This window comes from Thalia democratica, chromosome 1 (genome assembly GCF_965202585.1).
Source record: "Thalia democratica chromosome 1, ktThaDemo2.hap1.1, whole genome shotgun sequence".
NCBI classification, from domain to species: domain Eukaryota; kingdom Metazoa; phylum Chordata; class Thaliacea; order Salpida; family Salpidae; genus Thalia; species Thalia democratica.
The window spans coordinates 43,672,760-43,742,579 of record NC_139165.1 but is presented as its reverse complement, the minus strand read 5'-3'; the positions used below and the strand labels follow the sequence as shown (position 1 = coordinate 43,742,579).

The 69,820-nt window shown below is 28.1% G+C and overlaps 4 protein-coding genes, 1 long non-coding RNA gene and 1 other non-coding gene across 7 annotated transcripts in view; 2 read left to right on the top strand and 4 right to left on the bottom strand.

The window, feature by feature from the left end:
• Nucleotides 1-574, top strand: part of LOC145836242 (calcium-activated chloride channel regulator 1-like) — a 7,241-nt gene extending 6,667 nt beyond the window's left edge. Inside the window, exons 21-22 of the mRNA XM_082944065.1 lie at nucleotides 317-400; nucleotides 474-574. Coding sequence (XP_082800191.1) covers nucleotides 317-400; nucleotides 474-574 — 185 coding nt within the window. The remainder of the gene's footprint in view (nucleotides 1-316; nucleotides 401-473) is intronic.
• An 8,723-nt stretch (nucleotides 575-9,297) lies between these two features.
• On the top strand, nucleotides 9,298-26,402 carry LOC145831555 (delayed-rectifier potassium channel regulatory subunit KCNS3-like). Of its 2 annotated transcripts, none has more exons than XM_082938886.1 (15): nucleotides 9,298-9,696; nucleotides 13,311-13,482; nucleotides 15,951-16,120; nucleotides 17,466-17,569; nucleotides 18,106-18,148; nucleotides 18,308-18,428; nucleotides 18,591-18,669; nucleotides 19,639-19,782; nucleotides 20,134-20,368; nucleotides 22,689-22,816; nucleotides 23,346-23,545; nucleotides 23,841-23,905; nucleotides 24,658-24,815; nucleotides 25,068-25,559; nucleotides 25,619-26,402. In XM_082938886.1, the coding sequence occupies exons 1-15, from the start codon at nucleotides 9,440-9,442 to the stop codon at nucleotides 26,026-26,028; spliced, it is 2,778 nt and encodes a 925-aa protein (XP_082795012.1). In that variant the 5' UTR covers nucleotides 9,298-9,439; the 3' UTR covers nucleotides 26,029-26,402. The 2 variants fall into 2 exon arrangements, with proteins under 2 accessions (XP_082795012.1, XP_082795088.1); XM_082938962.1 differs by lacking the exon at nucleotides 9,298-9,696 and adding an exon at nucleotides 10,077-10,210.
• A 6,397-nt stretch (nucleotides 26,403-32,799) lies between these two features.
• LOC145849175 (uncharacterized) lies at nucleotides 32,800-33,574 on the bottom strand. The gene is made up of 3 exons (XM_082954274.1): nucleotides 33,516-33,574; nucleotides 33,119-33,304; nucleotides 32,800-32,981 (listed from the first exon to the last, which is right to left on the bottom strand). Exons 1-3 carry the CDS (start codon nucleotides 33,561-33,563, stop codon nucleotides 32,883-32,885), a joined length of 333 nt encoding a protein of 110 aa, XP_082810400.1. The 5' UTR covers nucleotides 33,564-33,574; the 3' UTR covers nucleotides 32,800-32,882.
• Nucleotides 33,575-33,625: 51 nt separating this feature from the next.
• On the bottom strand, nucleotides 33,626-38,475 carry LOC145836232 (uncharacterized). Its single transcript, XM_082944055.1, has 12 exons — nucleotides 38,377-38,475; nucleotides 38,104-38,220; nucleotides 37,487-37,586; nucleotides 37,239-37,422; nucleotides 36,754-36,911; nucleotides 36,569-36,699; nucleotides 36,470-36,504; nucleotides 36,036-36,352; nucleotides 35,776-35,903; nucleotides 35,304-35,439; nucleotides 34,225-34,345; nucleotides 33,626-33,650 (listed from the first exon to the last, which is right to left on the bottom strand). Exons 1-12 carry the CDS (start codon nucleotides 38,473-38,475, stop codon nucleotides 33,626-33,628), a joined length of 1,551 nt encoding a protein of 516 aa, XP_082800181.1.
• Nucleotides 38,476-48,444: 9,969 nt separating this feature from the next.
• Nucleotides 48,445-53,985, bottom strand: LOC145833997 (uncharacterized). Its single transcript, XR_014369771.1, has 17 exons — nucleotides 53,919-53,985; nucleotides 52,337-52,411; nucleotides 52,103-52,144; nucleotides 51,867-51,922; nucleotides 51,649-51,700; nucleotides 51,418-51,469; nucleotides 51,098-51,163; nucleotides 50,878-50,931; nucleotides 50,635-50,691; nucleotides 50,310-50,380; nucleotides 50,046-50,106; nucleotides 49,775-49,847; nucleotides 49,557-49,602; nucleotides 49,198-49,310; nucleotides 48,940-48,999; nucleotides 48,673-48,760; nucleotides 48,445-48,502 (listed from the first exon to the last, which is right to left on the bottom strand). It is a non-coding gene; the product is annotated as an uncharacterized LOC145833997 (long non-coding RNA).
• On the bottom strand, nucleotides 51,535-51,603 carry LOC145849305 (small nucleolar RNA SNORD18). Its single transcript, XR_014372349.1, has one exon. It is a non-coding gene; the product is annotated as a small nucleolar RNA SNORD18 (small nucleolar RNA).
• Nucleotides 53,986-69,820: the final 15,835 nt, after the last annotated feature.

Here is a 69,820-nt window from a genome sequence, read left to right as displayed (position 1 = left end):
TGTTTATGTTTAGTTTTACTGTAGTTCAATTAAAACGTAAATGAAATTACTTGACTTTAACTGTTACTAATTAATTTTTTATTTTATTAATCTCTTGATTACTTTATGATTACTTGATTCCTTGGTTACTATATAAGTTAGTAAAATCTTATTACTGGTTAACTTTGTACTCTACTGATGAGAATTGCTGAAAATATATTTAGTGTTTTTGAAATTGTGTGTCCTGTATAACCTATTGTATAATTACTGGTCACTTATGTTAAATATCTTAGAAGAACGAAACTCGTTTTTACTTTTAAAATTAAAATTTTTATAGTGAGATCATCAAGCCTTTGCGAAGGATTGCACGAAGATATCGTACAAGATCCAGCAACTTGCAAAGTTTACCGATGCGTATGGGGTAAATTTAATATTTAATATGAAAATATTGTTGTTATGTTTTTATAAAACTAGTTCTGATAAAAATTTTTAAGGTATTGAGTACGAGTTTGTTTGCGTTGATGGAACTATTTGGAACCCGGACTATAATGTTTGTGAATGGCCTGGAAGTGTGGCAAACCCCTGCCAGATATGAATCAGCTTACACTAATTTTTCATTGCTTTATCTCAATCTTTAAAAATAAAAGAAGTTACTAAATCATATGTTATGTTGTATCATAAAGTAAAGCTAAGGTACTGTTCATTTGGACTTTTGATTGACCTCTATATAAAAAATTTACCAAGTTGTCTTAATTATAGAACATAATATAAAAGGATTGTCATAAACTATTTTGTTATAAATACTACATATTTTATAGTACTCAAATTTGTTTAGTTTAAAAAAAGAATTAAAGCAGTTTTCTTACTTTTATTTTAAATGGTTTACTATTATACAGATGAACATAAATTATACCAAAACTTAAACAGTGTTTGTAAAAAATAATATTGGCTTAAATAATTAATTTTTAGATATTATAAGCGAAGAAACCTTTTGATCTTTAACCAAATTTAATAACAAAAGTTTATAGTAAAGTTGAACTGTTTTAAAACTTTTGTGAAGAAGATAATTTTAAAATTTTCCGTAACATAAAATAAAACAAAAACCTTTAACAATTAGGTTTGAAAGTAGTAAAACTTTAAAATTAAGCATTAAGAAATTGTTTAAATTTAGTTAAAAATCGAACTTTAAGTTAACAATAAAATAATTAAGTTTTTATCTGTTCAAAACACAACTTAAGTATGTTTGATGTTTTTTTATACAAAAAGGTTTTTTTTTAATTTAAATGAAAGTACGAAGATGAGCACACAGTAAGTATGAATAAATCTCCTTATGGCTTTTTTTTAATTAGCTGAACAACAATAAACAACCATACATTTATCTAGTTGAGTTTTTCATAAATTTTTTAAATTTATATAAAAAAAAAAGCTTTTGATATAAATATAAATTCCTGCACACATTTTAGCATAGTATAAAAAGCATAAGATACTTTTTTTTAATTTTTTGTTGTAACTTTAAGTTTAGTAACATAAATCTAGACTCATCAAAAAGTTAGGTAACTTAGTATTGGTTTTTTAAACGCTATTTAGTTTATTTATGTTACATAAGGTGTAAAAAGGCTTTAAATTAGCACTTAAACAAACGAAATTATTTTTCAATTACTTCTATTACTACCCTATGAAGAAAATGTACATAGGATTTTTTTTTCAAATTTTCTAAAGTTATTTTTGTGATTGTTTTTTAGATGTAAGTTGTGTTAATTATTAAGTATTAAAAAAGCTTTATTCAAAATAAATTTTATTTGTTAAATTGAATTTTGAGGTAATTTGTAAAATTAACTATCTATATTAATTATTTAAATTTTTAGAAATTTTATAATTTTTTTTACTTTACTGGATTTAACAAACGTTGTTTAAAAAAGCAATTCAACCTAACTCTAACATAAGTACTTAAATCATTTTTTATTTCCTGATTTTTAAAAATAAAAGAAGTTAACTATAATAAAACAATTTAAAGTTTTTAACATACAAATTAAAGTTTTTTTTTGTAAACTATGTGCTAAAGCGATAAAATTAAATACATAGCTATTTTAACTTACCTAGTTTGAATATACGAACATTTATCAATAATACATTATATTAACTAAAACTTTAATTTGAACCTGTAAAGTTTTACCTTGCTTTTTATTTGTATAAAATTAAGTCAACTAAACTACTTTAAGCAATTTTTTTTCTGTTGTAAATAGAATATTTTATTAAAAAAAAATTCAAACAAAGTATTAAAAATAAATAGTTTTTGAATATTAGTAAGCTTTAATTGTTTGTTTAGCCGTAAATACTTTCTTGTAATTTTGTTTTGACTTGAGCTCTTTTAAATATACTTAAAAACAGTTTTGTTTATACTTTTCCAAACATACTACAAACACTAAAATAATTTAGAATGTTAGTCTTATCTATATTTTAGTTTGTTAGCTTGTTTCGTAATTTTTAAATAAAATAAGCATATGAAAACTTAAAATGAACAACTAATATTTTAAACAAATATGAACAAAGTATTTTTGTCGAAAATATTAAACTTAAAGTTATTTCAATCGAAACAAAACTAGCTATCTCTATCAGCATTTCTGAAATTGGATTTTATTTCGAAATATTTTTACGAATCATCGGAAGTAGGTAGCATTCAGTTTTTAATCTTGTTAAACTAAAATATTTTTCAAACTAAAAAAAAAGTATTTTGTAGATATAAACTTACTTGATTGTAAAAAAATCAATTAATATAAATATTTTTGTCTCTTTTATAATCAGTAAAGGTTCAAGAGGTATTGTTTATATTAAGCTTTTATTTAAGCTAAAAATACAATTATTTTGACGCAAATAATAATTAATTTTGGAGTTTAATTTAAAACAATTAACCTTTACTAGGTAGTATACAATTAAAACTGACAAAATGATAAATTTAGGTATGAAACTCTTTAAAACCTAATTGTAGTTTTTGGAAATCTTTATTACTTTATGAGCTTATGTTAAGTTTAAGTAGTAAAAACTTAGCATACTTTATGTTAGCTTTGTTTTTTCAATCATATGAAGTTATTTAAAAGTTATAAATTTTCTATTTTTTTTTTTTTTTAATGTTGAATATTTAAGATATTGATAAATGCAATGTGTTTAATTGTTGTTTTTTTTTAATAAGACTTCAAGCTCAATGATTTACTTCTAAACAATGTTTTTTAAGACGAAAAAGATATAAAAATTCTAAATAAACCTTAGTTTTTTTGTTTAAACAGTTTATACCAATAACAAAGGGTTATAACAATCTTCTAAGAGGTATTTTATTTCAAAAAAAGGATCATGGTACTAACTTGAAACTTTTATCAATTCTCAAACTTACACCATTTGACTGTAAGCATTTAAAAAGCGATGAGCAAACGAAACAATTTTACGAAGAACAAATCGCTTTTTACACGGAAGTTTAGCAATTTTCCTTCAAATCTCATAGCAATTTACAGCAACAAGCCGAAGCTTTTAACGAAACTGCTCATTAAATCGTAATCAAGCAGTAGGCGAAAAACCGCCCAACTTTTCACTTTTCGCACCTTTTTTTTCGAGCAGATACTTCCCGCACTTCCTCGCGTCTCGTGTTACTTTCTGTGTTGCTTTTCGCACATAGTAACACTGCGCTCCATTAATAATTAAGCCAGCCAACGCGGCGACGAAGGCATCTGTGGTTCAGCTTGTTATTCTGTTATCGGAAGAGGTGAGAATCATATTGTTTTTTTTTCATCAACGTAGTAGCGTCAAGCAGTTGTGACAGCAGTTGTGACCAACAGTAAATGATCTTAGGGGTAGTTGAGTCACGGCGCAAGGGCCACGGATTTAGGTTGCTCGTTACTTTTAAGAAAAGATAGAGAAAGTGCAGAAAAAATATCATTTTTTGAGGAAAAACAGCAACAGGTCGGCAAGAAGTTGTGGCGTATTGAAGGCGAAAGAAGAAGAAAAAGTGTTGCTTACACTTACACATAAGTGACGCCGCACTCGGCCTCAGTTGATTTCGAGTTGAAACGCGGAGAAGGAAGAAGCGTCATTCGTCAGCAACAAGAACAAGTTTTCAGAAAGCTCAACTTCAGAAAATATATAAAATAGGTGAGTCGTTTTGTTTTTTTTATTTCGGCGAATTCCGCCCTCAAATCCCCGCTCGAATCAATGAAAGATTGATTTGTGCGTTTCCTTCGAATTTCGAAAATTTAATCTTGACACGGTGATTGAACAAGAAGCCGTGTCATCAGTTCGTCAGATCATCGATTGCGCTTTCAAAATATCAGCTGCAACGCTATGACTGGATCAACGTCAATTGTTTTATCATGTTAGCAGGTGAAGTTATGACTTGTAAACAAGAAAATTGTGAGATTTTATTGCGAGTAAAACGGCTTCGATATCAATAATTAAATTAGGCCAGAAAAACATTTAAAATTAATTATTTCTTGCTCAAACTTTTAAGAGATTGTTTTTCTAAAAGAAACGGTTGTTTGGCATTAAATAAACAATTTTAACGTTATTAACTGTAGGTAAAAACAACAATAAACTAGTTTTATGTTTTTTATAGTCTTCTAAACTAAATCTTACAAAACAGCTTTTCAAACTACTTTTTTTACAACAAAGACTAGTTTAGCGCATACCCATCGTTCAATAATTCATAAAAAAAGGTATTTTGTAAGCTCGAAACTTTATGATTTCTAAAATTTTTTAACTGTCCCATAAAACTATTTTTGTAAAATTCTAAGCAGCATTGACTGGGTAAAGTAATTTTGTTTACAGAAATGTTTGAGAGCTTTGTCTTGCAAAAAAGGTGGTATATAGATAAATTTTAAAATAAAATAATTTTTAGATTTATTTTTAATTAAAGTAAGTATAAACAATAGTATTTTTTTGAACTTTAGTAAATAAATAGATTTAACTAAAACCATACCTTTTACAAAATTTTTTACCTGTTTTAAAATGATTTTTAAGGATTATTTTTTTAATACGATTTTATTTAATTTTTTTTGTATACTTAATAACTTACAATAATATTTTTAGTTAAAGTAATAACGTTTTTGACTTTGTAATGTTAAAAATGCCTACAAAACAATTTTTAAGGTTTTAGTCGTGCAAAATTACGATCTAAAAATAAACTCAATAATAGTTAAGCTTCTTATTTATTTTTCGTAAAAATTTTCCTCGCCCATTACTATTTTTACTAATAAATGAAGGTGTTTGGAAACCTTATTTCGAAACAAGTAAACCCGTTTAGCACTTTAATTCTTTAAATTTCTACAAGTTGTTTGTTGCTGAAAAAACCGTAAACAAATTTTGATATTTAGTTTTGGCTTAAGTGCAAAAAGTATTTATTTTCCAAACATTTTTTTTCTTGGGCACAAACTTTTTAAAACTATAGGTTACATATTGCAATCGACCAATAAATTTATTTATATTTATCAATACTGTTTTAAATAGCAAAAAATGTTCTTTTTATCAAAAAACTACTCAGTTAAACGCAAGTGAGCTATCCAAAATTTTCTAGAAAAAGTTAATTGAGTTAAAAGAAGAAGCAAGTAAACGTACATCGTCTTTTAGTTTAATTAGGTTATAAACTCGAAGTTCCTTTTTTATCTTTCGTTGTTTTTTCTTCAAATAAATATTTTGCTATGGTAAACCTAGTCGACCTTTATACGATTTTAAAAACCATTGTCATAAATTTTGACATTAACAGATAGTATAACTTGCTTTTACAATAAAATTAACTAACTCATATTTTGAAAAAAACATATTTTAATTTTAGCGCATATAAAAAAATTCTTTTTTATTTAATCAAATAATAAAAGTTTTTCTTTCTGTGAACATAAAGCTTTCTAATTTGATAAGTTTTTTGCTAAAATCTGTTTATAAAAAATGATTTATTATTTTTGTTTAATGTATCTGATAGCATTAAGTTGTAATAAAAAGTTTAATTAAACAACACAATGTTTTTTTTATAATACTGAATGTTATTCAGTGTCAAATTAACACTATCTTATATGGTGATTGATTAGTGTATAGCAAAAATTTTATTTTATAGTCGATATTTGCTCATAATTGAAAAAATAAAAAAACTATCAACTTTTAAATTGTTCACTAGAATTTAAAATGACTATAGAGTTTTTTTTTATATTTAGATATTTTATTAAACTAAAGTTTTAATTTATAAAATATATACGTTTTTTAACTTAATAAAAATCGTTAACTTAAAAAAATTAAGCATCCTGTTTTACAAATTTGACTTTAACTAAATTAAAATAATTTTTCATCGCTCGGTTTAAAGTTGCATAACTTTCTAGCTTTTTTTGCGACAGCAAAAAGTTCTATTTAAACATTTCAAAAGCGTTTACAACGCATATTGATTTGAAAAATCTTATCTTCACTAAATTATTCACAAAAGTATCGATTGAGCTATGGAAAAGTGTAATAAATTAGCACTTATGTCTTTGAACTTGCCGTTTGCACGACTGTTCAAGTGTGCACGTGTCGCAAATTGCTGTGAAGCTTACAATGGTTGAAATTTGAAGTTGTATTTTATATGTATTGCTAGATTCAGGGAGCGATTGACATTTTAAAATGGATATGAAATAAGTTTACACATAATAATAGTTTTGTAATATTTTTAATTGATAAAAACATATATTTGATTTAATCAAATTATTTTTGTTAGCAATCTTAATTTAAAAAGAAAACATGTCAGTATCAGTATAATTTATGTTTTTACTTTGTTGTTGTATACATACAATGAAACAACTATTCTCAATTTTTTTAAGTAATTAAACATTTTAAAGGTAGGTTCACTTGGAAAAGAACTTTAAATAAAGTTTATTACACAAATGTCGCAGCAAGACATAGAAAATGTTTCAAACTTTGAAATTTACGAATTTACATATTATGTGTTTAAAACATGCGCAATTTAAGTTTAAAAGTAAATTGTACTATTTAATACAATTGACGTAGTTTCTAATATATCGATGTAAAATATAAATAAATATTATATAAAGCTTAAAACCTAGTGAAATATTTTAACTAATTAGATCAACTGGTTCTAAAAACAGCAGCACACAAATGTCTAGTTTTACATAAAAACATTTTCTTTAAAAAAAATCCAAAAAAAATTACTTCTTAAGTTTTTATGCCTATTTAAAAAATAAATAAGTTATTATTCTTGTAAGAAAACATTCGTTTAAATAATTTTCAAAAACCTTAAGACTATCTTATTATAAGTATTAAATATAGAACAGTTAAACATAAAAGTTATTAAGTTACTTGAAAAACGCTCAACAAACGTTTTTAGATTAAAAATTATTTTAGAAAACCAAATTTATGCCATTATCAAATTAAATACTTTATTAAATAAAGATTTGTATACCAGCGTTCTACATTAGATATTATTTGTTTTTGTTTTTTTATTGATTTTAGAGCATACCTTCTTAATAAAACACAAGAATAAACTTTTCACTGAATACCTGTTTTACCTTAATTAAGCGACCGAGTATCTCAACCCCACTTACAAACAATTAACCGAGCAAAGGTCACAAGAACAAACTTTTAAGAGAGCTTTTCGGCTTTCCATCAATCCCAAACACTTGACCCGCGTGTCATCGGATGGCATTATTGCGTCATACACCCGAATCGCGTTCGAATCGGTTCGTAACGTCGACGAGGCCCCCTGCCTAATTGAAAGGCCCCCGCGTTTCGACCTCAAATTAACTTTTTTTTTTTTTGCACAACGGCGCCGCAAAAAGCCAACTGCGAAATCGAGCTCGCGATGCCATGAATTATTGAAGGTGGCTGCGCGCAGCTGGAAGCACCTTTCAAGCTGAAGAAGAAGGGAAAAGGCGGCAGCAAGAAATTAAACGCGAAATAAAAAGCATTTGAATTGCGTCGTCTGCGTAGTGCTTCTAAGTATAACTAGAAGGGAAGCAGCCGTGCGACGTCGGCGGAGAAGCAGAAAGACAGGTTGAAAAGAAAAAACGGAATAAAAAATTCGGAGTTGGTAATCCATACTATAGTGCGTGTGTGATATCAAAGGAAAAAGAACGGCTGTTTGCGTTGTTATTATTACGTGCTTTTGTTTATTCAGCTATTTTTTTGTGATAAAACTTTGTGCATAGTTTTGATTGTTAATTTTCTCATGCAATTAAAATTTGTTGTTTGATTTCGAGAAAAAATCAATTAAATAAATGTTAGAACTTTCAATGTTAGAAGTTTGAAACTAGCTAATTAGTTCCAGACCGTTCAAGTTGTAAATAGCAGTTTCAAATGTTCATTGGCACAAAATTAAAAAGGCGAGTTGATCCTAGTTGGATGCTGTTTGCATGAAGGTCCCCCAGGGTTTCACTTTTTTCTCTGATGTTTTTTAATTTGGTTGAATTTTATCGCATCAAGAAACAGTATTTGATATAAAACTTTTTTTTTTCCTGTGTACGTTTTCTTTTTTTTTTTAAGCTATATGGTATTTTAGATTTGTTTATTAAAATTAAATGTATAAAGTTTTAAATTTTATTATCGAACATTCTGCATGCTTTTTTAAGGTTTAGTACCTATTTTCTTTTTTCTTTTATATAAAAACTAATCATAATTATTTAGCATTTTCATTTACTTATTAAATTTTTAAAACTTTGCTCTCCTTCACAGACTTTTTAAGTGATAAATAAGTCACTTGAATTGTAATGTTCTTTGTTTTTATAATTAAAAGAAGTTTTTAAGATTTTTTCTACAAAAAAATAATTTTTACACATATTCAAAAATTTCTCATTGAAAATGTAAACAAAGCCATAGAATTTAGAAGTAAAAAATTTTTTTTTTAAATGTATTTAACTATAAAACCTCAAATAAAATTCAATAAGGTCGAAAAATTTATTTACTCTATTATCTTTTTTTTTATAAACTGTTACATTTAAGTATTAAGAAATTCTACTCTACATTCTAATGATGTTAATTTGGCAAAAATTTTTAATTCTAATGTTACACTTTAAGTCTTTATAAATTTTTAAACAGAGTTAGACCATATATGGAATTTTTTCCGGTAGTATTTTTTTGTAAATTCTGACAAAATGCTTATTAGTAATGTTGTTTTAGTTATAGACAGTTTTAAGAACTAGCTTTCTTTCGTTATATCATTAAATATTTAGACGTTCTTTGTCTATCTTATAGAATATTTTACTAGAAAATGGTACTAGTGTGCAACTTCCAAGTTAAACAAAATAATAAACTTTGTGTTCTTTACTTTTAGTTAAAAAATTTATTAATTTTCAGAGGATTATTTTTGTTTGTGTTATTTATAAACTAAAAAGTGTGTAGCTTGGATACAGTTCAGTAAAACGTTTATAAGTTTCCTTAAAAGCTGAAAATTTTGTCGTAAAGAATTTTTTTTAAAAATATCAAACGACCAGATATTATGTGAGCAATGTTTAAATTTGGCCCGTCGACTTCAGAACCACTGAGATCCAGAAAACCTTCTAAAACTCCTGATTTTGTGGTGGAGGAGCAAGCTTGGCGCAATAACAACTTGAGCGCCCCTAACAATAACGAAGGGACCCATTCCAACTTGAAAGTGCCCAAAATTCAGGTGTCACATGAAAAATGCGAGGAAAAAAGAAGAAAAAGGATTAAAAGTTTTTCGGTTAAAAAATTAGGCGGGGCCCTGACTCGGAGCCTGCTAGGGTGAGTTTAAAAGAATTAACAGCAGTAAATTAAATGCACTTGAATCTGAAAATGTTCAATTTTTTATTTTTCAATCGTAAGTTTGATAAAATCGTTTTGAAAATAAAAAAACGTGCAAAGTCGTAAAAAATGACGATAACTTTTTTTTTGATTACTTTTCGGAACTGCTATCACAAAAATAACTGATTATTGGCATTGCTGGCACGCGGCAAGCGACAATAATGAGCAAATGTATAAATTACGATGACGTCACCAGCTTCTCCCCGCATTCTCACCACAAGCTGCTCTCGCGCTCTGCATGTTGCCACTAGCAACGGTAGCTAGCAGCAACCAGCCTTGCAGCGCGCTATATCAGCGGACCGACGTCGCCGAATCCTTGATTAGCTCATCGCAGCGCGCAGTGTTACGAGCTTGTGAGGTGTTGGTGACGTCACAAAATGATCGGAAGCAGCGTGTCGTTCGACGTGGGCGCGTGCGAAAGGTACGGGGACGACCGGGTCCGCGACTACTTCAGGTTCGTTGTCAGCGTTTTGTTTGTTTTTGTTTGAGGAAGGAAGTTATTAATATTAATTTGCTCGCTGGCCGCTAATGGCCAGCGTGACCTCTTGCTGGCAATAAAGCAGTGATATGAATTACCGAGCTGACCCAATCTGGCAGCAGGCTGTTTGTTGAGATTACATTAAAATTACATTAGTAATTTTGTTTTGTGTTAATTTATTTTTTGTAAAACTACAGACTTGTGCATACCACTACTTGGTTTTATGTTTGTTTTAAAGCTAACTACCGTTAGTAAATTAACTACCGGAATAATATTTTAAACACATGTTTATTGTCAGATGTTTCAAAATAATTACTAAACTTAGGAATAAAATATTTTAATTTTAGCGTTATTAAAAATAAACAAAGTATTTCATCTTAGAAAAACTATTCTAGTCAATATAAGTCACATTTTTTAAAGTTTTCAAATAGCTAAATGTTAAAAAAGTTAAAGGTTGGCTTAACCACTGTTAATCCTTTAATTTTCTTAAGTCTAAAAACACACTTTGTTAATTAATTTTTTCTTCTCAGCACTCAAAGTTCAAAGTTTTGGCAACTGTACGTTTAAAGCATGACAAAAATTTAAGTATTCAATATTGTGATTGAAAAGCCTATACCTTACCTGTTACGAAAACATTTTAAAAAACTTAACTATCAAGTCCAACATACATTATTTATTTTTAAGCATCTACGTTGCCTCATTCTAAAAATAAAAATAAAAATTTGTTTTTCCGGTTTGTATGTCATACAATTAAAATCCAAGAAGTAATAAATGTATTTTTTAAACTTTTTTTTCTAGGACAAAGTATATTTGAAAACAATAGTCTTGTCTGCAAACTGCAAAACTTTCAAAGTATGCCATGTTAAAACATCAAAGCTAATTAGATATTTCAGTATGTATTAACAATACTTTTCGTTTTTCACATCTACTTAAAACATTATTTTTTTCTTATGAACTTAAATTAAGTATGTTTTTAACTAGTTCTTTTTTAAATGTTACTACAAAAGCCATAGAGAGCTAAGCTTTATTAATAAAATTTTAATTTGCCACTTTAAATAAAACTTATGAATTTTTCTTATTTTACTTATTTATCCGAAGTCTGTTTTACTGTGACAAAAAAATATTAGTTTATAGCTTTTTGATTTAAAAATATTTTGAATCATATTTATACTTTTTTTAATAAAAACATATGCTTATACACAATGTATACACAAACCTAACAGAATCTTTTTAAACCTTCAGATCAACAAGTCTTTTTACACTTGAATATATTTTTTCTTGTTTAATTTTTGACACAATAAAGATAAATCTTCGTTGCGATAATAATAGAAAAGAAAAAAAGCTAGTGTAGGCGTTTTGTTTTTATTTTATAGACAATTTTTTTTTTGATTTTTGTTTTTTTTTTATTGAAATAGTATTAACTTTTTTTTTCATTAGTTTTTAAGGATTTTATACTGATGATTATTTGATTTTTAATTTGAAAAAGACTATAATTTAATATTATAGAAAACGAAAAGAAAAACTTTAATGAGATATATAAGCAAATCTATAGTATAAAGCTTTACAATAACGACGCATGTAATTAGTTTTTGTTGTCATTTTCTTTATTTTCTCAAAACAGAACTTTTTAATTTAAATATCAGCATATTTTTCATTCATCGACATTTTTTAATTACTTTGTTTTAAATTTGCGGTTACTTTATTTACAGCTTTTAGCCTACATATTCTCTCATAAGCAATCAAATAAAATAGACCATATAAACGTTTTCCGTTTAAAAATTTTTTATTTATTTTTCAGAGATATATTATATCATAAACCTGCTGAATACGTTTGCATTTATATAAGTTAAGTTATTTTTAGTTTAGTACATGTAGAGTACAGTTCTTTTTTTATAATTTTTACTGTTTAGATTTTTTAAACTAAAAGAGCTATCAACTACTTTTGATATGAAGACAACTGTTCGACTCAACTTTTTTGTACATGAAAAAAAAAATTAAACTTGTTTATTTCAGCACAAATTCCAATTTAATATGATGTACTTATTGATACTTTTTAAACAAACATGTTGATCAATTATTACTAAACTATAAAATAAATAAACAACAAAACAAATATGTTAGCAAAACTGTTCAGTGTAGCAACTTGGCTTTTGTCTTTTCAAATAAGTAGTAGTAATAGTTGATTGATTTTAGTTTTTGCTGCGAATCAATATGAATAAAAATTAAATCCAGGTCACTTTGCAGTCACGATGGCGTTTAAAACCGTTTTTAATCATCTTCGAAATTTTACACATAAACAATTATAATTATTATTCATTAGTTCTCAAAATCAGTTTTGTAATTAGTAGTAATTACTACGTCATTTATATTAAGTGAGTTGTTAAGCTTTGATACTGTAAACTAGAAATATGATTTTTTTGTTTTATAATAGTATACAGTGGTTAAGTAGCACCTCTGACTTGTATAATTTAGGACTGCCTACAAAATAAAACTCAAATGTTTTGTAATTATAAAATAAATATAAGTGTTTATCAAAATTGTTAATGGCCTCTTGAATAATATTATAGACTTGTGTTTACTAATGTTTTAATTTTTATAAAAGTCAATATCCTATGAAAAAAAAATTATATTTAAATTTTTAAGTTTAGTTTTTTAACTTTATATATATACATTAAACTTGATATTAAAATTTTTATTTTCTAATAAAAAAACTTAACTTTTATTTCATTTTACAAGTAGATGAGTAAAATATGTTTTTTACGAATATTTTTTTAAATATTAATACCTAATCTTGAAAACATCCTTTTAAAGATGCATTTATATAAACTTATAACTTGTTTGATCCGAAAAAAAATATTTAGGCGTAAAAATTCTACAAACACTCAAAAAAACATTAAGTTTTAAAAAACAACTTTAGCCCTTAAATTTGAAAAGAAATTTGCATTTTATCTTAACAAATGAAAAGGAAATCAATTAGAAGGTAAACCAACCCATTTTTTTATTATCAAAAACTAAATGTTGTATAATAAAAATTAATGTAATAAAAACCTTGCAATAAAACAAACAAAAAACACAGGGACAAAAGAATGAGCAAGCCCGTTGCGTTCGCGGGGAATTTCGGCGACGACATCCGCCTCAACACCGCTTCCGCCACGGGGAGTTTCCCCTCATCCAACGACAAACCGGCCAATCAGCTGGTGGAACCGCTGAAGCGTGTAAAGCTCAACGTTGGCGGAGTCGTGCACGAGGTGAGTTTTTTTTGTTCTTTTAATTAGAAAATATTACTTATCAGCTTTAGACTGAGAGCTTGCTTTCGGTGATTAAATCACTGGCTGATTTTCATTACCTAATTACTTTGAAACAACTGCAAGAAAACTTTTTATTAGACTAGATAGCGCATGTTATCAGCCGAGCATGCTTTTTCCTGCTGCTTCGTTACACCAGGATTTAGTGGAAAGTCAAAAAACTTTGCCGAGCCTTCTGCGCTGTCTGGCACGAAACCTGCCTGCTGATTTTCCACTTTTCGCTAACTCTGATGGCAAACCGTCAACGATGCAGCGAAACTGAGACGCGTTTTGAGTTGAATGCAGGTCACGTGACTAATCAGCATCGATCGTGCTGCGTTGGAAGCCGACCAACGATCGAGACCATTCCAACACTGCTGGTACAGTTACGCTTTAGGGTATTTTTGTTGCTGAGAACTGTTGAATAATACTCTTTGGAAGTTTTGGTCTGCACAGTGCTTCTTTTTGAAAGGAATTTTTCTCTATATATATACTCTACTTAAGATAACTTTTAAACTAAAGAATTTTTGAGCAAACTTGGTTGTAGACCATCGTACTATTAAGTTGCTTAATTATTAAAAAATAAATTTATACGTCAAGTTTACATAACTTATCAGCAAAGAATAAATATTTTTATTATGAGTTAAAGTGTTTTTTTTCTAATTCTTGCTAGATAATGACAACAAAAGCTTTTAAGCGTAAGTGCATATAAAAGTTTAATAAATGCTTTAAAAACCACTTACATAAACTCATATATTGTTTTAAGTAATAAACAAATAATGCATTTTAATGTTTTACTACTTTGTTGACAGTAAATGTTTTTCATCCGACTTGACAAGTTGATCAATATAGATCAAAAATGCCTGCTAAAATTATATAAGTAGTCTCTACTTGTGTTATCGATTCATCGTTTGTATTGTATGCATACAAATTCAAGTAAAATTCTTACAACACGTGTTTTAAGCATACAGATAAATTGTTATTCATTTTAAATAAACATCAGAAAAATAATGACTTGATAACAAAACATTGCAAAGTTTAATTTTGATCGTATTTTTATTTAAATAAAGCTACAACTGTTTGCCGGTTATAAAAAAACAAAAAAAATCTAAGCTTAAATATTATAAGCTTGAAATTTATAAGCCTGTTTTTTAATCTAGTTAACCCTGAAGTTTAAAAACAGTTCTTTTATCACCACTTTTCATTTACGCGACCGACCATCAAAACAACACACAAACAGCAGAGTAGCCTCATCGCATTGCATTGACTTCATAGTTGGCCGGCCGAGCTCAAGATCATGTAGCGACATCGATTCTTACAAACTTCATGCTTCGTACGAGAACCCGCGCCATATGCCTCAGTTTCCCCGCTGCAAACAAACTGTTCCCTTTCCTTCTTATGCAATCTTCTAACTTTCCGCTCTGTGTGTGCCAATTAGCTTGCAAAGGGCGCGCTAATTAAAGGGCTTAATTGGGCCGCTCGCGCAACCGAATCAAGCGCGTTCGCTCGCAGTTTAAGGTTGTTTTTTTACAAGTTCAAACTTTAAAGTCGACTTGCTGCCGTGAAATTCCGCCCACTGAGCGATGTAAATGTCAAAACACTCTAATGAATGGAGAGGCCGCAGAAGTTTGCTAACCGAAATGAGTTATTGATCCTCTGTGTGTGTGTGTGTGCGTTTTGTAAAAGCATTTCTTCTGCATAAAGTCGCAAAGGTAGAAGTTTGAAATCATCTCTGCACGGGAGTCACGCGAAGTTCTGCTCTGGCTTTTTTAATTGCTTTTTAAGAAGCTTATTAAGGCTAATTCTGACTGTTTAGAGATTATGTTCGAAATTGTTTTGCCCAATTAAAGTCCGCGCGTCGGCTTAATCGCTTTAATTATTTTTTAATGAGATGAACGTTGGATTTAGCGACTGTTTGATTTTTTTTACAATCGTTACAAAAGTGATTACGAAAATAAGTTTACAAATAAACATAAAACCTCTCATAAAGATTTATAACAAGCTCAGTACAGGCTAGAGAGTCGATTTGATTTAAGAATATTTTAAAATAGAATAACAGCTAATATTTTTTTATTTAGACTCTATTGCCTTATTGTTTTACGTTTAAACAAAACAAAATTTACAAGCAAACAGTTTTTATTGGTCTGTATATTTAATCCCTGATTTCATAAAAACCTCTGTCATCAATTTGCTTAACTCAATATACTTTAAACTTTAAATGTTGACTTTTCAAGCAAGATAAGAACACTTAACTACATTTACTGTTAAAAACTACATTTATATACAAATATAAATGAAGATAAATGCATAAATATAATTAAACAAAAAAGTACGATGGATGACTAGCTTATACTAAAATAAAAACCAAATTAACTCCTAGAGCCTTTAAAAGTGTATATATACTACTATTTTTCAATTTCAAATATTACCAGGTGCGATGGATGACACTTGACAGGATGCCCATGACGAGGTTGGGACAGTTGCAGAGGTGCAAGACCAGGAAGGAGTTGCTGCAACTATGCGACGACTTCAACCTGGAAACCAACGAGTTCTTCTTCGACCGGCACCCCCACGCATTCGCCCCAATACTCAACTTTTACAGGTGATTTTTCAACCTGTTTACTTTTTTCAAACTTGACGACAGACTTTCCTAAAGAACTTCAGTATTTTTGTCAATTCTTTTGATAAGTAAAACATAGTCTTACTAAAATTTTAATCGAGTAAACAAATTTTACAGATATTATTTTACTTTTGACTGCTTTGTTTGATAAACTAGGCAACAGGGTTTTCCAAAAACTTCTTTAACTTTATTAATAATTTGATAAACTTTTACAAAAAGCTTGTAAAATGTAAGAAGTTTTATTAACAAACTATTTTTAATGTGAACTTATTTGATACAACTATCACAAAGTGTACTGAATTTGTGAACTAATTTGATAAGTCTTAATTTAAAAAGTGTTTTCACATTAAACATATTTTTATATTTAATCTGTGAAACTAGATTTTAGTAACTATTCATAAATAAAAAAACACTAATAACTTCTAAAAGTTTGTTGGTGGTGTTTTCTAAGTGAAACAAAAAAAGAACATTAAAGAACAAGTAATTAAAATTACTACAAAAAGCTAAACATTTGAATATTATTTCATAATAATATTCTATTAACAGCAATAGTATATTATTTTTTCAATTATATTTAAAAGTTTTAGTAGTTGTGTGAACTATTTTTTTTTAGTTTAAAACTTACATTTAAAAAATAGAAGTAAAAGTATATGAATATAAAATACAGAAATTAAGAAATTAATAGTTAATTAATTATTGTAAACTTATAATTAAATTAATATTTTTAGAACTCTTACATATCAACAAGCGCTTATACCGAAATACCAAATGTTTACAGAGATTAAATTGTACTGCCTATATGACGTAACAATAAGGCAAAACGTCATCCGTGGTATTAATACTAAGCCGGCTTAATGACCTACACCTACACGCTCGACAGTCTTTTGCGTAGGGTTACGTCGGATGTATTTTCAACTTGTTAAGCGACGCAACTCGTAACTGTTTGTTTTGTACCGACGTGAAGGTCCCTTGCGAGCAAGGTCCTATGTATAGTAAAAGAGCAATGCAAAAGTGTCATTTGAAGCTGCTTTTTCTTCTCAAGCTGCATATTAGTTTAATACGCAACATAAGAAGAGAAAATTTACACCCGTTTTTTGGCAAGCCGAAGTTAATTAATTAAGCTCACTCTGCATAACACTCTGTTTAGCGAGCGTCTTAGTTTGTATAGCAAACAGGCTGCAACGAATTTCGAGTTTGTCAAGCAAAGCAACCGTTTGTGCACTGAAAACAAACTTTTCTAGATAATATCATTTTTCGTCTTTTCGTCTGCTCTTTACAAAGCTTTAAATTTTTCACGCATACATTTATTTTAAAAGTAACCTCGTAGGACGGGAAAGCTGCACATGCCAGAGGAATTGTGCGCCATCGCTTTCAGCACTGAGCTTAATTATTGGGGGATCGAAGACATATATATAGAAACCTGCTGTCAAGGTGAGCTTGTTTTTTTGTTTTAATCTAAGTGTTAAGTTTTTTAGACTATTATGATAAGTAGATAGTAAAGTATCTACAGTTGAGAAGTTCTCATTTTAATAAAACACGTTGTTCGTTTAAGATTTTACTGCAAAAAAAACGTTTAAAAGATTTTGTTGCAATTAAATCATTATCTGCGCGTCAGAATATTCAAAATTTGCGTTTCCAGTAAACAAAGGTAAACGCCCAGCTCAGAAAAACAAACGAGTCGAAAAAGGGGGCTTTAGGCTGAAAAAAACAGCTAAATCTCGGGCTTATTACAAAAGTGCATTATGCTGGTTAACCGCAAACAGCAAAAAAGGTAAAGTTGCAAAGAATTGACGGGAGAAGAATAACGCGTATATGAATAATTAAAAGGACGAAATTGCTTTCAACTTGAGTTCTTTTCATCTCTGCCCTTTTTGTTGTCTGCACGCTCGCACGAACGTATATGAAATATTCTTTTGTTAAACATTTTGCTCCTGAGTTATATTAAAACTTTCTTGTATGTTAAACAGGAAGGTACCACCAACGCAAGGACCAACTGCTCGACGAGCAAAAGTTAGTTTCACTTGGTTTTTACAAAACTCGCCTCATTTTGTTACAGCAAGTTTTTCAACAAAGCCACTGGAAAAAAAAAAAACTTTTGTCCAGTCTACTACTTGACTCTGTTTTACTTAATTTTTTTTTTTTGTGAAAAGCATTTCCACTTTGTCGCAGAAGAGAAACGGACGCGTTGAGAGAGCAGCAGGGAGACGACTTCAGAGGGATGTACTTCGCCAAAACGAGGAAAATGATCTGGGACTTGATGGAGAAGCCTTCGTCGTCGAAAGCTGCTAAAGTTTGTTTTTTTAACAAAACGTTACTGCACATAAAAGATAATTTTTACCAAGTGCTTGCTTTTTACACTTTCATGTTAAAGTTTATATAATAAAAAACTTAAAATAACGTTTCGAATTAAGTATTATATTAAGGATAGAAAGTAAAACATAACAATTTGCAGATAATAGCCATTATATCGATCCTTTTCATCGTTCTGTCAACTGTTGCACTGACTCTTAATACAATGAAAGAGTTTGCAGGTGAAATAAACTTGTTATTTATTATTAAAAAGCTTATTATTGTTGTTTTTATAGTTTTGTAGTTCCAACTTGATCAGTTTTGAAAATAAAAATTTTTGTCCAACTAGTTTTACATATACAATTAGTTAAGCTGATATATTTTTGCAATTATATATTTTTACTTTATCTTTTAACATTGCTTACTTGTTTTATTGTTTTATTTGAAGAACGTTATTAATTTTTCTAGTCAAAATAGCAGTTGTATGACATCATGCTTAATTAGTTAGCTTAAACAGTTGAAGAAAGCAGTTAAAAAGAATAATATAATTTACACAACGGTTTTTCTCACTTTCAAATAAAATTTTAGTAAGGTTTGTAACAAAAAAAAAATCTGCTAATCTACTGGCGAAATCTCTATCACCACGACACAAAATACTCTAGTAACATTCAAAAAAAAAGGTGCAAAGTAATTCTTATGATAAATTCGCGTTGTGATGTTTACAGAGTCAGACATTTTTCTTAATAAGTTTATCGATTTTTTCTGTCTTGCCATTTGCTTGAGTAACGGATTTCTGGTAGAATTAACTTTTGCTTATTTTTGTAAGATCATCCGTTCGAAATTACTGCGTATTACTTACAACTCCATGATTTGTAGCGTAAATTGGCACTATGAACACTTTTTAATCAGCAACGCAGCTAATAAAATTAACCTTGTAACTTTCATTGATTTTTTCAAAAAAATTGTTAGGACTAAACTATCAATGACTGCGATGATAGTTTACGATTTCAATTCAAAATAAGTGCTAGTAAGGTATTTAAACTTTGGTTATAGTAAACTAAAATAAATTAATAAAGTATGGGATGTTTTTCAAGAACCGGACAAGGCTAACCGGCAAAACTTTTTTATTTCATTAAACTTAAGCAAGTAGTGAGTTTAAGCTAAAGTTTTTACAAATTAAGAAAATATGCAAAATGCTTTTATTACGTCAGAACCTGACAAGGACAATCCTCATTTGGTGCACGTGGAGGGGGTGTGCATCGCCTGGTTCACCATGGAGTACGTCCTCCGGCTCGCCTCCTCACCCAACAGATGGAAATTTTTCAAGGGACCACTTAATATAATCGATCTGCTAGGTTTAAATGTTGTTTTGATTCTTCTTAAAGTAAGTTGTGTTAACAGTTTAAGCTTTAGAATTTTTTTTATTTTTTTTAGCACCTTTACATAAAGTTTGGGCTAAACAATCAAAATATTTTTAGCTAAGTTTTCTAAATGTTTACTGCTTTTTCAATAGAAAAATTAAGATTATAAACAAAACCTTTTTATAATTTTAGTGTTTAAAATTAATAATTTTATACTTACAGCCGTCAAAATTAAAAAGTTTAGCGCATATGACTTTATAATTAGTCAATTAACAGTTTGTTCACGAATAAAATCTTTAATAAAAACCAAACCTGAGTCAAAAATAAAACATCGTTTGATTGCAGCGATTCTGCCGTACTACATCACCATGTTTCTCAACAAGGCCTACAAGGAGATCCTGCAGTTCGAGAATGTCAGGAGGGTGGTGCAAATTTTCAGGATTATGCGCATCATGCGCATCCTGAAGCTTGCCAGGCACTCCACCGGGCTCCAGTCGCTCGGGTTCACCCTGCAGAGGAGCTACAACGAATTGGGGCTTCTCATGCTCTTCCTCGCAATCGGCATCATCATGTTTTCAAGGTAAGAAATAGCAGAGCATGTTGATACGTCAGCCTAGTTTTATTGGTAGTTAAATTGGTTTATTATTGACAATTTGATTTCATACTAAAAAGTTCTTATTACAGTTTAAATTTTAGTGAAAAGAATTCATTTGAAAGCGAATAAAAAAGTTTTTGTTCTAAATTCATCGCCAAAGTACTACCCATTTGCAAAATAAATAATTATCTAAAACAACAACAGTTTTTACAAATTACAGTTACTTTGTGCAAAAGTGTGTAATATTTACCAAAAAATCATTTATCAAACCATTTATTTTAAATTACAACATGCTGCTATTTCTCTTGAAAACTAGGTTACTATTTTTCACCCGAAAGTGTAATAGACTAACAACTGAGAATTAAAGATGTCGCACAACACGAATTTAATTACAGTTATGACATCTAATTAAGCAATGTTTCGTTTGGAGTAGGAAAACAGCGCGACCTAATGACCGTCTTTTACAATTTTCTTTGAAGAATGCATGCTATGTAGATTATTTTTGAGGTCAACAAAATCATTAACTCGTTTTTTTAATGTTTAAGGAACGTTTTTTAACCTTTATAACAATTTAATTTGTCTGTATGTTTTTTTTTTCTATGTAAATTAATTATAACTAATTATAAGTTTTTGCTCTTTATAACATAGTTTTAATGTTGCAAATTTACGTTTTCAAGTAATCGTTTAATTTTTTTCGTACATTAATAGTAATAATGGTTTTGAAGTATATAAACTATTTTAAGTAGTTAAACTAGTTGTAATTTAACCAACAACTAGTTGTAAAATAACAAAATTTTATACACCAGTAATGAGCTAGATATAAACTTTTTTTAATACTTTCAAGTATCAAAGTTATTTTGCGTAGAATTTCAAAAATCCATGCCCTATATAAACTAGCTATTAAAAACATTTTTCATAAATTTACATTCATTCAAAGCTTTTTGAAATAAGCTTAAAATACAAGTATTTTCTGTACAAGACGCTGCTTTAGCCTTTGCAATTAAAAATTGATGAGCCTTTCATAAAAGCTTTGTTGAAGTTAAAAAACAACTTTTTCGGGTTTTAAAAACTTTAACTAATCCTTTGAGCGGTTTTACTAGAAAAAATTGTGTTTGTTTAAGAAGAAGGCTTTTAATTTAGAAGTAAATTAAGTAAAACAGATTATCGCAGGTTTTTTTGATTTAACTAGACGTAAAATTTATTAATCTACACACTTAGAGTTTTTGCATAAACCTTTAATTCATTCTTGTATAGAAACCTAATGCACCAGCAATTTTAGAATTAAATTTAATTTTTTAAACGTTGAAGAAAAACTAGAACAATAAACACACATTTTCAATGTATCAAACAAATACTAAAGTGATATTAATATTTTGTTTACTATAAAGTAAATGTATTTAACTTTATTGAAAATAATTACATGAAATGAAATTAAAGTTTTCAAAACCTTTCAATTCTCTAAAAATTTTTTTGTTCACAAAATAAAAAAGACTCAACCACATTTATTTTTCATCTCATCTTTGTTCCGTTGATTTTAGAAATTTGTAAACATTTAAACACCAAAGTAAACTTTTGTACACAAAGTAAAAACTAGTTATTTTAAAGGAAACTATTTTTTTCAAATGTTTTACTATTTTTTATCAACGAAAAATACATTCAAACTTGTTAAAAAATTAAAAACATAGAATAAAATAAGGAAGGATATAATGTATAAGTACTGTGAAAATATTTTCATTCTAGTTTGCTTTTCTAAACAAAGAAAACAATCAGTAAATAAGTTACTGCTCACACTTTAAGGAAAACTATTCTAAAAAATTTAATGTTTTAATTTGTTATTTGTCGCTTTGTTACATTAAGTAAAGGTTCTTTTTTATTCCTTTTTTTTTAAAGTATGCATGCAAGTATACAAACTAGTGATATCAATCAAAAACAAATCTGTTTATAATTATTATACTAAGTAGTTGTTCATTCAATGAAGCTTCCTGATCATGTTTCAGCTTGAAATGAACGTCATTTAAACAGGAAACTCATGTTATGCTTATAAGACAAGCATGAAAACCAGCTTTATGTCTAACATAATCCACCAAGGAAAGCGTAAATTAATTTAGGAAGATCAATTACACTAATAAATGTTTCAGTATGACACATAGATATTAATCTGATATAATAGTATGTAATTCACAGGACGTTGTTTTGCAAGTTCATCTGGTTATAAATGCGTTTTACATGCAAGTATTTGTTTGTCTTAAAACTTGTTAGTGTATTTTAATAAAATGTTTAATTTTTATATTATTTAAACTAACAGTTTAGCTTTTTTTGCTGAAAAGAATGAAGATAAGACCAAGTTCACTTCCATACCAGCTTCTTTTTGGTGGGCGACTATTACTATGACAACTGTTGGATACGGAGACGTAGTACCCACTACATTAGTAGGTGGGTTTTGTGTATTACATCTGTAGAAAACACTAATAAGTATTTTGCTAATAAAATTTTCAAAGAAAAGTTTTATTTTAGAAAATACTGAATATAAATGATATGAGGTAAACTAACTAGGTTGATTTTTAAAATCGGATGTGTTTAACAAGATTTTTTATTTAAGGTTTTAAATATCTTATACATGTAAATTACAACAAAGCTAGTTCTTTAAAAAAATATTTAATTATTCATTTGTTACAACACCTATAGTCACATATAAATACAGTACAACTAAAACTGTTATAACAAACAGATTTTAGTAAAATGACCAGATTCACTACACAAAACAATAAACCTATTCTTTTAAGTAGTTTGGAGTTTTATAAACAAAACAAAAAAAAAATAATTCTCAGTAAAACATAACAAAATACAGCAGTGAACTTATATACCGCACAGTAAAACACAAAAAACATTAATAGAAGCACAATTCCAGTCTAACTTAATGCCGAAACTAAAACCTGACGGTTGAAACATTATGACGTCACAGGCAAACTTGTCGGCGCAATTTGCTGCATCAGCGGGGTGCTGATGATCGCGCTGCCCATCCCGATCATCGTGAACAACTTCAGCGAGTTTTACAAGGAGCAGCGCAGGCAGGAGAAATCCATGAAAAGAAAAGAGGCGTTGGAGTCGGCGAAGCGAAACGGCAGCATCGTGATGATGAACATTAGGGACGAGTATGCCAAGGTGAGGTACTTTTGAGTATATGTTTGGAGGTTTACTTGTACCAAGTAAAACACTTTAGAAAAAATTTCCAATAATAAAACGGAGGCTAAGCTAACTAAATACTTATCGTATGTATAAGCACAAAAGGTAGTATTAAAACAAACTAAACTTTATATAAACGCATGACAATTGTCCTACGCTAAAAAAGTAACACAGTTTTAGAGTTTGGTTTTTATTTTACTTATGTCATGTTATTTTTTTGAGGAATATGAGTATTCTTTGCATATAGTATTTGTAAACTTGAGCGACCTAACAGGCTTTACACTCCGACCTTCCAAAGATAACCCCGTTTCCTGTGCCGCCCCCTCAAATAACAAACGGGTGAGTTGATTGTAAATTGTTTTTGTTAAGTGTGTGAAAGCAACTTCAAACTTTAACACATCGCTCATTGTTTACTAGCTCTTTCCAATTAAGTGTTTAAAAATTGATGTTACAAGCAATTATTCAATTAAAGAAAGGTTTTAAAATTAGCTATTTTAAGTACAAGAATATTTTTAGAACTAGACCTTGCTTACCATAAGATTCTAATTTAAACAAATATTTCTAAGTTATTAAAAGATTTTCTTAGCTCTAAACCAATATACTTTATTTCGAATGTTTAATAAAAGTTTATATTTTGTAAGCATCAGTTTAAATTGATACAAATGTAAAAACCCAAAAAAAATAATTATTTTCATTCAATTTTGTATAAACTTATTTTGTTTAGTTATGAAAACTTTATGGCTTAAAATTTTTCATTGTCAATTCTGTTGTAATACGTTATTACTTAAGTCAGTTTTATTTTGTTTCATTGAATCAATACTTGTTTATTATTTTGATAATCTGTGTTTATTAGTAAAAAAAGTACTACAATTTTTTTATAAAATTAAATTAACATACTCTTGATTGTTCGAGACAAAAACATAACCGTTCCTAAGTTGTATTTTAAACAGCTATTGTGTTTTCAATCAACTATTTCGTTATACCGCGTTTGTTTTTGCCAACATACCAGAAAATAAAATATCTGAACAAGTGTATTTGTTCTTGTTTAACAAGCTTGCTGTTTTTGATTTAAAATGTGTTTCTACCAACAGTGACGAAAGTTCAGTCAAGTCGCCTAGGTCCGGAAAGAGCGAGCAAAGTGACGTCACAACCAAAACTACGTCATCAAACGGATTTTACTCGGAACTGCCTCCGCCTCCGTCATCGATGACTGCCATTGCCGAGGCGAACAAAAACTCAAACAACTCAAGTTAATATTGTATAAGACTCCTAAGCTATTTTTATGTTACTGTAGTCATAACTGTTAGCTTACAACAAGTTTTACCCAACACTGTTGACCTAAGCTTTTGAAAATTACTTTTTACTAATGATAATGTTTAAGTGTTCAGACTTCGCAAAAGAATAGTAGACGACCATTTAAAAATTTATTCCAATGAATGCAAATCTTTACTCATTGTAATACAAGCTCACCGCTTTGAAAAAAGTTACCAACCTTTCTCAGGTGAAGAAGTCCTGTTCAAGAACTCGGTGACGTCACACCTGATAGCCAACAGCCGCGACGACGTCATGCTCATCAAGCTGCAGCGGAAGCCGTCGCTGGCTTCCATCTGCGGCGAGCCGGCCACGACCTACTGCTCCACCTCGCTTGTCACTTCGTCGCGGAGCCAGCAGCCAACCAGCAACCAGCTTTTCACCGTCACGCACGACTACGCCTCGCCCAGCGTCCAGCGTCGCAGCTTCTTTCTCTCCCCGGTCCAGCAACGAGGGGCTTCGCCGTCGTCTTCGAGGGGGAAGTACGACAGCGGGTACGAGCTGATCAGCATCGCGAGCGCGCCACCCCACGGCAACTACGACGAGATGGAGAAGGGGCGCGGCGGGGAGGTTGCGAAGGAGGTGAGTGACGACCAGCAGCAGTGCAAGCAGTCGGGATCCGTCGACTCCTTCCTCAGCCTGGAGACCGACACGGCTTTTGACGAGTCTCTTTTTTCCTCAAGTAAATTTTTTTTCGTTTTTTTTTTTGAAATATCCTGTTTTTGACTTTTTTTTTTTCAGATGCCGAGCTTCCTCTTACGAATCCGGCCTTTCTCGGCACAAACACAGAAAACAGCTCGAAGCGTAGATGCAAAAGTAAACCTCGCAAAAAAAGCATAAAAGTTCTTCAAGGTGCGAACAAACCGAACAAAAGGTCGGCAAACCGCGTCGCTCCGCAAGAAATTCCCAGCATAAAAATAAGCGAAACGACAGACCTCAGTAAAGACTCTGCAAGCCCGGACGACTCCAAAGTCCGACGGCGCAAAGCCGCGAGAGACGACGGCAGCAAGACCTCAGCCAGCCAGCATTCGAGCATATTCAACATCGACAAAGAAATAGACGACACGCGAGGAAGCGTTGAAACTGACCGCGTGTCGAGCAAAGCGGAATCACCGGTAGGTAGCGCCGCCGAGCTGCGACGAAGTGGTTGAAAACACGACTGCGATTGGCTGAAAGCTGCAGCGACTCGAGTTGGATAATTTGGCGCGAATCGGAGCGAAACTAGATTGTTTTTTGCCGCGCCGCAGGAATGTTTTTGTTGCACGAAAAAAAATCGTTGTTTTTTTGGTTGTTGTTTAAAATGAGTTGCCCTTATCTCTTTCATTGTTATTAGAACTGGATAAGTAAATTTTGCAAGCTTGCGCTCTTTTTTCAAAGCTTTAACGTTTTTTTTTTTTTTTTTTTTAAGCAATGAAATCATAGTTATAAATACGTTTACCACATTTTTGCTATGAAAATAAATAGTAAAGTCCTGTTTTTTAGTATTTTTTATGACTGAAACTACAATAAAAGTGTTCTGTTTCAACTAGTTTGTTATAAAATCCTAATTGAATACATATAGATACTACATGAATGCACTGATTTTAGGCTGAAAACCAAAATCAAAAGAGAAAGATTTATTGCTATATCAAATTTAGCATACAATAGTCAATAGTTTCATGTTTTACAATTTATTTTTTTTCACAAGTTAATACGAAGCTTTAATATGAATTATAATATCTTCATAAAACACTAACTTGTTTAATCCTTTTTAGCTCAGAGTTACTGAACAAAAATATCTTTTAGACTAAAAAACAAAATACCGTTTTTGCAATTAACACCATTCTTAATAATTGAAACATAGCTATTCATTTATAAGGAAAAAGTTTTTATACAACAGATATCTTTAGAAAAATGAATATATATTCATAAAAATTAAGATCTCCACAAGTATGCATTCACCTAAAACTTTTAATTTTTAGGAACATTTTTGGTGAAAAAATAAGTCTATTAAAATTTTGAAAATATATCATTTTTGTAAGTGACTCCACTTTTTAGGTCATTTTAATAGACCTTTAATGAAGATATATAATATTTTTATTTACATGCCTTTTTATTATGTGGAATTCGTACTTATTAGAATTTTAAGTGAATAATCATTAGACTTATTTGTAAAACATAACATATTTAAAAGTGAATAACATACTCACAACAAAAAAACTTAGTTATGTCATCCACAAATGTTTTTATAATCTGTAAATTTCTAAATTATATTAATTTTCAGCTTAAAAGACGTTTTTTTTTTTTTTTGAAAGAAAACAATTAACTATACTTAGTTAAATCTAAAGTATACTAATAACTTTATCAATAGTGAGTTAGTCATAATTAATAGTTAGTTAGTTATTATTATAGTTATTATAGTTAATTCTTATAATATGATGAATACCTATTTACTTACTACAGGAACTATGCTGGCTTCATTTTTGTAAGAACACCAGTTTTGTTTTTTTTACCTTAATTAATAGTCAAGACTATTAGTGATAAAGTTGAAAGACCTTATCTATGTTGTTAATCTATTGAAGTTAAAATCGATCGTACTTTGACTTAATTATGCAAATAATTGAGCTACATTTTGTTACTAACGTTTTAACACACTTCACAGATTGTAAAACATACTTTGCTGTTTAAAAATAGTTTAAATGATAACAAATATTTGCCGAAACTTTGAGATATACATATAAAAAAGATGGAGAGATTCTAAATCTTAAAATAGCTTTAAACTAAGTTGAAAAAACAGATGGTACTTTCTTATTTTGTTTTATATACGAGCTATTGCATGCATATCAAATAACTTTTGAGAATATATTTTTTGTTGTTTTATTTAAACGTAATTTAAACTGCTCAATACTTTGTATACAAAGTACAACAAATTAAATTTTTGTAAAACATATCTAATCTATTGTTTGTTTTTTACAAAAATGTTTTTAAGAATAGGTAAACAGTTTGCAAAAAAACAACCTACCAAAAAGCTTATTAGCAAATTTTTAGTATAAGTTGTAAGCATCAAAATCTATATAATTTAATTTATAAGCTGTTAAATATTGCTACATTAGTTAGCTACTTAGTTTTATCAACATATATTTGTAGTAGTTTTGTTTTCATGACTTCTTTCATTTGATTAAGTCACTATGGTAAGCAACCGAATAACAAGGCTCAAAAAATTAATGATTTTGATTTTACCTTTACAAAAGTTTTAAATACCAAATCAAGATATAAATAATTATAACATTTTTAAAAATATAATTTTATTTTCTTAAAGTAGTATTTCATAAAAAAAAATTCTTTCCCTATAAAACCAAAAAATGCTTTAACCAAAAAAAGATTATGTAAATTGAAACTTAATAAATATCTTAAATCAGTATAAATAAGCTTTATGATGAGATTTGAATACTTAAAAAAAGTCTATTTTGCTTTTTTATAGCTTGAAAATATTTGCTAACGCATAAAAAAGACTTTCTATTCAAACTGCATTATTCTATAAAGCTATACGATGTTTTGCACAGTATCCTTTATATTTTTGGTATTCACCATTAAACACGCACCAAAATAATAATTTGTATCGTTTGTTTAGTGGCAACGTACAAAAATATTTTTTTTTTATCAACTCTTTCATTATATGTTCGATGGTTCCAGTTAGGTTAATTAATTAAGTATTTCTGATTCAAAATAAACTTTTATTAACTATATGACATTAAGTGTACCAAAATCTAAATCTACAAAACTAATAGACTCTCTTAGTACAATCACCTTCCGTATAAACTACATATTTTTTGCAACTTTTGTTTAATCTTCGGAGTTATGCAGCAGATAACTGTACTTTGAAATAATAATTTTAAGTATAATTAACTTTTAATGTATTTTGAAGTTACTAGTTTAATACTTTTTTTATTGAAAAAAAGGACAGGCATAATACGTTTGGAAGTATAATAGTTTTCAATTTATGAGAAAACAAAACAAAATCGTTTGCAAACCTAATAAGCTAACAACTTTTTTTTAAATTGATGTTGAAAAGGAAGTAGTAAATACTATTGTTATACTGTGTTTGTACTTTTCAAAAAAAGTATGAAATTAACAAAAATGTCTTGTTCAAGACTGTATAAAATATTCTTTTAAAACATGTTTAAGAACTATTAGAGTAAGTAACATAAAACCTTGGTGAGTTACAAAATCGTATACTAAGTTAAAAGTGTTTCAGCTTTTTAAACAGATGTACTAGATGTTTTTCTACTATTATGACGTAACTAACAATAAATTTGTATGAAGTTTATTTTAAATACTTTCATAAAAACTGTGAACAATGTTTCTTTTTTAAAGTATTTTTGTTTTTTTAAGCTGAAATAGCAAAATGTCTGTAGTAAGACAAGGCTTTCAAAAAGTAAATCGTATTGTACCAGGTGTTCGTAGTTCGCCAGTAAACACTGACTGGGAAGTTGGAAAGTTCAAAAATCAGCTTCCTTGTATTAAAGAGGACGCTACTGATTTGGAACGTAGATTTCGAAAGTGGGATTACCTTAAGCAACATTATCCTCGTGTGGGATTATTGAAAGATGATTTAGGATTAGAAAGAGAACTTTTGTATGTAGAGTGTCGCAAGCGCATGACAGAAGAACAACACCAATCTCGAATTTATCGGTGTCTTCGAGCTAACTTTTTACAAGCTCGTAAAGATTTATTACCAGAAGAAATGTGGACTCCGATGGATGCTGAACATTGCTACCTTAATGATATCAAAAAGGGCATAAAAGAAGAACTATTTGAAAGGAATATAATAAAGTGTGCAACTAAAGACTTTGATGTCGAAGATAAAAACTTTAGACGTCGCAAAGCCTGGCAGACATTGTTTTACAAAATTCGCTATTTCCGTGAAATAAACGAAATGAGAGAAAAACTGAAAAAAAACATGGTTTGGCGTAAATTAACATAACTTAATACATTAATAAAACTTTCATTCTTGAACTCTTTTTTTTTGTAAAAGTTAAATGTTTGAAAATACTTTTGGTTAGTTTAACGGATAACTTGTAGTATAAAATATTAAGCAAGTACTGACAATAAAAAGCAAGTGCAAACTATTTACTAAATTTTCGTTAGTTTTTTTTGTTTAACTTTAAAATTAAGCTCTTTAATTTTAAAATTTAAGCTTTTATGCTACATTTTACAAATTATATAAAGATATAAACTTTAAAGATATTAGTGTTTTTAATGAGAACGGGTAACTTTTAAACGAGCTTTAACTGTATTAATTAAAAACTTTTTAAACTTATTTTATTTTTTTAAAACGTTGTTTTCTAATAAATAAATATTTTGCTAAATTTAAAGAGTTGACTTTTTTGATTAAACAAAAGTGCCGGTTTGTCTATTTCTGACACCTAGCCAGGAGTAACAGTTTTTGTTTGTAGATTTTTTTAAACAAAGATTATTGCTAAGTAGGTAAATCACTGATCACTTAATGTAAACCGTTTTTTATTTATGAAATGCTTAAGAAAAAAGATTGTATTTAATATTTTTTCTTAAACTTAAAAGTTCTCAACTTTGTATACAGAGCACAAATATATTAATACTGCTTAAAATCAAAAATTATGTAGTTTATTTCATAAACATTCGTCCTTTGTAAATTCTTGATGAATGTTTTTTAATTTGTCCTGCATAAGCAAACATTAACAAAAAAATTAAGTTTAAAACAAAGAAGTAAGTTTTATTAAAAAAGATATCAATAATGTAAAGTTTTAGACCAAGTACAGCATACAAAAAAGTGGTTATTAACAAAATCAAAAACCTACTTTTTTACATTCATATAATTATAAAGTGCTGACAAAGCTATTAACTCTATATAAAATTACATTCACAGTTATTTTTGAAACTTTATTTTTTTACTATCAGTAGTTTAAATTTGTAATAAAATGAGAAGTTGCTTTAACAAAACTTGTACTTTAATAATCTGATGAATATGTAATGATGTACTAATGATAAACGTTTAAGTGCTTGTTATTTAAGTTTGAAATGGATTAAAGAGTAAGTTAAGTAGGTTGTAAAACCGTATATATTTGTTTTATTGAACTTTTCGTGTTTAGAAATTATTTTTTGAAAATTGTCACAGTAACATGATAAGGACGATAAATGAAAAATAGGAACTCTGCCTATTTTAGACAAAAATCGGACATATTTTAATTTGATTAAAAAAAATGGTTAAAAAACTATTCAAAATAACTGTCTTAAATTTTTAAAATAAAAACAGAGATCTTTCGTTTCAATATTCAGTGTTTTTATTTTAAATAACTGAGACAGTTATTTTCAGTGGTTTTTTAACCAATTTTTTAGTATTATAATAAATGATAAAAATTAAATTTATATCTGAGGTTCTAAATTGAACAAAAATAGTTCTTAACTTATTTGAAAATAAGGAGACAGATATACAACATTAATTAATCAAAACTTTATTTGTAAAACTCAGTTTCACCCTTTAAGGGATCTTCTTTAAGGGATCTTTGACAAAAAAACTTTGATCAATTAATGTTGTATAAAAATTAAATGTAATTACTGCTAAATATTAAAAAAGCTGTGACCATAGCTTAATCTTAAGATGACTGTAACTTACAAACTTAAAAAAATGTTGAATGAAAAACAAGCTGACCCAGAAATAAAATGTCGATTTCAATAAAGTTGCAAAGTTCTATCAATACTGTGATAGATTTTTAATACTGTGATAAACTTAAAAGTTGTTAAGTACTTTATAATTTAAAAATGATTTGTAAAGTTTATTTGTTTTTTTAAAAAAAACTTTTCACATCGCGCCCTTTAAAGAAATTAAATAAACAATAGCCTCCCTGCAATAAGATTTCTCTTAGAAACATAATATGTGCACTCTTGATCCATAAAACTAGTATCCGGCTTAGTATATTTTTAAAAATTAAAAAAATTCCTAGTAAAATCTGGTGTTTCAAAACTGGGAACCGTTAAATTCCAACCCACGATCAATTCCTAATCGACCTAATCCAAGAACCGCTTACCGACCAAGGATTAGGGGTAACAGTGATAATAATAATTAAGTTTAAAAAATGAAAAAACTGGGTTAGAACTTATCTTGGGTGGGAATTGTAAGTATACCTGCAAAACTACCCTTGAATACGCTTAAGAACTTTTTTTTGCTCTTCATCATCAACTCCATAATATCTAGTGTAAACCTAAAACTATGGTTTTAGGGCCCCTTTACCTTGTGGCCCCCTTACTTTCTATAATGGCCTACTTTTGGAAACCCTGCTCTATAGTTACATTTTAGAAAACACTGCTGCAAAGTAATATAAAATTTATAAACTGTTGTGTATTTTTAAAGCATATCAACTTTATAGTCTTAGTTATTAAAAGAAAGCTAAAAATCTTCATATGTGTTACTGGAGGAAAATTTTTATACTTATGTAGCATTTGCAACACTTATAGATAAAGATAAAAACATTACTCAGGTTTTAATTAGTTATGAAAAATATAATTACTGTACTTTTTATTTATTTTGTCACGATAAAAGTAGTGTTTTTTCATTGTACACATATAATCAAGTACTCAGTAGTTTTGTATATTTGATTTGTATAAAATCTATTAAGCTTTTGTTAATAAGTATTCGAAAGCAAACGATTATAACTTTTTATTTTTAAGATTAATTAGTTCATGAACCTTTTCTTACAAAACTCATTATAGTTTTATTTGAACTTTTTAATTTTTTAATTTATTTTGATTACAAATTTGTTTATAAAAAATACTTGTAAAACGTAGAATTACCACTGAAATAGTAGTGTTAGGATCATTTTTCGTAATACTTGTAGTTATTTAGCACTTCTTTATACTATAATAAATAACTTCTCTCCACTGTATCTTACAAATGGTATTCTCGCTATAATGACAAAATGTTTTAAGTTACTAAGTTTTGATGTTAAGTACTTTTAAAAACTTCAAAAGTTAAATTTTTCAACTGTTGTTCTTAATTTTTCAAGTGTTTTAGCTTCATATCAATTGAAAGTGACTTGAATTTTCTTTTTGCTTCTGGAATTTCTTGAACCTCCTCAATGACAAAGTGAGCCTTGTCAAAAAAAATTTAATTCAATCGAAAGCTTATATAAAAGTTGTTTGAATATTGAGTTAATTAAAAAGAATTAATTTACATACAAAACAGTGCTTTATAAATCAGATTGTGCTTGAAATCAATAGCAAACTCACAAATACGTAGAAAAGAGCGAGCCCGGCACTTATTTCAGCAACTGAATTTAAAGTAAAATTCTTCAAAATTCTTTTTGCCTGCAAAGCTTGCTTCTTGCTAACGTTATGAGGATCGAACACGTAAATCTTCCTCAACAGAGATCTTTTACCCGTCCTTCCCAGAATGCTCTGTATCTGGTTCCACTTCTTTTAGTGAGGTATTTTTTAAATTTAAGCTTTTAAAATAAAACTTTAAAGTTTTTATTTAAAATCAAAACCTCAGTAAAATAAAATTGAGAGGATAAAATTTTCTGTTTTTACAAGTTTGTAAAAGTTTTGTCTAAACTAATCGTTTTACTATATTTAAATTTACATACTTTGAATTTTATAACTTTTATTTATTCAAACTTTTGACAACCTGAATATTGTGATGACGGTACCCGAGCAGGATGAGGACTGACGTCATCACTTCCTGAACTCCCGCGGGTGGAAACTGGTAACTCCTGATCTCGGAAACCCTTGCCTGGCTCATCTGGAGCATTTTCCGGCGAATCTGAATTATTTTTGTTTTTTAATTATGATTGTTTAAAAAAGTAAGTTTATAGTCATGAGTGAAGTAAAAATAATTGTCGCTTAATATCTTAAACTTAACTCTCCACAGAAGTAAATTATAGTATTTATTCCAACAACATAAATATTAAATAACCAATTAAGGACTATTATTTTGTATTTAATTAAAGAACTAATTAAAAAAATGTAAGAATAAAACTTTTGAACATTTAGCTACAATACGTAGCTTAACTTTTATATTTATTTAGTGCTTACATTTTATATTTTTAAACCCTAGTTGTTTAGGTAAATAATGTTATTTTGATAAATAATAAACAAAACTTACCTTTGTTTTTATTCTTTTCTGCAATGTAAAATAAAAGTTACTGGTATAAAAGTTTATGTTTATTGTACAGTTATAGTTTAAAATTTAAAAACTACTTATAGAGTTTTTAACATTTTTCAAATTATTTTTTAGCTTGAAATCTTCAACACTTTTAGATAAAAATAAGTTTCTAACTTTAATTTGCTGTAATCTATGTAAAAACAAATTATAAACCTGTCTTTTACTAACAAACTTTTCGGTACATTTTTTATCTATATCTTTTGAGGCTTCGTTCATTAAGTTTTTGTCTTTTAGCTTTTTAATGACCATATAACAACTTGGTAAATCATCACCAGTCAAAAACTCATCAAAATCTAAATAATTTTTTTAAATGTCAGTATCAAATTTTGTATTTCATAAACTAGTCAATTGGTTCAAAATAATTGTCAGTTTCTACATAGTTTATTTTTAAATTAAAGATGTTGTGCACACCGGAATACCAATTAAGAATTATTTTAACAAAATCTGATTTATTATTCTTTGGTCTTTTTATACTATTATAATAAGATAAGTTAAAACTTTGAAGAACTTTGAAAAGAAATGATTTTAGTAAAATTGTGATAAAATAATCTTTGTTATCTGAGATAGAACATATGCTTACTAAACTATAGTTTGTACTACTTAGTAACTTTCAAAATAAGAAATATTTATAAACACAACTGTACAATTTTGGGTAATCACTAAACAAGTCATCTTGCTTTTAATTTAATAGCAAAATGTCTTACCGAGAAACTTTATTATAACTATTAGTTTTTTTTTTATTTATTGTTTTATATTTCAGTTATAAAACTTAAACTTTTATAAAATTTCTGAAAAACATATAAAAATTTTAAAAATAAATCTAAACTTACAATGAAAATAATTTGGCTAAAAGTAACTTTTATTTTAAAAAGGCTTGGAACTTTTTTAACTTTCTTTAAGGTCATTTAAAAAAACGTTACCCTTAAATAGCTTTTAGTTTTTAATATTTTAAACTGTTTTATGTACATAAATACTTAATGTGTATAAATTAAATTTGAGTGTGTTTGGTCATCATCAATTTTTTTTTTTAAATTTTAAGGTAAAAAAAAGTTTATACCTACTAAAATAATCAATAGTAGTTCATGGAAAAAAGAGAAAAAATAACAATAAACTTTAAAAATTCACTCTTAAATGTGGAACACTAAATAAAAAACCTAATTTTAGGTTTAAAATTTTTAAATTAGTTTTTAAACTTTCAATTTAAACTATAGGAACATTTTAATAACTTTGCATTGAAATTATTCAACGAACCGAAGGTTAGCTGGGTTGTATCAATTATCCGTTCTACTTCCGGTGGCGCCATATAACTTTCAAGCTCTTGTCTCACCATGATCACCTGATCAGTGTCGCAACTGTAAATTGCTGATTTCAGGTCGTCTATCATGTCCTGTGTTTATTTTTTGCTGATTTTTTCAAGCGAGACTAGTCACTATTTCGCTTTAACTTAGAAGTAAAGTCAAACGTAAAAAGTTAAAAGTTTTAAATTTTAAAAATATTTCGTACTTACAAAAACAAGTGTTAAAAACAATAGTTAGTTATTTTTACTTTTACTTTTAAGAAATAGTTTGTGAAAAACAGAAAAATGTGCAAAAACTTAAAATAGACAAAAAAGGCACAAATTTTAAAATAATTTACACAAAGTTATAGCTTTTATGATTAGCTTTCTGAAACAAACATTTTTATCGCTAAAAAGGCCTTGCAAAGAACCAACAAAATAACAAACTTCGACAGGTTTCTGGTCGTCTTCTGTATTTAGAGAACTTTCTTGAGATTCTGCATCAAGTTTTTGTGATTGTTCTTTAAACCCGAACGTTTCTTGAGTAGAGCTATTCTCAATTTCTTCATCTGTAACTTTAAATAAATAATCTACTTAACATAAAATTTAAAAACATAAAAATCATACACTTTTTATTATTTAACTTGTCTACTAAAAATATAATAATCAAATACTTATTACCGTTTTACGGTTTTGTAAATTCTCACCTCTCTCGGTATTTTCAAACACTTCAAAGCTGAAAGATTTACTTGCAACACTTTTTTGCTCCACCGATGTAGTTTCTTGTGCAGCAGTTCTTCGTGCTTCAACTCCGTGAAGAGTGCAGAACGCATCTTCATTTTTGTAAATGTCAGTCGCTGATGAGTAGTGACCTGATTCTTCTGATGTCTTCACTTGTTTGTCTTCTTGAGTATCAACTTCAAAATGCCTACTCTCTGTTATAACAGATGTAAAGTTTTCAGCTTTATCTGAAATATCTTGTTTGTCCAACGCTCGGCTCTCTGGGCTAACTTTTCGAGTGTCTCTGTTTTATTTTAAAAATCTATTAGCTTTTTAATCATCCAGAATTAAGTATAAAATAAAACTAGAGCTGTTTGAAAAAATAATATACTACTTTTAAACAAATCTAATAATAACCCACCTATTTTTGCTTTGTTCTGCATTTGGAGTGTCTTCCTGTTAGAATCAACATAATTAAAAGCTTTAATTTATTTTAGCTAGATCACAAACAAACTCTCACCTTAAATGCGTACTGGTGCTGAGAATGAACCTTCTGTTTGTTATGGCAACCGCGCATAAAAAGTATCAAGATGAGCAATAAGGCAAGTAAACTTGAAACTACTACTATGAGTGAGTTCGGTTGGTATTTACCTGTTGAATAGTAAGTTAAATCCTTTCCATTATCTTAAATATTAATTTGTAAACCTGTTGGAATGAATTGCTGCTGAGCTTTTTCATTGTCTAAATTTTCCGGTTTTTCAATACTAACAGTAAGTGACGCGCAGGTCTTACCTTCGTTTGAAACAGTTAGTATAAGAAAATTTGTAAACACGTATTCAGAAGACTGCGTAGTGATATTTAACCTGTGTTTGTGGTTTTTTTATTGAGTTTGCAAGTTTCAAGCTAAATACTTTAAACTAATTTATTTTTATTAAACATAATAATTAAAAAAAGAAATAATTTTTCACAAAGCGGAACCATATTAACACTAGAAAGAAAAAAGTATAAAGAGTCATTTAAAATACAAAAATATGACTTTTAATAAATGCTAAAGCAAGTTGACACATATTAAATATGTTTAGTGTCTTAAAGATCATTTAATTTACTAAGTTCGGACAAGTTTTTCTATGATAGGCATATATTACATTATTATTAAGTCAATAAGAGCATTCAGAAAAACAACTAGTAACATTTGTTGATAAAATGAAGAATCTGGCAGCACAGAGTCGTCTTCCGATGTGTACCCATAAACTTCTGATATGTTTGACTTTATTCTTATTAAGTAACTTGATGATAGAGCAATTTCAAAAATAATCTTTTTTCCGGGCTCCAAAATTTTTTCGAATGCAGTAAAGTTTTGGATTAAAAAGGAACCTACATTTGTAATACAAGTTTATTCGGTAATGAAAAAGTTACAAAAGTATATATAAAACCAAACTTTCACAAACAGCTTCGGCTGCAGGTTGCTCAAGTTGGTAAAGATACTTGTGATTCGGAACAACAAAAACTTTGTTTGAAACTGTTTGGTTATGCTCTACCTGAGTTTTGATATTTATTTACACGATTGAAAGTTTTATGGTTTTTGGAAAGTTACTCTATAAATAATATTGTGTATGATAATGCAGTTTATAAAATATAAGTTTAAATATAAGTAAAATACCATTGACGATTTTGATAGAAAGAACAGAAACTGATTTTGTTGATTGTTGTAAATTTAAGCAAACTGCATAATCAAAAATAAATTGATAAGTTAAATATTAAGTAAGATTAATAATCCAAATTAGAGAAATGTTTAAGTAATTTTATACATTTTTTTTAATTATAACTTTTATATAGACTTAGCAACAAAATTTCAATGTCGATTTTGAAAACCTCAATGTACCTTTTTTTTAACTTACAAGAAACAAGTTTAATTAAAATCAAAGTTTACAACAAAGTTAAATTTTCTTAAATTTGTGGTAAGTTTTTTTGAACACTTTAAGAAATATAAACTCACTACTAACTATTAAATATTAGTATAAAAACTTTTTCTAAAAAAAGTGTAATGTTTCTAACCGATCTACCATTTTCCACATAAACTCTAATTACATTGTTTCCTTTAGATCTGAAGTCATGAAAGTACTCTGAATCCAAAATTTTGCTGTTTTCACTAAGTACAAAAACCACTTGAACCTTTTTTGATTGTTTAATAGAAATATTATAACTTCTTATTTGTGTTTAATAATTTAATATTTTGTACTACTTATATAAGAACTACTGTTAGTTTTTTTTTGCTACATTTTAAGACACCTTATTATAATGCTAGCTGAATATTATTGCATAGTTTACCTTAGCAGTTGAAATATTTTCTTTTTTATCCTCAGAAGTAAAACTGTTAAGAACAAAACTAAAGGCACTTGGTACATCACTTATTTCCTCATTATGCATTTGAATGTTATTTATTGAAAGTTTTACTTTTTCTGAAGAATTTACAGTACTCAATGGAAAGTTGACCTGTAAAAGATAAATAATTTAATCATGTTGGTTAAACCTATTTTACATGTTTATATTTTTGAACACTTGCGTGTATGAATTATAATTTGTACATAATCTTTTCAATTTTTACTAAAAAATAAAATTTGAAAACATTTATTTCGCGAATTAAATTATATTATATTAACGTAAGTATTCTGTTTAAAAAAAGATGTAATAGTTGCTAGTTTAATAATTTATAGTTAAGGAGTTTTTATTTAGATTTTATAATTATATTTCGTTTATTAAATTTGATGTTATCAAGTTTAATCTAAACATACTTTTTAGATTCAAAGGTAAAATAGTGGTTCAATATATAGTAAAAACAAATTATTAGTATTTACTAATAGATTTTAATTTTTCATATTTTACATTTGTTTATTGCACACAACCATTTTTATTTACATTCTTATGTTTAAACCAATTTATTTGTATTCAATATTAAGAATGCTAACAATTAAGTCCTTAGAAAAACTTGCTACCCCAAGTTTAAGACCACTTGTAGGTAAGTGTTCTAAAATTCGTAAAATAAAGCTTTTGTAGGCTGACATCGTGCCAACAACTGTTTTCCATGAAGTGTCTACCAAAAATATCAACTCGTCTAATGCCAACTTGCATTCTAAAAATTGAAGTCTTTTAATTTAAAAACTACATGCACAATATATTTGATAGACAATTACTTTCTGGTATTAATGAGTCAACAAATTTGTACTCTTCATAGTTTTTTGGCGCATAATGCGATGCTGTAACGTTTTCAAAGTGAGTTTTCCAGAAGTCAAACTAAAATAGAGAATTGCTTTAAATTTTTGCAATAATTAGAACCTTGTTAGATAGTATGTTTTATCTAAAAGTATTTTAATAAAAAGATTTAATAGAAAAATAAAATTTTAAGTAAAATAGTACTTGTCCTTTTAAATCTTTTGGAATGTTTATTCTTCTACACGAAATCTCAATGTACATTCTTGATGCGATAGCTGAATACAGCGGTATGTCTAAATGCTCATACAAAGCTTCCTCCCAACTAATGTTGAACTTTTCTAGTATTTGATTGCGTAGCTTGTTTGAATAACACGTTTTTGAAACTTTAGTGAATAAGAACTGTTCCTTTGCCACCTAAAAACCATTCTGTATCGTAAACAAGGAAACAAAAACTAGTATTGTAGTAACAACCTTTAAAAAGTTAAATAGTTAATACCAATATGTTTCTATGAGTTTATTTTTGATTTTTAAAAAATATTTGAGTTTTTATAGTATAAAAGTTTTTAGGCTAAAAAAGTAATTGCTACAGAAATCAGTTTTATACTACTATTTTCTGTTTTTATAATTAATTTGAGATCTTATTAATGCATCTGTTTTTAACTTATAAACAAAAAAATCAATCATAAATACAGTGAAAAATCTCGCCAAAAGAATTTACTTGATTCATTTTCCTTTTTATAAAATTGTGTGGTTTACTTATAAAATGTGGACAGTTTTTTTTTTCTTTTAAAATTAAGTAATTTGAATATAAATTTAACCAAGTTTTAATTTAAATCAACTTGATTTTTGTTATTTTTCATAAAAGCATAGTACTATTCATTGACTCAGTTTTAAAGCAATTAGTTTATTAATTTTTTTACTATGAAAAAAAGGTAAATATTTTTTGTGCTTCAATATTTTATTATCCAAAATTTTTAATAATTAGCCTTGTATAGTTTTATATATTTGAACGTGACTTGTTGATATGTTTGATATGTTTAAAAGAAAATAAAAGTTTATGTCTTTTCTTATAAAATCTTATATAAAAAAGAAGTTTAGAAACACTAAGTTAATCATAAGAGAGCTGTAAAATTTTAATAAACTAAATAAAACAAGCATCTATCTGTAAGTTAAACTATATGCAATCTTTTTTTTAATATAAACTAAATAATACAAAATTAAGTACAATAAAAGTTTTTTAGCGTCAAAACAAAGTCTTTTGAAACAAGTAGTTTATTTATCGACTAAAAGTAGTTCAACAAATAAAATTTGAACGTAAACCTTCCAAATACCACCATTTATGTCTATTGTTTTGCTTTCGCCGTCCTTACTTTGAATATAAGCAAGCTTTCTAGTGAATTCCCAATCATTTCTAAAAATACCTAAACATAAAACTTTTAAACCTTCTACTCATTAGTTTCTTAAAACGATAATAAGGTTTTAATAATAAAAGTTAGACTGTATTCTTTTAGAAAAACAAACTTTAAATTTGAAACGTTTAAAGTTTAGTTATTTACGAAAAACCAAACTATTTTATCAATTTCTGAAAGTTTTTCTTTAAGTACTAAAACTATTTCAAAATTAACTTTTAAATATGTTAAAAACTAAACTTTCAATTTTAAAGTAAAAATACACCTAGCGCCAAAAATGTTTCATACTTTGTTTTTACTAAAACGAAAATTAATTACAGGGGACATGAAAAACTCTTGTTACATTAAATATTTTGCATATAGTAAAAAAATAATACTGAAGTTTTGTTTTTATTAGAAAAACTTTTAAATTAGAAAATTTAAAAAATTTGATAGCCTACTCTCAACGACAAATGCTATGTATTACTTTTTCATAAATCTTTAAAATATTATAAATGGTTTTTAACATTTAAAAAAAATTCTGAGCTATATCTTACACCTTTTCATTTAAAAACTATTCATTTAAAAAAAAAGTACACTTATCAAGGTCTAATTGCGAATTCTTAACATTTTAAATTTTCATTTTAGTTATGTTTATATTATCAAATTCATGCAATTTTATTTTATCTATTTATAAAACTTATTAAGCAAATATTTTCAACAGACTTTGAAGTGTTGTTTGTTTTTTTGATTTTTTTACCTAAACATATATTTCACATTAATAAAGAACTTTGTAGAACACCAAAGTTTAAACTTTCTTATAATTTAAACTATAGTCTAAAAATAATAAATTTCACCTGATTTTTTTATTTTTTCCAAACATCTCATAACTACATTTAGCCCTGTAGATCCTTTTATTAGTGTTTCATCGTAAAAACAAAATGATATGTTTGTTTTTATAAACAAGATTAATGCAATATCCAAAGCCTTCATTTTCAACTCAATAAAATACTATCCATACACACAATTTAAATAAAACTGCTTAAAAAATTTATAATTTGATTTAAATAGCGACAAAAGAAAAACTTAATATAAAGTATTCAAATCCAGCTCTATTGTCAGTTTAATGACAAGATTAAATTTAAATAAATGTTTACGTATTATTCTTGTTTACAAAAAACTACTGACCGATTTTCTTGGTTATAAGTCGCTTTCTACTCAAGATGTTTTATAAGGTACTTGTTTTGACTTGTCTAATATTTTTCAAGTGCTTTTCTTAATAATTTTGTTAGATATAACGATGTTCATTAAAAATATTTTGCTAAATGTTTTTAAATTGCTTATTTCTTACCCAAAATTCTTCATGTTTGTGTATATTTTAAAATTTATAAAACTTTATGTTTTAATTTAATTTGATAATAAGTTTTCCATTTTTTGTAATTAATTTTTGTATCAACTTAATTTTAATTTCTATTTGTTGAAAAAATCAAATAAAACTGTTTCAAATGTGAATATTTTTGTTTAATTGTACATGTTAGCACAGAAGTGTGTATTTTGTGTAGTGAAAACTTTGAACAGTAAAACTAAAGTTATATTTAATAAAGTATGTTGTATAATATGAAAAGGGAAAAACGTTATTAATTTTTTTTATAAGATAATATTTAACTTCGATAGTAATAGTAATTATAGCTTAAGCACTTATTGTACTAAAAAAGTAAAATTTTAAAACGATTAGATTTATACTATACTTGTAAAAATAGACTCTAGCACAATTACATTAGCTATTAAATGTACACATAGTTTTGTAAAATTCAAAGACTGTTATCATTTACACTAAACTAAATGTTTATATTTTTCAGTTATGTATGTAAAACTTTTTACTTTTTTAAGAAAAAACATTTACTAAGATATTTTTATTATACTGAATGCTTATTAGCTCTTAAACTTAAGACATGTTAGTATTGATTTACTATACAAAACTTTTGTGCTTTTACAAAATTTGCTTATTGCATCTGATAAATTTTTTAAGTAAACAGTTTTTCTTATAATTGTACTATAAACAAAAAATTAAATCAAAAAATAAATAAATAAAAGAGTATAAGGTTTTTTTTACTACTTAACCTACCAATACTACCAATTATTTAAAAAGTAAAAACTTTTTTAATGATATTTTTATCTTTTTAAGTAAATTAATTTATGGATTCATTTTGTATTTTATTATGAAACTAGGCAAGTTTCAGAGGTAAATCAAGATCAATTTTTAACGAATTTAACATTATATTATATCTCATCGGATTTTTTAATAGAAAAAAAATTGAATTCCATATTAGAAGTTATCGAACACCACCTTAATATAAAAATACAACTGAGTAAATTAGTAAATGTAACGTATAAAAGATGCTTTTCTTACACGCAAAGGACAAAATTTAGAAAGAAAAAATTAGATTTTTAAGCGACCAAACAACAATATAATGTAAAACTTAAAGTATTACTATATATATATGGTCAAAAAAACATACAACACCTAGCAGTAAAAAAATTATAGTTTTGTAAAAACTAAGTTAATAATAAGAAAATTGTTTCTTTAAACTATTTTTTGTCTGAAATCACTGTTTTCTAAGGACTATCTGAATTATTAGTTTTCTTTCTGGCTTATCCATTTAGTTTTCATTTAAATCTCTAATTCAAAATAAAAAATGAACCAGTTTATTATTCATACTAATAAAGTTCTAATAAAAAGTACATGTATACATAAAAATGATTACAAACAAAGTATTGACTAATTTAAAAACAGTTAAAAAGGCCAATAAGTTTATTAAGTACAGTTTACAAATAAAGTAAAATGTTTTACAGTAAACATTTCTTCGCCTTGTAAGCTATTTTTGAATAGACTTAGTATGTAACAGAAGATAAAACATACTGAAGTCTTACATTTTTAAATGTTGGACAATGATATTGATAAAACAGTTTTAGTATGCTCATTTAAATTGCAATCATTTTGTTTTTAGAAAAGCAATAAAAAAGTTTCTATAAGACTGTTTTTTAGTAAAAAATCTCTTTTGAAAAATATAACATTATAAATGCTTAAAAAATCATTAATTTCTTTTTTTTTTAATAAGCAACACTATGATTGTGTCAGTTAACTCTAATTGAATATAGTTTATTTTCTTAGTGTTTTTTTAGTTTTCATCTAAACATAGCAAAACTTTTTTTTTACAAAAAACTAGCACAGTCATACTTATCAAAAGAAAATATACAATAAACTTTATTAAATCTTTTCCACAATTCAAAATGCGATCTGTTTTAATAAGAAATTACCTGTGCGATTACTAAAGTTTTTTGAGCGCTTATTGTTTTTTTTTTTTGTTCAAGAAACAATAAAAGCCTAAATTTGTTTCTGATACTCATTTTATCATACAAAAAACCTTTTTAAGAAAACCAGATTTAACAGCAACCTTAGTAGTATTTAGAACCTGTTATTCATACTGTATTTTGATTGTTTTTTTAAGGCCCTAACTCTTTGTATTTTTAACTTTAAAATATTAAATGATTTTTTTAAACGTACTCTAAAGTCTTCAAATAAGCATTCCTTAACATGTATTTTTAACAAGTATATTAAAAAAAACTTTTAATTGCAAACTATATAAATCAGCAGTTGTTCTGGACAAGACGTTAAAAGGTATCCGTGGTGTGCGACTCGATAACAGAAAGGGTTTTTCGTGCATCAGACCCAAGGACCAAATATTTTAAGCGTCTTTTTGTTCGTTCAATAAACTATATATGTAAGTTCTATATCAAACTACTTATTTTTGCATTGTTTTATTCATCAGATGATATCTTTAATGGTCAAATAACAACAATAAAAAGTTCCATGCCTTTTTTTTTAACTAAATACCTAGTATAAACAACTAGCATGTTATCTATCTTAACAAAATGGTGATATACAATTTTGTATTCAAAATGAAGTGAAATATTAAACTATGGTTAGCTTAGTAAGTTTTAATTTTTAGTTGAACAAATGTTTAGAAGTAAATTTTATAATTTTTTACAAGATTCTTTTTTTTAAACAATTTTCAATTTCTCTAACAGTAAACATTTTAAGGTATCTCTTGCTCATGAAATATGTCAGTGCTTCTCAAAGTGTGCAACATGGAAATTGTTTTAAATAAACATTAATTTGTTTTTTCAATCCAAATTTTGACAGTTTATTACTAGTTAAATTGAGTGATGTACATTAAAAAAAGAGATTCACCTTTAAATGGAAAGAGTATTAAGTCAACTTTAGTTTTAGGAACGAAACATCTACAACTTTAAAAACAATCATACCTAAGTGTTACAAAAATTATTTGGAACAACACAGAAGCTCTTTAAAGTTAAAAGTAGAAACAAAAGAGATACTAACTAAAACGCTATTTGACTACTTCATTACAAAAAATTACAAAAATACTAAATTAAATGTTTTTAGATAAGTTTTCAATATGTACTTTACTAGCATCTGGTTGATTTAACGTATTATTATTTATTACTTCGTTTTCAGGAAACACCAACACTTGTCTTCTTTTCCTGTACTCTTTTTGAATTTAGTAGAATTCTTATATTTTAATTAGCCTATGTACAGTTTATTTAATGTTTTATATACCAAAGTATATTGATTATAAATAAAATTACAAGCTACTTGATATCTTATTAGGTTGAACCTAATAACTGCTAAGAAACAACTAAATGGTTAAAAGTTGTATAATTTAACACAAATTGCTATCTGAAAAAAGATCTGACCGGAATCCGGATCACTAGTTTTCTTACTATCTGTAAGTAAGAGAATTGAACAGCTAAAAAAATCTCTTAACAAAGTCTAAAAACGAACTCTTTTTCAGTAATTTATTTTTGAAAGTTTTAATATATTGGCTTGATTTATTAAATTAATGACAACTGGCTCTATTTACACAGCGCGAAGCAAATACTCAACTTGCGGTAGCTTACGAAGTAAATTAGCAGTAATTATCAGGTAAATTAAGTATGCTGCATAACAAAAAGAGTGTAGAAATGGAGGTAGATATATTCTAAATTAAGTTTTATATGTGAGATTGATTCAATCGACTAATTTTAAAGAAACTTGCCTCTTTTTTATTAATTAAACGTTTGTAGTATATTAAAAGTATATTTTTAACATGTACAATGTTAATATAGGACTTCTGATAATTTAAGATGCAATATTAACAAATATGATTTTTGTATCTATTTTAAATGTATTTAGTTTAAACAAAAACTAATTCAAAATGAATAATATTAGATGTGAGGGAACTTAAACTAGGAAATAAATTGTATACTTTTAGTATATACTAGGTTGCCAAAGGTTTTTTTGAAAGTTCTACAAGGTTTTCTGAATTACTTATAGGTAAGTTAAAAGCAAGTTTTTTGGCTTATTTGAAGAAAGAAACTAAATTTAAGGTAGAAAACTGACTATATTAATAAAACAACATAGTAAAGATGTATTGAAGCTACTTTAAATATGCTGTTTGATATATAACAATTTTAAATGAAACAAAAAAAAACTATATCTATATGATATATTTTACGTAACTTATCGAAATTCCATTACGTTACATAATAGTATCATATAAATAGTCTAAAATATTATCTTTATCTAGTGGTTTTTGTTCAAATTTCTAGGTTTTTTGGCTTTAGTTGTTTTTCCAGGATTTCATGTTTTTTGACAACCTTGAATACATCAAAAGAAACAATCATAATAATTTTTAGTAGCCTTATTTTTCTATTTCAAATAATTTTATTCATAGTAATCTAAACATTTCCTCAGTTTTTGTTATGTAAAAAAATTATTCAAAACTTAAGCTAAACCTAATTGTTTATTTTCAAAAACACATTGTAACAGACAGGATTGACAAATGTGTTTGGTAATTTTTCTCCCAGTTTGCAAAATTTCTTTCAAGTTTTAAAATTTACACGCTATAGGGTCTATTTTTTGTTTAAAATTACACGCTCAAAGGTCTATTTTTTGTTTAAATATAAGTTTTAGGTAAAAAATGTGATATATAGTATAACGACATTGAAATTTTATGTTAGCTTCTTTAGATGTCTTTTTTTAATAACATAAATTTTCGACTACAAAAATATTTATCGATACCATAGACTTTTTGAGTCAAGTCAAAATCTTACTGCTCAACATATTAAAGTTGTTTAAAATCCCATATTTTTTTCTAGGCTTCCAGATTCATTGGCAACCTTGAACAGATAATCTCTTAGATTAATTGAGTTTTATAGGTATGTTCGTGAATAGATTTGAACCTAGTTGTTAACAAAGTTAATACTTGTGATTTCATCTCGAAAAACCTATGTTAAATTGATATTCGAACGATTAGGATGTATGAATTTTGACGTTTCAGATTATTACAAGGGCATAAATGATAAGTGTATATATCCTAGCTAAATTAGCGGCTGTAACTATAATACTAAATATAAGTTTTACTCAAATAATTAAAAAGATATACGATGGATCTATAATTACACTAGAGTAGTTTAAAAACAAAAGATCTTAAATGTTACTATCAGTCAGACATTACCATTCAGGAGCAATCTTATTATTAAGTGGGTTATAAATATTTAGTATAGAAATTTTGGTAGAAAAAGTGCTGCTAAACTGTTTACTAATTTTTGCCCTTCACCAAGTCACTGCATACTCCTAAACGCAGGGCGGATAAAGGATTCTAATAGTTAACATTTCGATTATTTTTAAATAAATTTAATAATGCAACAAAATTCACCAATAATCTAAAAACTATTGCATTATTAATTTATATCTAAATTTGTTACACTCCAGGGATGGCATGCATTTGATGGTCTCGGACAAATTTCAAAAATATATTTCAATAGTATTTCAGTCCCAATTTTAGATCTTCGATATAGAAACATCAGGATTGTTATATGTTTCTATTTTGATACTCGCGGGCTACGATTACGAGGTCGCAGGTAACATCCGATTTAAAAATAACATTATCGTAGGCTGGAGCGTTACTGAACTACTGTACGGTTGCATATAGCCAACCCCTGCACTTAATACGAAGCAATTCAAGATTTTTTTAGGTTGCGTTTCATATTATTGGCCTTTAAACCATCTTGCTTAACAAAATTTATCTGTTTGAAGATATTTTTTTTAAAATAATCGTTTCAAATGTAAAAAAGTAACCAAGGAATCTTATATTGCAATACCAAGGCTATTTTTGTTGCTTTTAGTATGGCAGATTTCAAAATTGCCCTGTCGATGCGATCAAGCCTACCAAATACTTATTGCTATTTAAATATTTGTTTTTTATATTTATTTTGTTTTCAACTAATCTCCCAATCTTAGATAACTTTTATTGATTAGGCTTTCAGTTGATATTTCGTTAAAAACTTGTTTAATATTTAATATAGCTTTATACATTTAACAAGTGATTAGTATTTTTTTTTCTTTTATTAAAACAAATGATACGATCAAAAATAATAAAAACTCGGCCATCAAACAGCATCATCCAAGAGGTTTGGTGGTTATTTGGTGGTTTTCTTTCTGTTTGAATATATTATATTATAATATAGTTTTTATTGAAATTTCTGGTAATTAGATTATAATACTAAACAAAATGTCTATTGACGACGTATGTAAAATTGCATATATAGCAAAATACACATAGCATGCCAAGATTTTGGTTTTCGCAAAGGGAACGCCAAATGCTCAATCAAGTAAAGCTTTGGAACTTATTTGCGCTTTTAATTTAAAATTATGTTTTCAATTAACTCACATCAGTACAAAGTTCCGCAAGTCTTTATATAGAATCCCGCCATGATTCCATACTCAGAGGAATCTGCAAAATATAAACAATTGAAAACTTTATACTTAAACCTCAGTATACTTAGTTGAATTTAATCATTGCCATTCAGGATCTCACCCAACTCAACAATTTAAAATTCTGTCTTGTGGAATTCTCATCATAATGGTTTTATTTTCAATAAAATACTACACAATGAATCTCACCTCTTAATAAGTACTTCCACTGACATGGTGTGGAAATTCATTTGTTACAAGTGGACGACTTTGGTCCCGCCTGATATCGGTATGGAACCTAAAATTTAACAGTTTTTTTAGAGATAAATTAACCTTATAAGTTTTTAAGACAATTTAAAATATGTAAATCAGAAACAGCCTTATTGTTGTCTTCAATAATAGTAATTATCTCAGACGGTAATTCCAGGTATCATCATTTTTATTAGTTTTATTTTAGTAAGTTTAACAATATTTTACCTTTTGAAATTCTTGTGAGATTATGCTCATCTATTTTTCATTCCTTGGCTTTTGAACCGCCTGAAACAAATAATATATTTATTAAAATTGTCGGAATCTGAAAAGTTAATCATTTAGTTATAGTTTTTAAGCTCAGGAAGTTAGCAATTTTCAACACTAAAAAATCTCATTTCTGGGGATTGACAGAAAATATCATCATAGCTTTATCTTTAGTTAAACCATATTCTTTAGTAAAACCAACAACTCCAGTCAAATTACCTTTTTAAAATATGAAATTATGGAAATGAAGCTTATTTGACCATCTGACTGCTTACGGCTTGATTCATCTGATTTGTATAGATTTCACAACTTTACTGCTAGCATTTAGAAAACTGTAAATATAAAAATTCATAAATAAAATTTCATATTTTACTGTTGTTGCACTTGTAATTTTATAAATATATGTATTTACATCACGGAGGCTTTCAAACATCAATGTTGCGAAATCAAGCACGGTTAAATGTAAATTAATTTAATTTTCCTGTTATATATAAAATCTGCTTTTAGTTTATTGAGAAACTGACAGACAAGCAACAACAGGGTATAATTTAACTAAATATTTTTTAGTTGAAAATTACCTGAGTGAGGTGAATTCCAACAGTTGATTTGTCGATATTCTTCCTCCTGTTATTTATATTGATAAATTAATAGAAGTATTTTTTGTTACTTAGTAGTATACATACTTTTAAATTTATCAGCTAGGTAAATTGTCATCCTTATTATTCAGGTGAACTATGCCTTGAATATCATCACAAAATTCATATTTATTTGCAAAATAAAAAACTCAAGTACTGACCTTCACAGCTTAGTTTCAGCTTAGTTTCACTTTTTCACAGCACGTATCAGGTCTTCAGATTGTTCAGTGGTATCTAAAAATTTAATTATTTAATATTGTTTCAATGAACTCATATGATATAATACAATCATGTATAATATTATTACAAAAATAAGCTCAGGACTTCTTAGAGATGGGTCAACAAAATATGTTCAGACGAACGAGACAGAATCATCATTGCTTAGCTTTTATACTTATTATTTCTTTAGTATGTATCTAAAATTTCAATTACTTTGTTGGGAAGACTTCAGCATGAAACATCCAGTTGCTAGGAACATTAGCATAAATGTGACCTGTGTATTGAAATACATGGTTAATTCAATTCAAATTAAATAAAATGAACTTCTAATATTTTTATAACTGCTCAGACATCCAAGGAAGATTTTCGCTGACATTTACTTAAAAAGTATTCAGTGGAAACTGCGAACGTGGAAACATCATCATTGCAGATTTTATTATATTTATAAAAACAGTTAAATAATAATATTGTAATTACCCGATGGTTTAATTGACTAATTCTTTTAGTGCCTGGAAATTTTCAGCACAACAATCGCCAAGACTTGGTACCTACAAAAATAGGCAATCATAAATATGTGAAACTAATTTTTTTAATGCAAATTTTTAATACAATTAAATGTATTTACATCACGGAGGCTTTCAAACATCAATGTTGCGAAATCAAGCACGGTTAAATGTAAATATTTAATTTTCCTGTTATATATAAAATCTGCTTTTAGTTTATTGAGAAACTGACAGACAAGCAACAACAGGGTAGAATTAAATTAAAATGATTAATATGGTCAAATATAGTCAATTCTTACCTGTAAATGGTAGGACTTAAGGCGCAACTTATCTTGTTGTTCAGAAGGTTAGTAACCCTGCAATTAATTTATACTTTAAGTTGTGGTTGACTTTTGAAATTTAAAATGTACTTTATATTTATTTTGTCAGTTAGGTAAATTGTCATCCTTTATATTCAGGTGAACTATGCCTTGAATATCATCATTAAAAAAACTAATAAATCTAAATAGGTCTTGCATCTCAACAACTTTAACAGAACTTACCAAAACACCACTTTTTCACGGAACATCGTCTACTAATTATTGATGTTGAAATACCTGAAAAAATATTCATATTCAAAGAAAGGATATAATTTAGGCATATCAATAGGTTTAATTAAGTAGACTCAGAAAACGATAAATAATCACTGATTTTCAGTTGTCCCTATCAAAAGTTCATCATTGCTTAATTTATAACATGATACGAATATTCAAAAATACTCACCACTTGGGTTTGGAGACCAACTTAGAATCGTGGTTGGCAGGTAGGTTGTGGTTGTGATGCTCATTTCTAATAATTTGTTAAGCATTAAAATTTAAAATAAATATATATAATTGATAATGAAAGTTTAATGTTGATAAAAATATTATTTTTAATTAAATGTGTGTTATGTTCTTGAGTGGGGCAAATATGTGAAAACTAGCCCACTCACCCACAAACACAACACCAATTTATTTAGTCCCGTTCGACAACCACAAAGTAATATATGCATTATAATGGTGCTTTTTTGAGGACAAAATCATAAAAACATATAAAATAGTAACCATTTCGTGCTTTCACTGCCATCCCTTGTTCTTGTTTCAACTTGATTTGTAACTACAAAAATTATTTTAGTTAATAAATTAGTTATCACCATAAAAAAATTAAGTAGCATCAATTTATGTTTCAGAGCTTCTTATGTTATCATATTTATCAAAAACACGGACCAGAAGTAAATCTCATCATTTTAGTTAACTGCTTAAAAGTTAAAACTAGTTATTAAATTTAAAGCTCACCTTTTGAAATTGTTCTTTTCTTTTGGATCACCAAATCCATGACAACAAGTTTCTGAAAAAAAATGTAAGATTAGAAAATGTAATCACATTAATTGTGTGTATAGATTAAATTATAGTTTTCAGAGAGCTGGGTGTATCATCAAAATAATTCTGATACAAATAGTTTCTATCATGTTAACATATTATGGATAGAAATAAATGAATTGAACTTAAATTACCTAGTATCACTTTTTATTTGTTTTTTTTTTTCTTTTCATTTGCTTCTTTTTTTGTTCTGCAAAAGTATTAAAATTATTACAAATAATACAAACTATCATAATTTAGCTTGATATTATGTAAGTGCTCAGTGGGATAGAGAAGTCATCAATATGTTATGTAAGCGCTTCTAAATTGTCATCATAGCAATATAATTTATACCACTGAAAACTACAAACAATAATTAACATGTACATACTCTCTCTCTCTGTTTGTTTTCATTCAGCAGATTGTCTTTTACCTAAATAAAAAAATATCATGTTGACACGGATTAACTTAAATGCTTTAATTTGGGTTAAATAATACAATTATTCAGAGTTATTTGGGTAAATTCGTAAATTTTCCACATTGTCCTTCTTGAGAGTGGTGCACGAAGTCATCATTAATTTATATCTAAGTATAATAATATGTAAATATATATTTTCAAACTTACCCATAGAACTGCTTTTTCAATTGAGTCGCCTTGTGATATATTCTGGAGTGCATCTGTCAGCAACTAGTTTCAGATCTGTGGAAAAATTAAATGTTATTAATAAGTATTGGTGAAGTATTTATGATTAGTTTTTATTTTTTGCATCATATAACGAGAATCGCCATAATGAGCTCTGATTAAAATAGAACATTTCAAATCTGAGCATAATCTGACCAAATGCCACGTATAAATTAATCATTTGCAAATGTTAACTTATATAAAGGCAATTAATAGTTATATTTTATCTGTAGTTTAGTGTTTAGCAAGAATTCTAATATCTTCTTTGGCAATAATTTAATTCCTTTGAAGATAACTAATTTCAGGTAAGTTACTACTTTGAGTATTCACAATATGTGTGCCAAGGCTACAGATATACAGTTATTTCAAGAATAATTTTGTTACTAAAAACAAGCTTTGGGATCCTTTACTATATATGAAACATGTTTACAATAATCTAGCTACAAATTTCAAACCAAGAATTTAGATACTTTCAGATAGACTCAGATTTTTTTTATTTCTAGACATTTATTAGGCTAGTATTAGTTAAATAAATTAGATTTACTTGGATAATCCTAACAAAAATTTAAACTTAGTTATATAATTATGTACAGTTTATGTTTAGTTAAAACAGTTTAAATCATGTATAGTCCAAATTAAATTGTGATAATATACAATAATGCAGTTTCTTAATTAATATTACTTGTGAAATTTCTTACATATTTCCTATAAATTACACCTATTACAACATTAGATTACTAGAAACATTGTAGTTTATTAACCTAAAATTTCCTAAACACTGATCATGACAATCTACACATGTACCAAAAGAATAAATGCAGTATGGTATTGATATTTGGGTGAAATGAACAATCAAACTAAGTGTGTTAAAATGTCACTATAACAATGTTTTGCTCTACAGTCTTTGTTTAGTTTTAACTGTAATGTATAATTTAAAACTTTAAGAACCATTCAGTTTAAGATTTTAGTTCAGTATTACAGTGTAATTGATATTATGTTGAAGTCTTCTTGACTCAAACTAAATGATACCAATTAGGAAATTTAGCTATTTAGTGAAAATGGATTAGTGATTGAATGTGACTATTTGGTAATAATATAGATTCACAAATGTTATGTTATATTCATATGAATGATGATTACTAATTCACAATATAATGTCGATTTATGGTTCAGATAACTGTACCAAACCTTGACACATTTAAACTTTCAATATCATACTCACAGTGTGTTTATTTGAGTGTAATTATTATTAAAAATAGTATAACAAACGTGGATGGAAAACCTTTACAACCCGTTTGAGAAGAAGATTAGAAAATACCATTTTGATTAGTAAAATTTCATGATAGTATTTAGTAAAAACAGTTAAATATTACTTTTTTATGTAATAGTACAACAACACAGCAATTGTCTAAATTGCTAAATTTTAACCAAATTAATGAAGCTAAATATGGACTAACTTAATAACAACTGTAATGATTTATACTAAAAATAAATAGTTGATTGTTATAACTTGAAAAATACCAACCTCAAATTTTCACTTCACTATCCATCCATATTCCACCAAGACTGTGGGTGCTGTAACTTTTGTGCTCTGTGAAATAATATTTTCATTAGAAAATATTGAAAAATAACATACATAAATTTTAAAATAACATGTGCTCAGTGTGGAAATAACTTGGTTCTTAAACATTGAGTTGTCACACTCTCCTTAGGTGTCCTAAGTATTAGTCATCAATGCACACATATAGTTATTATAAACAATTTAAGTCTACTTACTAAAGAATACTTGAAGTTAATATTATTATGATTTTGTAACAGTCAAATCATTGACAATAGTTCAACTACTCACCCATTGCTGTTGAAGGAAATGAATTAGTTATAAAGTGCATACTATAGCATTCAAAAATGACATAGAAGCAGTAAGTTTTTTTATTCAAGCTTCAACTCCAGGGTTGAAAAGCAGTGCTTCTGAAAGTTTGCCATGAAATAAAAGTAGTCAAAGAAAATTATGTATATTAGTATTTATATCAGTTTTTATGATTTTTACTGATTTATGATACATTTTGTGACTATTTTAAGACTTTATCTATAAACTATTAGATTAATAGTTTAAATAAAAAAATATCTAAACTATAACAAACTCCGTCTAAGTTTATAAGGTACAAAAAAGTTAGTAATGGTTAACAATTTTATAAATCTCACTGACTTTTTTACAATCAAGAAAAAAAAAAAAAAATACAATATCAATGATTAAAGTTAAAAATTGTTAGATAACTATTTTGTGAAAACCTTCAATAGGATTGCCAGAATACAATAATGAAAAAGTATAAATGTTTGTTAATTTTTACTTAAAATGTCATGCTCAAGTAGTTGTGTGACGATTTTCTCAGACAATCAAAAACTTTTATGAACATTTTTAAAGTTGCAAAATGTTCTCAATACGACTATACTTGACGGAATGAACTTTTTCTAATACATTTTTTGAGTTTGCAGAGAAAACCCGATATAAGTGAAGCTTTACTAAATCTAGCTGCTTTAAAAGTAAATTTTTTAATGCTAAATTTTCAAAATTAGACGCTGAAGAAACTACAACACTTAAAGCTGTTAGATTTATAGAAACTTAAACTTATAGATAACTTTGGGGTAGCTGTCAAACTTTCACGAGCGTACAAAATTGCAGGGGACAAAATTGCACGAATACACTTTTGCACGAGGGGGTAAAGTTGCACAAAGATACTTTTGCAGGAAGACACTATAGCACGAGCAGACAATTTTGCAAGGGTTATTATAAATTTTTTTTGTTTTTTTTTACTTTCACCGTTACCCCTAACTCTTACCCTCGGTCGGTAACTTTTATGTATATTTTTTTTTACTATCACTGTTACCTCTAACCTTTACCCTCAGTGGGTAACTTTTTTTTTTCTAATAATAATCTTATAGGTGGTTTTTTAACAAAAACGAAAAATTGCTCAAAACATTTTGGTTTAAGGACCTGGATACGCAAAAAGACCTCTCGGTAGAGTTACATACCCAAAGCAAATAGTTCATTTTTAATTTTTATATTACTATCACTGTTACCCCTATTCCTTACCCTCGGTCAGTAACTTTTTATTTCTTTTTGTTTTTTTTATTAATTTTTTTTTTAAGTTTTTTATCTGTTTTTTGTTTTACTCTCGTGCAAAACTGTAACTCGTCCAAAATTGTCTTTGTGCAATTTAGTAATCTCGTGCAATTTTGTCTTTGTGCAATTTTGAACCGTTCCCATAACTTTAACCTTAATACTATTATGAATAAATATAAGACTAAAAAAAATATAGCAACTATGGTTCTATCTAACTCTAATTAAACCCTTATTTAGTATAACTAATATGCAAGTCATTGTATTTGTTTAAAATGAGGACTTATAAATCAAAGAAAGTTTCAAATTGTACTAGTTTGTTGAACGACAAAAAAAGCGCTCAAAATATTTGGTTGTAGGACCTGTTGCATGAAAAATCCTTTCGGTTAGCGAGTCGTACACCACTTTGATACCTTAAATTTAGAAAGCTACAAAAAAAAAAATCAATACTTAGATTTATTTCTATGAATGATCATGAAATAGTTTATTTACATTTAGAAATTATTTTTTCCTAGGACCTAGTGCACGAAGGACCTTTCGTTATTGTGACGCACACCACGGACACCTTTTACGTCTTGTCCATTATACGATTTAGTAAAAGATTTTTCCTTTGGCATTTGCCAAATAACTTTAATTTAAACTAGAAGGATTTAAGAAACTAGTATCATGACAATACAACAAATGTAAATGACAAACCTAATCAAGTTAAAAATATTAAATGTTATATCTAAATTAACAAAACATAAAATAAAACTTTTAATTTTTTTTGTTACTCTGTATACAACATACTGTTGAATGTAACACGGAAAATAAATGAACATTTAGATTTTAGATTTTAGTACAAGGGTGAGCAGACTGTCGGCTTAAATACACATAGTACGTCATAGTACACATAGTACTTCGCTGGTCCCCAAAGCATGAATATATGACCAGCGACGTATTTTCAGCTTAAAAATAAAATGTGCAAATTAAAAATTTAAATTAATATAAGTAGTTTTTCTCAAATTTAATGTAAATAAACTGTGTAGATAAAATTTCAAATACAAATATTCATCTGAAGAACTTATACACATATTTTATATCATTATTTAAAATTACGTTAGCTCTTTTTTTTTAAATGTGTTATGCAAAATGTTTTTTTGTTATATACGACATGTCGTTTGTAAATTGCTTTCAATTCCTGCTTTAGAGCGTAGGTACAAGTTAAAAATTCTAAAAAATTTTTCAATACAAGTTTTATGAAAGTTTTACTTGCTCAACTAGGTTTAATATTAGATAAATGTTTTATGTTTAATCAGATTACAACCTCTCTTTCACTTAGTGATATGTCATTAGTTAAAGAAGACTTTTGACTACTTTTATCTTAAAATAAAGTAATAAAAATGTGATGATAAAATAATGAACAAAAATTTGAAAATTCTAACTAAAATTTGTTGTATAACTATAATTACAGTATAAGTTGGTTTAGTTTTGTATAGCTTTTTCCACTACAAAGGTATATAGCTAAAAAGAGATGTAGAAAAAATATACAGTTAAAAATACTTATTACTTTATAACAGGAACAGCTATTAAAGCTATCATGTCAAATGTTAAAATCGTTGTTTCATTAAATCTAAAAAATAAACAATAGACTAGTTTAAGAAAAGTATAAAAACTTTTAGGATTTCGTTGTAATTAGTTATTTATGTATGTGTAAATTATTAAAGACATTTTTAACTGTCAACTGATCGAATAGATTGAAGTTTTAGAAAGAAGTTTTAAACATCAGTATATGTTTTTTAGTTGAAACCCTAAAAACTATTGACATGTAAAAAAATAAAATATTTTACAATTTAACTTGAAAATAAAATTCTAAAATAAAAAGAGTAAACTGAGAATTAAACAATTTTAGATAAAATAAATTATTTTTTTGATAGAATAATAGTTTAAAAAGTTTTTAATTTGCTATTGTTATTAAAAATTGACTGAGCTCTTTAACACATTAAGTTTCTAACCAAACAGCTTTTTATACACCTACTGTTTTATAATCTACTTAACGAGTGTTAATTAATCATTTGGATAAGTCAGTTTAAAAAGTGTATGAAAAGTTTTGTAAGTTACTTAGAAGATAAGTAAAGCGAGTTATCAGAACTTAAAAACTAACTAATGAGATTTGATCTCTGTTTTCATCTTAGTTTTTAGATACATTTTAGGTTAGCAAAATCGTATACAATTTGTAGGAGCAAAACTATTAAGATCAGCAAAATACCTGGTAAATAAAACGTTCAAGATACGTTTTACCGTATAAGAACAAGTAAGATAGACCTTGTATGGTCACAATATCCTAAAAAAATATAAAACAAAAGTCAATGTTTTGTAATATTAACATCTTTTATTAAGAATTTCAGCTGAAAGACGATAAAGTTGGTATGTTTAATATAAACTATTAAATTATGGACTCTAGGTATGGTAATGAGCATTTAATAATAAACAATCTAATTTTAGTAGTAGGTAATAAATTTACAAAAAATCTGTGTTAAAAAAATTAAGAATTAGCTTCCATCAATCAGGACAGTGAGTTCTAAGTGTTAAAAAGTTTATATTAAAAATAAAGAACCTAAACTAGTTAAAATAATACTACTTTACTAAACAAAAATACTTATGACTTCAAATTAACCAGTTAAAATTTAAAATATTATCATCGTTTTAAATTTTAGTATATTACTTTATGCTACTATTTGAAACAACAAGTTAAATATAATATTTGTAGTTAGTAACAGTATGCAGTATTTAATTTGTAGTTCAATTAAACAAAAAAGCATGTTCTTCACAACTACTTTTAAATTTAAACTAAAAAAGGAACAACACCAAAGTTTAAAGGTTCAAATAATCTTTCAAAAGCATATATACTTAGTTTAAAATATTTCACTTTAGCTCAGAGTCATATCTACCAGCTGTTCATCCTACCAATCTTGCTAATGCTCAAAGCCGGATATTTTCATAGGTAAATTCGGACCTCTCTTCCAAGTATCATTTTCGATGTCGTAAATTTCAACCTCTTCAGTGGCTTTGTGAGCGTCTTCAGGTCCCGCAATGACGTCATCAGTGGCTTTGTGAGCGCTAACGAGTCCTCCAATAACGTATACATTTAAACCAACAACACAGCACCCAAAATAAGCGAGACCTTTTCTCATTGGACGAACGAAGCTGAACCGGTTCGTTTCGCTTGAGTAAACCTCGACTGACGAAACGAATCCCTCACTATTCAGTCCTCCGATGACAAAGAATTTTTTGTTGTGAACTGCAGCGCCGTGGCCTTCTCTTTTCGTCAACAGTTTGGCGTCGACGGGTGTCCATTTGTTTTCGGCCAAGTCGTACGTTTCTATCGAATCCAAGCAGCCACTGTTTGAAAAACCGCCGATCGCCCACAGTTCGCGCTGGAAGTAGATCATGGAAAACGCGCTTCTTTTGGCGTTCATGCTCGCAACTCTGGTCCACGAACGCCGCTCGAAACTGTAAACTTCGCACTGCTTTGAAAATTCAACTTTGTTACGGACGCCCCCCGTGGCAAAAGTGAGACCTGCGACGGAACACACTGCAGACTTGTTCCTTTCGCCGTGCATCGCAGGAACATTGTCACATAAGTTTAGTGTTTGTCTACTGAAAGTTCCAGTACAAGTTAGAGATGTTCTGTTAAAACCACCGAACAAATGCATTTTACTTTCAACAGCTGCAGGCTGATATTGAAATTTTTCCGCCTCCAGTTTATTAAAACGCTTCCATTCACCTAACTTCAGGTGAAGCTTGTAGATGGAATCGTTGCACACAACTCGGTTTGGGTTGTTTTCTGTTGCGAAACCTCCGCTGAGAATTATTCCATCGTCCTGATTTTGTGCCTGAGGTTCTGTATATTATTTTTGAAGTTTCATGGACTTAGAATGAAAAAAAAGTCTTTTATTATATGCATTTCTTGCAATTGCCTTTTTATGGTAAAACGATCAAATTTTTTTTTAATTATTTGTACATATTTTGTTTTAAGAAAATTTAATCTATCAAGTGCTAAATAAATAACTTTAATACATTTAAAAAATGCTTAAAAGACTGAATTACGTTTAAACTTTTCAATGAAAATTAGTACAATGAGAAGATCGTTCAATCGTCAGTTAACAAAAATATGTTAAACTGTTGTTTTAAAAATATAACTTTTTAATAATATTTAATCGCAATATAGTTAGGCTTAATTTTTTTTTAATCCAAAAAAAAATCTTTGAGCTTTTTTATGGAAACAGACAAAAGCAGTACAATAGCAATTTTTATAAAAGTTACTCTTACCTAAAATTTTTATACTTTTTGAGGTTTCATTCTCTCTTTTGCACTTTTTTCTTGGTATCTCTTCGAGTAAGTTAGAATCATCATTATTTGTTTTATTTCTGCGTAGCTCAGCCATCAGGTCTTTATATTCTGTCTTCAACTTTTTGTTTGTTTCTATGCAGTTGTTTACATCAGCTTGAGCCTTTTCCAAAAAGCTCTTTAAAATTTTAAGGTCGACCTCACGTTTTTTGTTAACTTCTGTTAGCAATTTGTTTTCATTTTCAACTTCAGTAATCTTCTTACAAAATATATTATTAATCTTTCTATCAAACTCATTCAGTTTATCAATCTGCTGTTGAATTTCACCAGGTAAGCCTTCCATAAGAAGACTTTTCGTTGAATTTACGCTTTTATAAGTCTTGTCATTTACAGACTGTGGTATGTTTTCGTTTGTTTGGTTTTTACTTTCTTCCTCGATACCATAGTCGTAATTTACAAGAACATCAAGAGCTTTCTCAACTTCTGTTTCGTATTCCTCCAACGCTTGATCCTTTATGGCTTCCTCATCTTTGCTTGTTCTTCTTGCCTCAGCCAACAAGGCATTGTTTTGCAACTTCAACTCGCGGTTTTGCTCCTGCAATTTTTTTCTAAATTCCCGGAAACTCTTCAAAAACAGTTTGCACGTTTCAACCTTGCCCGAGCTCGTTTCCCTTGCCTCCTTCAGCCTCGCGTTTTCCTTCTCCAGCTTCCTGATCAGGTTCAGCATTATAGCTCTCTGCTCGCCTTCCATCTCGCCCGTTTCGACGAGGAAGTTCTTGGCTTCTTCCGAGCAAGCGCCGAAAACGAGGTGATCGTGCACGTCGAAGTTCACCTGTTTTCGTAGTTTATTATTTTAAGAACTCTTTCATTAAAAAAGCTCACTCAGTTAACCAATGAGGTTAATGAGATACTCAATTAAAATTAAATTTTTACTTAAGTAAAACTAGAAAAATGTTTGAATTAACAAAAAAAAAAAATTAAAATATTGATTTACTTAAAAAACTGGTACATTTACTTTACTGCGTTGATGAAGGAAAATCATAAAAGAAATTCTCACCAAAAGTTCAATTAATTTTTTAAAATCCAACAAACATTTTTACCTTTTTCACATCGCTTTCTTCGTTGAACGCCTGGTTGCAGTTGGGACATGCCAGCTTGTTCTGCATGGATTTTACTATGCAGTCTGCGTGGAACAGATGGCCGCAAGGTGTCAATGAGACGTCGGTTTTCGTTTTGAACAGGGTTTCGAGGCAAATGCTGCAGATGTATTCCATTTTTAACTGCTTGTGTAAGTTCTGTTGGTGAAAACTCGGGTTTATTAAAAACTTTTAAAAAGAAATACGCCAGAGATAAGGGTCGGCAATCACGTCGAAATTTTAGTTTTATCTTATAATAAACTTGTTTTAGTGTCATACAGTCGGCAAACTTGGCCCAGATTGCATGGGAATATTAAGCTTGCGATGGTATTTCTTACATAAAAAAATAAAAAACACTAATAATTTTTAGAAACAGTTTTTTGTTATATTGGCAGTAATCAAAGGTGCTAGTTTGAGCTTAGATTTCATTACAACTATAGTTTTAAAGCAGGGTTTCCCAAACTTTTTTTTCAAATTTCCCCCTTGGAAGAAATAAAAAAGGCTATTGCCCCCTTCAACAAAAATACCATTTAAAACACCGTAGACCTTTTTTTTTCCTCTTCATCTGCAACTCAAGAATATCTAGTGTAAGTTTAAAAATTTCTTAAAATTTAAAAAATTTCCTCTCTCTTTCGCACCTTTACTAATTATTGCCCCCAGCTTACTAAAATAGCCCTCAGGGGGGCGGTACAACCCACTTTGGAAAATCGTGGTTTAAAGAGTTTTAAAGTTTTAAAAGACAAAAAAAACATTATTCTTAAAATGCAGACACAAGTTAAAACAAAGTTGTTAATAATGCTTCAATACTTAAAAGTATTTATTGTGAGTATCACTAATAACATAGAGCATACTTTTTTATAAGAAAGCTTCTTCTTTCGTTAGTTTCTAGTTATAAAAAATTGTTTGTGTCTATCAACTACTTGGTCTAGTTGTTTATAATTTTGTTGCTTTGAAAGCTTTTTGATACTTTATCATTAGGTTTACCAAACTATTTAGTTAAATAAACTATATTTCAATGATTGTTTTAAAAATAGATAGTATTTTTTTTTATATAATAAACTTTATTTATACAATAGTGTTGTTTAAGCATTAAGTGTTGTTTGCTGTAGAAAACCGAGACTATTTTAAAATTAAAAGTTTTGATTATTTAACAGTTATAAACTTAATAAAAAAGTTACTACTATTTTTACCCAACAATAAGTATCATTTTAAATTGCTTAATTAAAAGTTTTTATTATCTAGTTTTGCTTTATAGCTTGTTACAGAAGCGGCTTTTGACTAGTTTTCTAAAACCAGTGCTACTAAAATAAAATAAAAAGAAGCTTTGAAGTTTGAACATCTATTCCTGGTGAAAAAATTGTTAAATCAGAAACTTTACTTATGTTGGTAGACTTACTTATGTTTTTTTTATTAATTTAAAAGGTAAAATGTTTAAAATTTATTCTGATTTATTAAATGTTAACATTGGATGAAAAAAAGAGTACTCACATAAAATGTACACCTATATAACAGCTATAACTAGCCTTAGGTTAGAAATTAATTATGATTTTATAACAAAATTTAACTAATGTGAGTATTTAAAAAAAAACACCTTTTACTAATTCACATAAGTTTTTGAATGAAATTACCAGTATATGTAAACAAACTTAGTAGATGATCACTATTTCTAAACTAGATACTGCAGTTTAAAAAAAAAATTTAATGATATGTTATTGATATTTATTTTCACTTGTTAGCTTGTGTGCTATAAGCTTATTCACAGAAAACTTTATATATTTCTTCAAAATATACATTTGAAAATTGTGTTATAATGAAGTAAATTCTTGCAAGCTTTCAAACATGACATTTTGCTTTTGGTAATTTTAAGGAAAAAAAATCTGTTTTTTATAGTCCAAAAAAAACTGATCATCATTCAACATTTTCTTTAAACTGGCCGCCTAGCTAAAATTAAATACTTTTATACTGCTTTATCTTTTAAAGATACTCTAATATTACTAGGGTAAAATGAATAAAGTTTATTATGGTTTTATTTAATTTTTTTTAAAGAGTTAAATTAAAACTTAAACTTCTAACTAATATAACTTCATAGACTAAAGACTTCTAAATATAAAAAAGCTAGAGATCAAAGCTAAGAGAAAAATTTAAACTTAAATAACATTATCAGTTTTTAGTAAACTATAACAAGATAAAGAACTTGTAAATAAAATAAAAGTTTCTACCAAAGTTTTTATTGTTATTTAAAAAAAGTTGAACTAAATATAAAAAAACTGTAACAAATATTACTAATAATTTAGTATAAATTTCATTAAAACTTTATTATGTTTATATTAAGTAAACACTTCTGTCTTTTTACAAAGTACGTTTTAATAACTAATTGCTCTTTAAGCTAATTAAAGTTAAGTCATTGCTACCTAATAGAAAATTCCTAAAGCTGCCCCTGATTTATGTTTTTTGATTCTATGTGGTTTATGTTTATTAAAACTGTATAGTAAAAAAAAGCCTTAACTGTTTTGACAAACTTAAATTTATCTAAATTAAACTATGTGCTCAACAGAGCTTTATCAAGTATTGTGTCATAAAAACTCTGAACTTTTTATGTTTCAATGTTCAAAATTTTAGTTTTTAGTTTATCTACACAGAGTTAAATGGTTGAAATTAAAGAATACAAAGAAAAAAAAAAAAGATGTATATAAGCGCACTAAATTTAAATTTTAACAACCAAAAAGCTAACAAGTTTACATTAAAAATAAATTTTGAAAAAAAAGTTTTTGATAATGATTTAACTTATTTTATTCATTTTGCTGCTTCTATATTGTACTTTGCTGTTTCTAGTAGTAGCTGTTCTTTAAAACTTTTAAGTTTTTTCTTTCCAATTTTTCTGTTTATTCAGCGACACAAAAAAGCGCTAAATAAGTTTGGTATATGGACCTGGTACACGAAAAAACCTTTTGGTTATCTAGTCATACACCACCATTTCTTGAAGTAATTTATAAAGCTATAATTGGTAAATATTAAAATTATAATTTAACTAATTTTGAAAATGTCTTAAAAAATCAAAACATAAAAACTTTTTTATAATTTACTTTCAAATACAGAAAAAGCTTTTTGTTGCAAACTTTCTATGAAACTTTTGTTATTTTAGAATAAACTGTTTCAATGGGTTAGCAAGATGGAGTTTTTAAATTATTTGAAACAATGCCATTACAAAGACGATGTAGTTTTTATATATTTAATTAAGCAGTGTATACTAGTTTAAGTCTATTTGAATAAGTATAAAAAAATAGGGTAGGTGTCAAATATGCACAAAGGGACACTTTTGCACGAAGAACTTTTTGCACGGCGTCAATTTTGCACGACCGGTCACTTTTGCACAGAGACACTTTTGCACGGGATAAATTTTTTTTTCTATTAATTTTCTTTATACTATCACTCTTCCCCTAACCCTTACCCTCGGTCGGTAACTTATTTTCCCTATCTTTTGTATCTTTTTTACTTAATTATTTTATTAAATTTTACTAGTAGCTTTATATTAACAATTTTTTTTATTAGTTATTTTTTCTTATTCATATTTGATTTTAATACCACTGTTATCCCTATCCCTTACCCTCGGTCGGTAACTAATTTTTCCTCTTTTTTTTTTTTAAATTCATTTTTATGTTTTTTTATTGTTTTCTTGTTTTTTTAAATAGTTTTATTCATTTGTTTTTTTTACTCTCGTGCAATAATGATCCTTCGTGTAAAAGTGTCCCTTTATGCATTTTTGACCCGTTCCAAAAAAAAAAATCCACTGTTAAAGTAATTTCATTGTTTGATAGAATTTTAATAATTGTAACAAATTCAAGAAATTTGAAAAGAAAAACAAGAAATTTATTTTAGTGTTGGGGTTAAATATTTACATCTTACAGTATATTAACTTTAGATTATTTTTTTTAAGATTAAAGAATTGTTGTTTAGTATCTTAAACTTTTAAAAATGTTAAAACTAATGCATTTTTAGTGGTATTTATCTCTACCTTACAAGGTTTTTAATTATTACTTTTTAGACTAATAAACCTAACAGTACTATACTAAGTTCTTTTAATTTTTAAGTTAAAAATAGTTAACTTTTCTTTTCTGTTGTATTGTAACTTATTTATTAAATGTTTAGAAAAAGTTTTAAATTGGTTAAAAAAAAGGTTTTAAAGTTAATAAAAAGTAAAAAAAAATTTTGGACATAAAAGTTTCTAGTTTGTGCAAACTGTTATTGCAAGTAGTGTGTTTAAAAACAAAAACTTCTTTACTTTGTATATGTTAAAAATTAAAGAGTTTTTTAAAGCTTAATATTTTTTTTTGATGTAATTTTTAGTTCTTAAAAGTACAACAAAATGGTTTATATTGTACAATATCATATGTGATTAATAAAAGGTAGAATTTATTTGATGCATAAGAATTAAAACTCATAACTTTAGTTTGCAAGTTTATTTACAAAGAATATAGAAAAATATATTTACAAAACAGTATCATGGTCAAGTCGAAGCCGTATCCGCTAGCTTAAAACATTCTCAAAACAGAAATTTGTTTTAATTTTTAGCATCATTGTTTAGTTTTTGTTTTGATCTTTTCGATGTTTTTTTTTCTTGTTTCTTTCAGTATTTTTTTCGCCAGAACCTTTTTTGTCTCCGCTTTTTGTGATCGAGGTTTTTTCTTCCTTCGCTTTCTTCAGTTTCTGGCCACTCGTGAGTTGTTTGGAGCTGCTCACTTGAATATTCCCACCAGCATCCTGCACCGTGACAACTTTCTCTTTTTTGCTTTCCAGAATCTTCTCCACGCTCAAATCTGAGTTTGAAACTTTAACCTTCGCTTCACCTCCCACTATGTCTTTAGTCTCGTACTTGGCTGAGTTCTTCGATTTGTCCACTTTCAAGCTGGCAGCCTTCTCCTTGCTGACAGTTTTCGTTTTATTGTTCCCCTCTTCGTCCTCCGTCGTCACACTCTTCACTTTCTTGCTGCCAGACCTTTTTACTTTGCCGACGTCCAAGACCTTCGCTTTTAGGTCAAAGGTCGAAGATTTACTTTCCTTTCCGCCTCCAAGGCAGGATCGGCATCCGCATGCTGTCGCCACTCCGACGCTGATCGAGGACCTTTCTCCCGACGGACACGTCAGCTCCACCTCCACTTCGCCATGTTTCAACGGTTGGCAACAGCTGCATTCGCTCTGTACGAAATTTATCAAAATAAGCTTTTCTCTGTTTTAAAATTTCCATGAAATAAAGCTTCAGTTGGAAATATTTTGGTAACTAAATTAAACGACAAAGTCAACTGCTAAAACTGACGGTGACGTAGGGAGGGGTGTCAAGCATCCTTGTGTTCGAAGCGCACGTTCCGGAGCAGACGCTGACGTCAACGGGAGCCGAACTGACGCAACCGCTCACGTTGAACAGATGTGACGTCACTGTCGGTTTGCAGTCCGCTTCGTTTTGTTCCGTTGCAACTTTATTAATTGTTATTAGCTTGATAAAATTTGATTTTTTTTGTTAAGAAAAGCAAATGTTGTACAGTAGGTTATTTGTTTAAGTATTGTATAGTATAGTCTGTAATTTTTTTAGTAGTAAAACTAGTTTGATGACTTCGGGTTAGGTTATAAAGTACTACTTGTAGAATGGCAAAAGCTGCATAGCTAGAAATAACTAACAATTAAATAATGAAATAACTAACCGCATTCAGGGCAACATTTTCCTTCTGTGAAAACGAGCTGTTGTTTGGCGGGGCAGGATAAATCGCAAGTATCGCGCTGATCGGTGCAGACCATTCCCAACTCGTTGCTGCATTGACAAGTTGTGCATTCGTCTTTTGTCCACGATTCCCCGTAGTCGTAAATGACACCGTTGTATGCGCATCCTTAGATTATATTTAAAAAAATTAATTTGCAGTGAAAAATTTAACTTTTATAGTTGAGCGTTACATATAAAAAAAAATCTGCTAAGTAAATTTAGCCACACACAAAGGAAAAAAAAACTAATAGATGATAGAACTGTTTCAATAAAACGTCTGATATTAATTTTATCGTTTTTAAAACAACAAACCATTGATGCACATGGGATACGTGGATGTTTCAAAGGTTGTGTTGTACAAAGTTGTAGGGTATGTTGTACTTGTGAAGGATGAAGTTGTTTCTGTTACGGTTGATAGTTCTGTAGATGTCGATGGTATCACCGTTGTAGTATTATAACTAGTTGGAGCTGAAAGTTTTAATAAAGTTAATGTTTTTGTTATTTTTTGCTTTTTAATTCTATCTATTCTATAACTTATTCATTTATTCAAAAATCATTCTTAAAAAAAATATTCATTTATAGTTCTTTTTTTCAAGTCAAGTAAGAGCTGAATAACTTAATGTCTAGCGATAGCTAGTAAATTATTTATCTCTTTTAAAAACTCAAATTAGTGGAGAACAAACCGCTAGTCGTGCTAGCGAGCTGTTCAGTGGTGAAGCCTGTAGTCAGTTCAACCGTCGTCGCGTGGCCCGGCACGGTCGTTGTCATGCCAACAGTCGTACCTTCGCTGGTGCTTTCCCTGTTCGTTGTTTCCATGACAACGGGTGACGTGGTGGTTGCCTGGTGGGTCTGCTTAGTGCTGGTCACCGTCCGGTAGACGGTGGTGTTGTTTTCACTTTCTGTTGTTGTTGTTGTCGGAATGTAAGCGGTTGTTACGACTTTTGTTGTTGTGGTAACTGGTACTGAGGGAGCCTCGGTTGATGTGCCCAACGGTGTTGTTGTTTCAAATATTTCTGTAATAAAAGCTGTTTAATGATGTTTACATTTTTTAACACGTCATACTAAATTACCTGTTTCTGTAGTTTCAACCACAGTCACTGGAGTTGTCGTTTCTGAAGTTTCTGGGGATTGTGTAGCAACTGGTGTTTTAGTGACAACTTCAGTTTTAGTCACTTCTAAAGTAGTAGTTTCTCCACCTGGAAAGTTATAGTGAAAAATAAACGATTTAAATTTATATATAATTAAAAGTATTTTTTTAAAGTAAATTAAAAAAAAGGTATTTGTATACCAGCAGTCGGGGTCGCTGTTTCAGTGATGACCGTTGTTGTTTCAACGTTGAAAGTAACAGTGGACTCGATTGTTCCAGTTTGAGTTGTGACACTTGTTGGTTCCGAAGTTGTCTCAACTGAAGATGTTGAGCTCACAACAGTTGCCGATGGTGCTTCAGTTGGAAAATGTGACGTTGTTTCTGTTGAATAATATTTGAAATTTTTGCAATAGTTTGTATTATTAAGGACCACAAGAAACTACAGATCTAACCAGTTTGTCTGCTACCAGGTTCATATGTCACAGTAGTTTCTTTTTCTGTAGAACTTGCAGTGAACTCTGTACTTGGAACCTTAGTTGTAGTACCTGCGACATTAAAAAAAGTTCTTATTAAAATATTTAAATTTGCATGTATATTCTTACGAAATAAATGTCTATTAAATTTGAAAATATGTTTTATATGTTTATTAAGTTTGAGTAAACTAATTAATAAAATACTATTTTTGTGTAACAAAATATAGATTACGTACCCTTTGGTGTTTTGAAAGTCTGATAAACTTCTGTTGTATGGGATTGAACAGTAGTCTCGTGTGATGGAACTTCAGTAGTTGTACCAGTAACAGTTGTAAACACAGGTGTTGTTTCTACTGATGAGTAAGGTGTTGTTTCTCCTGATATTATTGGAGTAGTTTCTTGTTGAGTTGTAGTTGTTGTTTCATAGACTACAGTTGGAACAGTTTCACCTTCAGATGTAGTACTTACTACGACAGTTGGTTTGTAAGTAGTTGTAACAATTTGTTTTGTTGAAGATGCTGATGACTGCTCAGTAGATGTTTCTGGTGATGTTGGTTGGTATGTTTCTATTAGAAAATATAGTATAAAAAATTAATTTGTTAATAACATAGTATTACTTTACCTTTTGTTGTAGTTTTAGTAACTGTAACAGGTGTTGTAGTGATACTAGCTTCTTCAGATGTTGTAGAAATTACAGGAGTTTTTGTAACAACTTCAGTTGTGGTAACCTCGACTGTTGCATTAGATTCTTCACCTATTACCAAAAAGTAGTTCTTGTCAAATATTAACTTTCATTGAACAAAGCAAAAACTTAAAGACTGTTCGAAAATCAGTTATTTATACCAAAAATACAGACAAGATATATTTTTCATAAATTCTGTATAAAAAAGAAATTGATCTTCAAAATAAATAGGTGTTGATAAAACAACTTAGCTTCGTATCAGTACCATAAACTTTAAAGACAAATTAAAACTTAATGAACAAAAAAAAAACTTTCAGTAGTTTCAGAAGTTATTGGTGTCGAAGTTTTCTCAACAGTTGTAGTTGTGGTTTCAATGATAACTGGTGTTTCAGGATGTTCAGTTGTTGCTGATGGTTGTGAAGTTTGTTGTTTTGAAGTTGTAGTTGTAACAACAGTTGTTACTTCTTCTTGAAATGGAGGAGTTACTCCTTCAGTTGGAGTGTTTGTTACAATTTCACTTGTAGTTTTAACTTTTGTTGTCGTGAAATAAACAGTTTTTACAGGAGTAGATGTTTCTGTATTATTACAAACGCTTTATAATTTTTTAACTGCATTTATGAGTAAACAACTGTATTTTCATCGATTGTTGAAGTTTATAGTTACAACTTACCGGAAATTAAAGACTCCACTGTGGTCTCTTCAACCGGCGGATAATTTGGTATGTGAGTTGGTAAGTTTACTGAAAGTTTATTTTATAATTTTTTGTTTAAGACAGTTTCATAAAAATTAAGATGCTATTAGATTTCTTTATAAGCTTTAAAATATAATTTTATTTATAAAATTTTGTTTAAAA

Coding starts and splice junctions, on each gene's coding strand:
- LOC145831555 (XM_082938886.1), top strand. CDS start 9,440: ATGTTTAAATTTGGCCCGTCGACTTCAGAACCACTGAGATCCAGAAAA. Junction 22,817..23,345: donor AGTACCCACTACATTAGTAG/GTGGGTTTTGTG, acceptor ATGACGTCACAG/GCAAACTTGTCGGCGCAATT. Junction 24,816..25,067: donor CAAAAACTCAAACAACTCAA/GTTAATATTGTA, acceptor AACCTTTCTCAG/GTGAAGAAGTCCTGTTCAAG.
- LOC145836232 (XM_082944055.1), bottom strand. CDS start 38,475: ATGCATAATGAGGAAATAAGTGATGTACCAAGTGCCTTTAGTTTTGTT. Junction 35,440..35,775: donor ACGACCAGAAACCTGTCGAA/GTTTGTTATTTT, acceptor AAATAAACACAG/GACATGATAGACGACCTGAA. Junction 34,346..35,303: donor TACAACCCAGCTAACCTTCG/GTTCGTTGAATA, acceptor AAAATTATTTAG/ATTTTGATGAGTTTTTGACT.
- LOC145849175 (XM_082954274.1), bottom strand. CDS start 33,563: ATGACGTCAGTCCTCATCCTGCTCGGGTACCGTCATCACAATATTCAG. Junction 33,305..33,515: donor ACCGTCATCACAATATTCAG/GTTGTCAAAAGT, acceptor CCTCACTAAAAG/AAGTGGAACCAGATACAGAG. Junction 32,982..33,118: donor TCGCTCTTTTCTACGTATTT/GTGAGTTTGCTA, acceptor TTTTTTGACAAG/GCTCACTTTGTCATTGAGGA.